The sequence below is a fragment of the Nannobrachium achirus genome (genome assembly GCF_963921795.1).
Source record: "Nannobrachium achirus genome assembly, chromosome: 4".
Taxonomy (NCBI): domain Eukaryota; kingdom Metazoa; phylum Chordata; class Actinopteri; order Myctophiformes; family Myctophidae; genus Nannobrachium; species Nannobrachium achirus.
Window position 1 is genome coordinate 4,586,079 of NC_137813.1, and position 72,089 is coordinate 4,658,167.

At 42.2% G+C, this 72,089-nt stretch overlaps 4 protein-coding genes and 1 pseudogene across 6 annotated transcripts; all 5 read right to left on the reverse strand.

The window, feature by feature from the left end:
- Positions 1–1,263: 1,263 nt before the first annotated feature.
- On the reverse strand, positions 1,264–6,852 carry LOC308284220 (uncharacterized protein). The gene is made up of 2 exons (XM_080724769.1): positions 6,648–6,852; positions 1,264–4,436 (listed from the first exon to the last, which is right to left on the reverse strand). The coding sequence occupies exons 1-2, from the start codon at positions 6,814–6,816 to the stop codon at positions 3,241–3,243; spliced, it is 1,365 nt and encodes a 454-aa protein (XP_080580895.1). The 5' UTR covers positions 6,817–6,852; the 3' UTR covers positions 1,264–3,240.
- Positions 6,853–7,089: 237 nt separating this feature from the next.
- LOC308284229 (histone H2A-like) lies at positions 7,090–8,051 on the reverse strand. Its single transcript, XM_080724784.1, has one exon. The coding sequence runs from the start codon at positions 8,027–8,029 to the stop codon at positions 7,646–7,648; it is 384 nt and encodes a 127-aa protein (XP_080580910.1). The 5' UTR covers positions 8,030–8,051; the 3' UTR covers positions 7,090–7,645.
- A 9,927-nt stretch (positions 8,052–17,978) lies between these two features.
- Positions 17,979–51,631, reverse strand: LOC308284216 (uncharacterized protein). Of its 2 annotated transcripts, none has more exons than XM_080724765.1 (16): positions 51,533–51,631; positions 40,315–40,944; positions 38,337–38,939; positions 36,127–36,591; positions 34,280–34,352; positions 32,649–32,694; positions 29,106–29,179; positions 27,390–27,411; positions 27,052–27,241; positions 26,696–26,789; positions 26,470–26,600; positions 25,953–26,049; positions 25,610–25,731; positions 23,921–24,086; positions 23,442–23,521; positions 17,979–18,967 (listed from the first exon to the last, which is right to left on the reverse strand). In XM_080724765.1, the coding sequence occupies exons 1-16, from the start codon at positions 51,533–51,535 to the stop codon at positions 18,608–18,610; spliced, it is 3,156 nt and encodes a 1,051-aa protein (XP_080580891.1). In that variant the 5' UTR covers positions 51,536–51,631; the 3' UTR covers positions 17,979–18,607. The 2 variants fall into 2 exon arrangements, with proteins under 2 accessions (XP_080580891.1, XP_080580890.1); XM_080724764.1 differs by having other exon boundaries at positions 27,390–27,459.
- Positions 51,632–61,346: 9,715 nt separating this feature from the next.
- LOC308282588 (sterile alpha motif domain-containing protein 9-like) lies at positions 61,347–68,749 on the reverse strand (annotated as a pseudogene). The gene is made up of 3 exons: positions 68,571–68,749; positions 62,901–63,086; positions 61,347–62,815 (listed from the first exon to the last, which is right to left on the reverse strand). The product of its transcript is annotated as a sterile alpha motif domain-containing protein 9-like (transcript).
- Positions 68,750–69,227: 478 nt separating this feature from the next.
- On the reverse strand, positions 69,228–69,967 carry LOC308284230 (histone H2A-like). The gene has a single exon (XM_080724785.1). It carries the CDS (start codon positions 69,958–69,960, stop codon positions 69,577–69,579), a length of 384 nt encoding a protein of 127 aa, XP_080580911.1. The 5' UTR covers positions 69,961–69,967; the 3' UTR covers positions 69,228–69,576.
- Positions 69,968–72,089: the final 2,122 nt, after the last annotated feature.

The window sequence follows — 72,089 nt, forward strand, 5'->3', positions numbered from 1 at the left end:
AACTTTGTTGGTTCATATTTTAGATCGTAATTAGAGAAAAGAAAAAGTGAGTGTTTTGTTCTATTGTTTTATTGCGTTTACCGTGCTAAAATGTGGGGCATGCGTACGCATGGGGGCATGCGGACAAGTGGCTAAATATGTCTTTTTAGACACAATAAGCCAGCAGTTTCTTTATTGCTATTTACAGTGACACTTCTAGCCCCCATAAGTCACATCCAACCATGAAAGGTTGCATTGTATCTTGGGAATGGGCGTATTCTGTGTAAAATTACATATTTGGCTACTTGTACGCATGGCCCCAACCACTGAAATAATCTCTAAAACAATAGAAAGAAGTAAATTAAATAATGTTAACACTCATCTTTTATATTCTTTAATTACAATCTAAAATATGAACTCTTGTTGTAAAAAAATCACACCCGTGTGAAGTGGAGCTGTGTGTGTGTGTGTGTGTGTGTGTGTGTGTGTGTGTGTGGATCATGTGTACCGATTTTTGTGACATTTGAAGAAAATATGTAGGAAAAGGAGCAAAAAGTGTGTTTTGGAGAAAATTCAAGATGGCGGAAAATCTATCATGGCGCAAATGGGCGTGGCCTATATGGGGAGATGCGTCATGACCCAAGGAATCCAGGGAAAAAATATTTTTAATTTTCCGACCTACGGTTCAAGAGTTACAGGCCAAAACGTAAAGTGGGGTGTTATGGCGCCACCATGCGGCCAAATGACACAATTATTTTTTATTTAATCCTTGAAATCATTATGAACCTCCTCTCCAAGTCTTGAAACTCTAGCCCCTATGGTTTGCGAGAGACAAATAATTGAATGTGAGTTTTTGCGATTCCCATTATAAGTCAATGGGGAAAATTAATTCACTAATAAATTAATATCAATTAAACTATTGAACCTTTCTCTTAGCAAGTTACTAGCCCACGATTCCCGAGTAAGCCGGTCGATTTGACATATGGCGCGAGTGTGTGGTGGCAAAACTGTGGGACTAGTAGCGTGCCGAAGTTTAGGAAGTTCAGGCTACATACAGACACACACACACACAGACAGACAGACCCACACGGCCACGTATAGGGAGCCTGTGCTTCACACAGCTCCAAAAACTAAAGTTGTCCTTTAATCATGTTTAAAAAAGCATAACCACCCCTGCATAGAGACCATAGAGTTGATAGAGAGCAATACACAACACAAGTAGTCAAGTTGCACCACCTAGTGTTTATTTGATGCAACGACAAGCCACTGCATCAATACCTGAAACATTACTAATAATCATACAGTACATGTGTGCAGCATTGTGGGAAGGTATGTTTTTAACCAGTGAATAAGATCACAAAATCGAACTGTAATAATATATAATCCAAACATAAAATATATTTCAAACTTGAATTGAAACAAGGTAGAACAAGACTAGCTCAGGGGTAGAGAAACCATTATTAGAGCACGAAGGGTTCCCAGTTCGAATCCGGGCTCCCCCTGAGTTAATGTCGAAGAGTCCTTGGGCAAGACTCTGAACCCCTAATTGCTCCTGATGAGCAGGTTGGTGCCTTGCATGGTTTCCTGCGCCAACCGGTGTATGAATGGGTGAATGTAATGCACAATTTCTGTAAAGCGCCTTGGATAAAAGCGCTATATAAATGCATCATTTACCATTTACTAGCCTAGCTCAGCTAGACACAATCCAGCCATGTTAAAACAAGGTTTACAGCAGTTATTTAGCTGCATTAGTGTAGTCGGGCTAAGCAGTTATTTAGCTGCATTAGTGTAGTCGGGCTAAGCAGTTATTTAGCTGCATTAGTGTAGTCGGGCTAAGCCTTACCGAAGGCCATAAAGGAGTGTGGATCACTAGCATCCTTTAAAATTGCCCTGAAAAACCACTTACAGGCAGCAGCCGTTCGCAACTGGTAAAAAAAAACTAACCTAGCCCAGCCCTACCCTCCCCTGCCCCTTCTTTGTATATACTTACTGTTTGTTTAGACTTACTGTTTTCTTTTTTTTGTTCTCTCATTTTATTTTATTTACATATCTACTGCATAGTACTGTGTTCTATTCGTCTGTCATTCAATGCTATATGAGATACTTAAATGGTTTCCTGTGGAATTAAGCTTAGTCTTTTCATGGATCTCCTTTTAGTAGACCTTGTACCAGTGAACTGTACCGTCATGAAACTGTACCTTTTCCTATGCAAACTTCTAATAAAGTCTTCAATCAATCAAACAAAACAAGACATGTCTCAGAGATGATGTGACATTTTTACATCAATTCACCTCTGAGATATCAGGCCACCAATTATGTGAACGATTTTACAAACATAAGGGCTTTTATTAACCACTTTCAGCCTGGCATTCCCATGTTGGCCATATTAGAAGTAAAACATGGACATTTCAAAGCTGATAAAACACCACAAGGTGACACATGAGCTATTTTAGATCGGCTATTTTGAGGAACCGTTCCGGTTTCATCACACCGTCACAGCCGCTGTGTGGACTTAACATCTGCTATACAATTACAATACCATAGTTGTTATAAAACCTTTTCATTACAAGGACCACCATAAAGGTCTTTGCACACTGCTGCGTTTTTCGGGCCGAGTGAATTTCGGAGTGCGTGAATAAAAAGATCTACCTCACGTTATGTCAATCACGTTTGCACACTGCCGCCCGTTTCGTATTTATTTTCGGACCAGGGTTGATTTTTCCAGATTTTCACGTCCCTTGCTGAGTCCCTTGCTCTCCCTCTCTTTCCTCTCCCTCTCACTGGCCTACGGCTTTCGGATTTCCAAAACGCAATGAAAACACGCAGTGCAGTGTGCAACCACCTTTACTCTCACACAGTGCACACATGAAACCAAATGGACCCTTGAGGGTTACAGACCTGTGAGGGCCCATTTGGAATCCCCTAGAAGCGGTTAAAGCGAGCCGTTAGCTTGGGTCCCAGCCAGCTACGGATTGGTTTTAAAACTAGTCCAGTGAACGTAGCGTAGCAGGCTGGTACCCAGGCTAAGTAATCCAACCATTAAGGGGGAATCGCTAAGGAATGGGAACTGTTAAAATCCTAAAGGATGTGTCAGGAATGTACTGCTACACAGCTAATGGAAGACAACTCAAAAAGCAGCTGTGTGATGACGGAACCTGGACCAGTTTGATCATCCAGTGAGCGTGTTTGTGTCCTGTGTCCATCTGTCCAGCATCCAGCCACTTGGAACCCCAGCATCGGCTATTTTTTTGCATTGTGAGCTTATAGATCGGCTATTCTTGGTGACGTTTTTTCGTGGGTTTTTAAGTGGGCCTTCAGGCTCCGAGCATACTTATACCGTAGGCCGCAAACCGTGCAACCGTACAGCCGTTCTCCGCCGTGTATAATCCTCTTATGTCTCGTCATCGGTCCGCTTTGTCTAAACTGTTTCCCGCAGACGTCACAGGAGTACGGTTTCTCGTCCGTATGGTAGCGCATGTGTGTCTTGAGCTGACCGCTGGAGCTGAAGAGTTTGTCACACGCTAAACACTGGTACGGTTTCTCTCCCGTGTGGCTTCTCCTGTGGATGGTCAGATTCTGGCTCTGGCTATAAGCCTTGCCACAGATGTCACACGCATACGGCTTCTCCCCGGAATGCGTCCTCGCGTGCGACACCAGGTGATCCTTCTTGGAAAACGCCTTTCCGCAGATGTTACACGCGTGCTGCCGCACGCCCGTGTGCGTTTTGGCGTGAGCAAGCAGCAGACGGGGCATTGAGAACGTCCTTCCGCAAACGCTGCATTTATAGATGTGGGCGTCGTTTAAGTGACTCTGCAACTCATCCGTGGACGCGCAGGTTTTCCCACAAACTCCGCAATTGCTCTCCATGTTGTGGTGTGTTTTTATGTGCTTCAATAAAGCGCCCATGTATAGAAAAGACTTGCCGCAAAAGTGGCAAGAGGTTTTTGACATGGAATCCTCCTCACAAGGTGATGTTGTGACTCCTGCCTGCTCATTACCATCACTCAGACCTTTTGACACATTTAGCTTATCAAATGTCTGATTCTCAGAACACAAACGCTGTCTTTCATTGCCCATCACCCAATCCTCATCGCCGTCATGGGAGGTCAGTGATCGGTACGTAAACTCCATCTCCGCTCCGTCTTGGTCGTCCTGCTCGCTCTTCACAACATCGGGAGAGGGACAGACTTCCACCACGATGCTAAACTGGTCCTGCTCTTCTTTTATTTGCGGTATCTCTGGGTTCGGCTGAGTCATCGTGCAGCTGGTCCTCACGTCATGTTCAGTCTTCTCCGAAGGCCCTGGAAGGAACTCACGTCCCACACTGTAGTCTTGTGACTCCTCTTCCTCATCAACTGGGACCTCCGGGGTCCCCGGGGGTCCTTGGCTGTTCTCCTGCAGGACGGGGGGGAAGTAGGCGTGGTCCAGCATGGTGCCCCCGGTGGCCTGCAGAGGACCTACAGTTGCAGGAGAAGATGGGTGGGGGAAGTTAGCAATCAAAGCAGACACAAAAAAAATGGTCAGTGGTGGAAAAAAGTACAACAATGTTTTACAAAAAAAGTATTCTCGCGAGGCCAGACTCGAGTCTGTTGCCTCCGCCAAATCGCGGAGTCTGTTGCCTCCGCGATTTGGGCAAATGCTCCCGGCATACAGTCTGGCAAACGGAAATAGAAACGATGAGTGCGAGATAAAGCGGATGTGACGCAACCGCTCCCTTGGTGCAGTAGCAATAACATGTCCTACTGGAAGTGTTATGTCTCCTTTCAATATTTCTGGGGGCATTATTTTGTCTTTCTCTGGTGTTATTGGTGTTACCTCCATTATGTTTTCAAACGTTTTCTTAAACTATACAACCATAACAAGAATAGGCCGCTCGAATGACTTTGTCTGAGCTATTGTGTTTCTGTTATGTTTCCAGTGGGACTACAGTTCAGTGCAGCACTGGCTACTTCCGTTCCGATACTCGCCGTTCCAGACTCTATAGCATTCGGACATTTCGGAGATTGTGGAATAGTTGTCTGGCTACGCGAGACAACAAAAAAAGTGACAACACTGCCATGTAGAAATACTATGTTAAGAGTAAATGTCAGGAATTAAAGTAGAGTAGAAAAGTATTGGTATTTGGTCTCAAAATATACTATATAAAGTACAACAAGACAAGTAGAAAGTATCCATGTCATACAGTTGACAACATATTGCATATTGATTAAACATCCCTTCAAAATAGCAGATCTACAAACTCGCAAGTGAGCTTGTGGATCGTCAATGGTCAATATGTATGGAGATGGTGTGGAAAATGTATTTGTTTTGTAAATGTAATCAAATTCCGCAAAGTAACTACAGTTACCACAAAGTAACTACAGTTACCACAAAGTAACTACAGTTACCACAACGTGTGGTGGAAACAGAGCTACACTTTCTGACATCAGAGACACAAACTTACCACAGATGATACACAACCCAAAGTGTGTTTGAAGACATGACAACAAAACATTTCCATAGGCCTGCCTACTGTGAGAACACAGCAGCAAGTTGCAACATGTGTGAATTGTTGTGATAAAAGAAGGCAAATGGAATACAACCACCTTAAGGACTACACACCATTGTGTGACCTCTAGACCTGCTGCACATACTAAAGCCCCTTTTCGACTGCAGCTTTAGCACCACTCTACACCACAAATACGATACACCACACCACATAAAAAATATCTACATTTCAGTAAGAAACAAATTTACCCTTTTTAACTGTGATTATAATAATACACATGTGTATTACAACTATCCTAATTATAATACACTATAATGGATTATAACTGTGATTATAATACACTAAAATATCAATGTATAACTATGATAATGTGTAATAGATTATAATAGTGGTTATAATAGAATCTATTATCATGTATTACAACTATATCCTGGTGGTCTAAATGAAAAGTCAGTGATTTATAAGGCATCCTTAAAGTGTTTGGCACTGTTTGGCCTGGCTAAGACCTACTCTAGATTGGATACTTTTTAGTACCACGTTTAGTACCACTTTCACACCACTCTACCCAGGTCCTTATAGTGGAAAACATGGCACAAGTGGGCTACCGTTAAATGAGTTTTTTTTTGTATCCTATTTAATGTCGTTTTGAGAAGAAAGAAAAAATGCTATTTGTCCCAAAGCTACTACAAAAGATTGCTGCTATGTTTCAAGTTGTATATCCTGTGTAGCCTATATTTAACATGTATAACAATGAAATGTGACACACAAGCTGTTTACACTAACCTCGCCTACCAGGCTTTCTCCCGGGAGAGTTTACACAAGCTGTTTAGACAATGCTGTACCCCTCCAACTGTATGGGCCCATTTACCAATTGTTTTTTATTATATTCTGACACGCATGTTTTCTCATGAAAACAAAGTCCCCTTTAATTGAAATTGTGCTTTCCTTGCTTCCCCACATCCATTTGTTTCTCCCAAAAAGCAAATAAAGTAATTAATACATCAAATCAGAGCTACCCTGCACTATCCTTAGCTCTGGTCCATGGACTATAGCCTGGCTATTAGCTCTGGTCCATAGCGTTCCAAGGAGTTCTCCTTAACGGTTGAACTGCTCGCTATGGAGCAGAGCTGGTTCTCCGTTGGAACCATTGTTTACACGGTCAGCTATCGAGTTAACAGACCTGTGTTGTTGTCTCTGAGAAGCTCCAGTTGCTGCCGCAGGAGAATGATCTCCTCCCTGGACCTGGACACTTCCACCTGGTACAAGGACAGGCTCTTCTCCACCTCTCCAAAGATGTCCACGGCTGCGGCGGACAGCCGCTCCGACACGAAGGCTCTGAGGTGGAACATGTCGTCCAGATCTCCACAGAAGTGTGTGATGTTGTTGTTGTTGTTGCTGCTTTAGCCACCTAGCTATGCCTATGTGAAGTGAGCAGAAATAGCGTTAGCAGGAATAAGGCGTCCGGCGCCGATCTCTTCAGAATAAGAGTACCCCTAAAGCCGTTGAAAACTGATATTTTTGCCATAATATGGACGTTAAAAATATAGATTATATTATTTTATCTAAACGAACATACAAAATGCAAATTAGGTTTCTGGGTAAAAAAAGAAAGGTTTTAATAACATAAAAACATGGTAAATGCTGTTCACATTTGTGTCTTTTAAAAATACATTATTTACTGCACTTTTATTTTGAAGGCTGGAGCCTGGCTTATTTCTGCCTGCTCCCAGACCGGAAACGTTCTTTCTGCTCACTTCACGGACCTGTTGTTACAAGAATAAGTAAGCATATCTTGTCTTGTTTTAAATAATTTACACTCATCCAATTCATAGTTCCAGATTAAATAAATTAAGCCTCAAGAACTGCTAATATGGACTATTAATTTAGTTTCCTTGTCATTTTACATAACATAAATAGACTACAAATCATTACGACCACAGTATACATAATTATGCATCTTGTATGTTCGGGTGTGTACATTTCAAGATATTTGCTTACTTACTAAAATAATGTGTTGTCAGACAGTAGGCTAGAGTACAAAAAATACCTTATGCTTATGAGAAATCAGCTCGTATGAAATACAACCATTTATAGAAATAGGATTAATCTTTAAATTGAAATGTTGGGTGGCTCTTAAAAGAGCCTTTGTGGGGGTTTGTCAAACGAAATGAAGCAGGTTTATTTCTTGGCTGCTTTCTCGGTCTTCTTGGGCAGCAGAACGGCCTGGATGTTGGGCAGCACGCCGCCCTGAGCGATGGTCACTCCACCCAGCAGCTTGTTGAGCTCCTCGTCGTTGCGGACGGCCAGCTGGAGGTGACGGGGGATGATACGAGTCTTCTTGTTGTCCCGGGCAGCGTTCCCAGCCAGCTCCAGGATCTCAGCGGTCAGGTACTCGAGCACCGCAGCCAGATAGACTGGGGCGCCGGCGCCGACACGCTGGCCGTAGTTGCCTTTCCGCAGCAGCCTGTGGACCCGACCCACGGGGAACTGGAGCCCGGCACGGGAGGAGCGGGTCTTCGCCTTGGCCCTGGCCTTTCCGCCGGTCTTACCTCTTCCTGACATGGTTGTAGTTTAGTTCTTCAGACGAGAGCAGAAGAAATGGGTGATGGAGTAGCGGAGTACAGGACTATTTATAATGTCTTTGTGGGCGGAGTTGAGTTTTCAGAGCCGTCTATTGGAGAGAAGGACTCTGAGAGCTCCCCACCAATCAGTAACAGGGAAGTGTGGCTCCTCCTCAAAGAAGGAGCTTCCGGCCAATCAGAGAATGACGGCGCCTCAGTCATTGTCCCAGTATTATTTATCAGACACTGTTGATCTAAATGTGTGATTCACATTTTACAAAGTGCACAATCAGAGATGACACAGTCATGGTCACGTTAATAAAGGACTATTAATTAATGTTCGAACACAGCAGCAAGATTTGTGAACTGTTGCGACAAAAGAAGGCTAGAAACACAACCACCCTAAAGGCCCATTCCCACTGGGAAAAAATATCTACCACAGATATTTGCCACAGATACTTCTATCTGTGGCAAATATTTTTTTTATCTGTATCTACCATCCACTTTGAATGGAAAAATATCTGGAGAAAGAGATTTTTTTATCTGTTATCTGGCCCAGTGGGAATGGGCCTTAAGGACTATAAGCCATGGCTAGACATCTATCTAGACCTACTGCACATACAGTATGAAACAGAGCTGCTACCTTAAAATGTATTTTTTAGAAAAAATAATGCTGTTATTTGTTCCAAAAGCTTTATACCCTGAAGTGAAGGGCTCTGAACTGAAGCCCAACTGAGGACGTAAGGGAGGACAGGCAGACCTCGCGGTGCTGCAGCCCCGCCCCATGCCAGTCCTACACCCATTCACATGCACGTCACTCTGGAATGTATGAATGACCCAGTTTAGTTAGGTCTACATATGAAAGAACACACAATACACATTCTATGATGACCCCTTCTGTTCTAATTATATACAACAGGGGATATCAGCTGTATGTTGCATGTATTTTGTTAAAGTGTTACATACTTCACATAAACATTAGTTTCTCCCTTTCTTACAAATGTATTTGTGTGTAGCCTACCTTATGCAATGGCAAAGCCTCTCTGTCAGCCCCCACTGAGTAGTTGTATATGTTTTATACTGGGAGCAGTGTTTAAACATTTTGTTTGTTTGTTTGTTTGCTTTGGCACATTCAGAAAAGTACCTGGCAACCCCTCCAATATAGTGGCGTCTGCTCTGGGTGTGGCGTGAGCTTGTAGAATAATATTCTAGTATGACACTGAGTTTAAGTGGTCAAACTGACATTTAAGCTATTACTATTTTCTCTAATTTTTATCCCACGAATTTGCAACCCATTTTCAACCAGTGCCTATGTAATCCTGGGCTCTTCTCTCCCTCTGCCGCGACTGAGGGGGCAACGGACTGACCTCATGCTTCCTTCAATGCATGAGTAGCCCAAGTTGTTTCTTTTCACCTGACAGGGGGGATTTCCCCGGGATGGACGTAGCGCATGGAAGGAACACGTTATTCCAACCAGTTCCTTTCCCCTCCATCAAGCGCCCCGGCTGGCATTATTGAGACCATGATTACTGCATGTTTTTGTGAGGGTATCAACCCTAGGAAACACGGGGAGTACATACAAACCCCACACAGAAAGGCCCTGTCGCCGACCCCACCTAGGGTGTGTGACGCGGAGGGAGAAACATACACGCCCCCAGCACCCACAGCGTCCCCTGGCGGGAATCGAACCCAGGACCTTCTAGCTGTGAGGCGAAGCACTAACCACTGCGCCACCGTGCCCCCTAAGCTATATTAATTAACTGCTATTATTGGGAACCACAGTGAGTGAAAACCAGTGTTGTAGGAGCTACAGCAGAGGGTAGGCCACAGATACTTAACAAACTGGACCTTTGACTCTGTACTTGGTCTGCTCTTTTTTAGCTCTACAAAACTGCTTTGCTGAAACTAGCCGATCTACAAGCTCACGAGCATTGCGGCACATTCATAGTGAGCTTATGGATCGGCTATTTTCAGCAAATGTTCCCAAAGAGAATATTGCGCTTTGATTTAAACAACATATCATAGCAGTAGGCAGAATTCTGGACAATGCATTAAACTATTAATATTGCCATATTGTCCAAGTATCTTTTTAACAGGGATTTGCCTGGTCCCCTTATTATTATTATTATTTCAAATGATATGTATTGTGATTAATTTTAATTATTCTATTGTTTCCTATTCATTTTCTCAGAGGTGGCCTAGCAGGGGAATGAGTCTATTAGCATGATCAGTGAAATGGACACCAAGCATATTTAACACGGTCATTTTCACAATCGTACCTTCACAGCTCCACATCAATCTATACAAAGATATACAGCTTTTAAAAATAACACTGAACAATGAAACTGCCAACATTGTCAACATCACCATCACATGCCCTCCACAATACAAGCCAGGTTATTTTGTGAAGAACAACACCATGCTGTATGCTCAATGTCATCCTACTGATGACAATGATGTTGACATGTAGTCCTAGATAGATAGCCTAGCCTACGTATTATAAAATAACAACATTGAAGGAAAGCCGTTTATTAAGAAAGAATACATCAACTGGCTTATACACATTGACAGTGACAACGGTACAAAATACAACAATAGTTCATCATAAGGAGGGTGACCATATTGCGTGGGACAGTCCCACATTTCCATGACCTTTCAGGCGTCCCACACATTGAGACACTGTCCCACATTGAGACTGGCAGGCTCCAGTAATAACCAATGTGCAGGTGTTGATGGGTGAGCAAGTTATAGACTACTGGACCACACTGGACGCATACAGCATTTCTCTAGCACAGGGGTCTTCAACGTTTTCAGGCCAAGGACCCCTTAGTCGAGAGAGAGATGAAGCAGGGACCCCCACAACCCATAGATACCATATAGTTTCATTATTTGACAGCACAATCATCAGTGTATTTTGGGTTCATGTAAATTTGTATTTCCAGATATTTAACCACTTGAACTGTCAATACTTAATAAACTTGAATTTCACTCTGTACTTAGTCTACTTTTTTCCCCTTTACATGAAATCTTTGCCAAAAATATCCGAACTACAAGCTCACAACGCCTCGCAGCATGAGGCGTTGTAGATCGGCTATTTTTGGCTAAAGTTCTCAGAATATGGACGCTATAGGGTTCAAGTGGTTAAAATAGAAAAGGAGGAAAAAAAGCTTCTATCACACAAAGATTTGGAGGACCCCCTGTAGTAACTCTGAGGACCCCCTAGGGGTCCCGGACCCCCTGTTGAGAACCACTGCTCTAGCAGCACGTGAATAAATTGTAAGGTTGGGTGTCCTCCTAATAATTGGCTTTCCATTGTAAATCTCTCTTCATCGTCTCTTTTCCTGCTAGATGTTTTTAAGCCTGTTAAAACATCCCCTAGGCTACAGCAGGTTACCAACAAAATGATAAGCAGTATCAAATGACCTCAAAGCATAGCAATTTAAGCAGCCTGAATTGTTAACCACCCTGCCTGACCGTCCCACATCATTGTCCCACACAAACAATATGTCTGTCCCTCAAATGAATAGTTTGGATCTGGTCACCCTAATCATAAGGGTATAAGTTCAATATGTTTCCTGTCTAGGATTTCCCAGGATTTATTTATACTCTAATATGTCTGACTTTTTAATCTTTACTTTATTTGATGTTCTAATCCTGTGCCTGTCCTCTTTCATTGTATATGTGACAGTCTCTTACACCAACACTCCATGTCCAGCATAATGAAACAATTAAAATATCTGGTAACCCTTTATTATAACAGCCCTACATACCCGTTACACTGGTCTAGTGAACGAAACATTATGCTACCTTTACATCAATGAGGAATGCACACGACATGTACATAGTATATACTATGTACATGTATGATGTTAATGTCTAAACATCAGACAAAGTATTGTTAAAATCAAAAATGTCCAGTGTCTGCAAGGCAAGCACAACTGGCCAGTGGCATGGTAACTTATGAGAGGACACTGTGGTCATTCATTATTTTATGTTTTATTTTATATTTTTTAAGTTTACTTATTTTTCAGTTCATTTTACACCTGTATTTATTCAAGAACGGCCAATTGAGAGCAATCTTCACTGTTTCAGTGGTGCCAACAACACACATGGGTCAAAGACACAATTTACACATAACGCATGTACCACGATTATTCACATATTGTATGATGCTGTATATGCAGGTGAAAGGGACTACAGTAGTAGCAGTGTTGTTGGTGGATGTAGATCACTGGTGTACTGGTTTTGATTGAATATTTTATTAGTCACAATGAGTAGCAACCCAAGTACAGTACATTTAAAATGCAGCACAGCACCGGTACAGTTAGACATCCTGGCCAACAGCAACATCCCAATAAGGCCTTTTACAGTCACTGTTACATTGTGAATATAAGTTTTAATCCATTGCTGACAAGGCACATCCTTGTAGGTGTTTCACATTAAATAAGTGGGAGACCCCACTCCTCCGTTAATATAACATCACAATTAGTTTAACTAATTTCATATTTTATACTTTGGCTGTTCACATTTAAAAAAAAGGGGGGGGGGGCTTTGACTATTTAAAAATAGTCGACTTTAAATACTCTAAATAACCGATCTGAAAAAAAAAGTCATAAAAACACACCCAAGATATATATATAAAAAAACAACAACAACAGTGTACACATTCCAGCAGACTTTACAGCCTTCCAACAAGGCATGATATAAAATAAATTTGTGATGCAACGGGCATGACACAATATGCCTGTTTACAATACTTCATGTATAGATTTCACACCAGGGTCCTTTGGTCCGCTTAAAAAGGACCATGGTCCTCTCTTCTCCTTTGGTCTGGCTGGTGTGAACGCGCATGCGGACCATGGTCCAGACTCTGGACCAAACAAAGGGACCATGGTCCAGACTCTGGATCAAACAAAGGGACCATGGTCCAGACTCTGGACCAAACAAAGGGACCAAACAAACGGACCATGGTCCGGTCCTCTCAGAATCAGAAACACTTTATTGCCAAATGCATCACAAGGACACACAGGAATTCATTGTGGTGTACAGCTCAACAGATACAAAAACACAGACAGAACACAGCCAAGACGCTCAGAACATTATAACCCGTAATAATAAAATACTACAGTGTTCATAAAACATTAGAATCTTTAGTAGAAAACAAAATAAATACATAAAATCTCAGTAGAATAAAAAAAAAACTAGCTAAAAAAATACAACTTAAACTGGCCATACACTTACAGATAATCTGGCCCGACTGAATCGGGTAGCATTAAACACTACAGGATCATTTTTTCAGATTCTCTGACCAGATAATCTAAACGGGCTCACACTTGCCGTTTTGAAAAGTCGGGCGCTCCGCACACTACAGGATTCTATTCAGATTGAGTCGGGTCTGAACAAAGCATTAATACATAATATAATGAATACAAAACGTCACAGGGACTGTTCGCCTTGCAACACACACACACGCACGCACACGCACACACAAACACACGCAATGGGGGGGAAAAAAACGCTTCAATAAGGAATTTGTGTCCCATTTTGATAATAATATGAGTTCACTTTGACACGTTTCATGTTCATCCATGCCTCTGTTCAACTCTGACTTTTACCCTCTCTCTCCGCTGCAGAACATTAGATTTCCAAGATCAAACTGTGTCGTTCCGTGCCACGTTGTAGGGTTTGTAGATCAGGCAGTGGGCGTGTACTTGCAAGAGCAAAGCGAGATGTGTCAGACAGTCACACGTGTGCTGGGAACTGGGAACGCAACTATTTCTGCTGATATAAAACAAACCCGTATTGAGTTTTAATTCCCATCGCAAGCAATCATGATACAACCTGGGCGGATGGATGTGGACGGTATGAAAAGTGTGTCTGCGTGCGCGCGCGTGTGTATCATGTATGTGTGTGTGAGAGAGAGAGAGAGGGAGGGAGGGAGGGAGGGAGAGAGAAAAAGAGAGATCTGTCGATCAGCAGCTGTCTTTCTCTCGGTCACCCGCTGCTGTTCCAGACGAGGGATCCCAGAAAAATATCAAACATGTTTGAAAAGAGTCGGGCTGGCCCCGATCGCCCTCCAAGCCACTCGGCTGGGCTCAGATCGAATCTGTGAGCCCTCACGCTAGATGACATTTATGCCCGATTGTCGGGCCCGTTTCAGTCGGAGGCAGCCCGACTGTCGGGAGGGTAATTCAATTCCCCGATTATCGGGTAGTGTATTGCCAGCTTTAACTCTATTACTGCCAGATGTTTTATTTATTTATTGGGTCTGGTGCCAGCAAAAAGCGGCTTACCTTTGCGACGTTATAGTAGATAGACATTTATTTATTTATTATTATTTATTTATTTTTGATTGCGCAACATGCACTTTGGCGGACCAGGCAGCAGAGGGCGGCGTCATGCAAGAATTAATGTGAATTTGGCCGTTCTGAGTTGCCATCCATTGAGACCAGTCACTGGCCACAGAGCCAGAGAAATCAACACGGAAGAGAATTGGTCTCCGTTGATGTTAACGCATAATGGATTTTTAAGACCATCACTGCGGGCGATGTGTTTACAGTACACGGAGGCGCAACCCCTCATCAGCTTACGGACATCAACAAGGTAAACGAACGAACGGCCATATTGGCGAGGAGCGACGTTCAGAATTGGGGCGAACGGTAACGTCCGTAGCAGTATAACAGTTAACGACGGGGGGTGGTGGAGAGGTCCTAATTCAGGAGGGAAACAACCCTTGGGAAAAAGCTATTCAGGTGACGAGTGGTCTTGGTCCCTGTCACCAGTGCATTCGCCTATGATTTTTTCGCCTACATGGATTTGGTCTTTTCGTGTGGCACTTTCGCCGTGGAGGAGAGTGTTTTCACCTAACCTGTCTGGCCGTTTCGCCGCCGTTGAAGAGCCATTTCACCTACGCTCAATTCTGCTGTCAGACTGTCCATGTTTGCATATTATCACTTTGTCATTTAAATATTATATTATATGTCTGTCCTTAGGTCGAACACCCTTAAATTGCTTTGGTCCGACCACCAAAACCTAACCTTAACCCAACCCTAACCTCAGTAAAACTATGCCTAAACCTAACCCTAACCCTAGTAACCGTGACGCGGGTGATTATCTAACCTGCCGACATGCCATGATTATCTAACCATTTCATTATTTGGACGCACCTGATTCCAATAGCTCTAATCTGTATTAATGTGATTTCTATGGGGTGCTTAGGATAGCCATGTGTAATGGTCACCGTTTGACAGGTGAGGTAACACCACTGTCATGCAAACATGGACAGTCTAGGGCAGGCGAAATGGCTCTTCAACTGCGGTGAATGGGCCAGACAGGATAGGTGAAAAGACTCTCCTCCACGGCAAAAGTGCCATGCGAAAGGACCAAATGCATGTAGGCGAAAAAATCATAGGCGAATGTGCCCGACACCTTGGTCCCTATGGCACGGAAGGGCCTTCCTTCTTAAAAAGACCATTACCAGGGTGAGAGGGGTCAGAGAAGATCCTCCCTGCCCGCTTCCTGACCCCGCATATGCAGGTGTGAACATATAGTACAGTATAGGATTCCTTAGCACGGCCGTCATGTTTCAGGGCTAAGGAATCCTGTCACTGTGCTTAAAAAGAACAGATATGCAAGCTAGCATCCTGTTAGATTTGTTCTTTTTAAGCATGCGCCCGCCACCGCATAAAGTTATGGCTCACACCACACGCATAATTATGCCACATTCAGAAAGAAAGAGAGATTCCTCCCTCTGTCCATCCATCGCTTGCTGCCTGAAATGTGTGCGTTTCGCTTCTTTAAAAAAAAGGAAAAAAGTAAGCAGCTGTGATTAATAACCCATAAATAATTAATTAGAATGTGCCCATAGTGTTTTCACAGTTATAATACCAAAATTAAAACAACACTTTAAGTTATACCATGTAACTTTTTTTATAAAACAAATCTTAAAATGGTCCTAACTGTTAAATCGCTAAAGTTTTAGAACCCCCACTCCGTTATTTTCAGCCTTCTCTTAATATGTTTTCTATGAGCCGTGAGGGGGGGAGAATTTCGCGGCAAAATGACGTCATCATACTACCGGCCAATCACAGCGAGGGTTATACACTGCCGGCCAATCACAGCGCATCTTAGAGTGGGGTCGCTAGGGCTGCCATATTTCTAGTCTCCCGTGTGTCTCTATACTCGGGTGAAAGGTGAAGCATGGGTGAAGGAGTCTGTTTCTCCGGAATGGCTGAACGCACAGGAACCAGGGACCCCTCAAAAGATAGATCTCGGCGAGGTGGAGGCAGACGCGGGGGTGTGAGAACCGAAAAACTGCCGAAAGACGCGGACGCGACCGAGGTTTGCTATAGAGCTACTGACCACAAGTTGAGCAACTTACACAGTATAGCTTTAAAGGAGGACTTCACCACTTTTCAACCTATCTTCATATAATAGGTCCTCACTAATGTTCATGATAAAATATAAAAATGTCTTTTCTACTCAGTCTAGGACAGGGATCTCAAACTCAATTTACCTTGGGGCCGCTGGAGGCAGAGACTGGCTGAGGCTGGGCCGCAGCCTCAGCGCACATGCACGCGTGCGCAGCGCGTGCATGTGTTTTATTAGTGCATGTGCGCGTGCACATGCACTATTAAAACAAATTAGTGCATATGTGCACTAATTTCTTTTATTATTATACTGTAGTTTCATACCAGTCTAATAACTACTGTATCTATCTCCCCATCCCCCCAAAAAATCCAATCTTCTCAAATGTCTTTTTTATTTTTTAACACAAACAAGGACCCTGGTGTAAACAAGTTGCGTTTAACTTATGGAACATGTACATGCCCCCGGGCCGCCAGTTTGAGACCCCTGGTCTAGGGAGGAGGCCCTGGGCGTAGACCTATGGGCGTACCTCACCTCGACAACAGGCAGGATGTGACGCACCTCAACGCTTGGCAGGATGTGACGTCACCTCCACAAGGCTCCAGGGCCGACTCTCCACACCCTCTAGCCCGACCTGGGACACCCTCCTCGGCCACTTTCCGCCCAGAGCCGGCCTCTATACCTCCGTGACGGAGGGTCCGCGGACCCCCAGAGCACCAGGGCCGACGTGCCGGACCCTCAGCCCGACTTGGGACACCCTCCTGGGGGGGACGCCACCCAGCAGCGGCCTCTATACCTCCGTGATGGAGGGTGTTCCCACTTTGTGGGAGAGATTTTTTCAAAGGCAGGGACAGGGAAGATCTGCCCAGGCTCTAGTACCTCCAGAGCACCGGGGCCGACTCTCCACACCCTCTAGCCCGACCTGGGACACCTTCCTCGGCCACTTTCCGCCCAGAGCCGGCCTCTATACCTCCGGGGATGGAGGGTGTTCCTACTTTGTGCGAGAGATTTTTTCAAAGGCAGGGACAGGGGAGATCAGCCCAGGGGCTCCTTGGAACGGAGCTAGCTCGGGCTAGGAGCGTCCGTTGGAGGCGGGACTGGTACCCACGCGTCCGGCTCGGGGCCCCGGAGCCAGCCGTGGTGGAGCGCCGCCTGGCGGACGCACCGCGGTACTGCAGGCGGCGGAAATAAGGCCACAGCTCGGCCCCAGAGCCACCTGCAGGGACGGCGCCGGCTCCCAGGGGGTCCCCGAGGGGTCCCCCACGCTCGGGGACCCCCGCGGACCACCTCGCAGCCCGAAAAAACCCGGCCGAAACGGCCAAACCCAGCCCGTCCACCGCATCTATAGCGGATACCCAAGCTCGTGGTCGTGGGGCTAACATATTGTATATTTACTGTATGTATACCATTGTGTTTCATGTGTATAAACATATTGTGCATTCAATAATATGCTATTAAAATAATAGATGAATATGATCATGCTTTTATTTTAAACATGCATGTACCACTGCCATTTATAAACATAGTTTATTAACTGACAACCAATGTCAATACTATCAATCTAGCACAAACAATCTGCCAATTACACAATAATCATGTAAACAAGCTATTCAAAAGAGGCAGATATTTTATATTTAAAGACAAAATATTATTTTTTCTTTCTTTTTAAAAATACAATACAGATATAGATTTTATATAATTATTATTATTATTGTTCAACAATTTCGGGGACCCCAGTATCCCCGCGGACCCCTTAGGAGTCACAGACCCCCTGTTGAAGAACCCTGGTGTAAAGCCTTTTATATCCATGTGTTACTTCGAAACATGAAGACGAACGGCGCTGCAGGGTTAGCACTATGGGTTAGCAGCTGGACTGGTCCAGGGTCTCCCTCACGCTCTGCAAGGAAGCAGCCTCTAACACAGGACCAAGAATTCCACTGCCCTACTAGTGCTACACTCTAGTCAAAATAAACTAAACTACTTCGCTACTCACAAAAACAAAGGTTATTTTGTGTTGTTGAAAGTATATTCTCGAGAGTGGCCAACCTCTCAGCACCCCATCCACGCTGTAAAATACACTTTATGAGCAGAAAATAAAATAAAAAAGTGCGCAAGTGACTTCTTGCCGCTTGTGGAGGTCACGTGACGTCTCTGCCTTGTGGAGGTGCCCTCTTGGCTGTCGTCTCTGCTCCTCTGCCTTGGAGGAATGAGGTCACTTCCTGCCTCCCATTGAGCTTCCTGTCTCCCATTCCTGCCGCCAGGGAGCCAGTGGGTCACATTCTTCCACCTCATCAATGGGATAGCAAGCTATTAGAAACTGCATTCTTTCTTCAATTCTAATTTTTCTTGCATATCTCCCAAACTTAGTCACCCGGTAGAGGCTGCACGGCCTATACCTTTTCGGGTAGTAATCCTGGAAGAGTTTCTCTTGTGCACAGGTGCTCATGGCCTCGTAGGTGTGCAGCAGCAGGTGTGGAAACCGGGAGGTGAAATAGGAGAGAAAGTCATCAGGAGGAGAACCCAACTCCTTCCAGATTACTTCAGGCACATCTTTATCTTTGTAATGATGCTTCTGTTGGAGACAGAAAGGTAGAAACACATGATGAGTGTACATCAACATGGGTGTTCAAAGTACCTCACAGTCCACACTGTGTATGTGTGTATGTGTATGTGTCTACCGGCTCGGTTGAGGCAGATTGCCCCCCCTGCCCCGTCTCCCCATTTCTCTCTCTGTCAACACTCGCTGGCAGGAGGAGAACGATGTCGCCAATTCAAGTCTATTTTCTTCAGAAATATACTGGCGACTATTAGAGACAATACAACACTAGCGCAATAGACAACATGCACCAATGCACTCTGTATAATGCGAAATATAGTCTAGCCTAACAGATCAGCCTAACAAAACTAAAACAAACTAGAACCATAGACATCATGCACACATGCGCTCTGTAGCCTAATAGCATGAAAAAAGCTAAATAGGGTTATATTGTCACCAGTATATTTCTATCTATCTTTGAATCTGCCTCAACCGAGCCGGTAGACACATACAAGCCTAGCCTGGTTAATAAACCAGACTGCACAACACCACCCCCTGTTGGTAGTGGTGGTGTTGTGTAGTCTGGCCCTTCACATTAAATAAGCTTTTTCCACCAGCCCTCAGAGAGGGCGAGCCAATCAGGGCTGTAGGCTTGGGGCACGTGGTGGGTGGTGGCCTGGTTCAAAACCATTCAGCCAATCAGGCGAGTCTGTGTGTATTCAAACACATTCCCCCCTCCACTCTTATTACAGACATCAAACAGATTGTAGTCTTTGATGCTTTCAGTGACTAACGAGCTATTGACACTTGTATGGCTCAATCAATTACAGCAGCTCACAAGCCCTTTGAAGTTCAGAGGGAGCAATTAAGAGCAAGTCAACTTAACATTTTTTTAAACCACCCCCTGTCCGCCCCCCAGAAGTGGAATGTCTGCCCGAAATCTCAGACTCTCTTCCCAAAACGAAGTGTGTGATAGAGTCTGACGCTTGCAGTCAGGCTAATACAAGCCCACACTATAGCTTAATACTGCTAACGTCCGATGTTTGGGGCTTAATTATAGATCAAGCATACACATTGTATATGACGTCCTGCTTTTTAGCTAATTTTGTTTTATTCATACAGTACTATTCTTGTTATTCTCATTATCAAGTGCAGGGGTCTTAAACGTTTTCAGGTCAGGGATCCCCAAACTGATGGCGAGATGGAGCAGGGACCCCCTACCTCGTAGGGTGGGGCTACAACATACAGTATATATTGTATATTTACGTATACAACTGTGCTTCATGTGTATAAACACGTTTTTTTGTGCATTCAATGCTATGCTATTAAAATAATATATTCATGCTTTTATTTTAAACATGCACAAGTGGCCATACCAATACCATTTATAAACATACCTTAATAACTGAGAACCAAAGTCAATACTATCAATCTAAGGAGAGGAATGTCCGCACACTGGATAGGAGCTCCCAGGAGTCTATCAATCTATCACTAACAATCTGTCCATTGCACAATAATCATGTATAATCAGGGTTCTTGCACCATTTTGAAAGTAAAATTTAAGACCTTTTTAAGACCTTAACAAATGTAATGTAAGACCCAAATCAATGTCGTAACAATGTATTCAGGCGCGGACGCAGCCCGTCTTTATGAGCGAGGCGGGGGGACGGGGGGTCTCACACACAGCCCCCATAGATAGACTCAGACCCACTCAGAAACCGGTTCTGTGAATTAAAGAATGTGGAGGCAGCAGCAGGGGTAGACTCATTTCACACTTCTCACAATGAAACCACACTCAAGATGATTTGCGCTTTGAGAAAATGTACACATTTTTACAGTATTTTGCGGTCTGTCAGCCTTGAGTAGCCTAAATTCGAAAGGAGGGGCTGCCTCGCCGAGGGGAGGCAGTCTTTACTCGAGGGGAGGCGAGTGCCTGTCCTCGCCTAACATAGTTCCGCCGCTGTATTCTTACGTATATTGAATTGGCTAATGGGAGGGTGGGCCTTCGGATGGGTCGGCAGACGACCGCTGCTTGTCACCATTACTCAGAATTGGAGATGCACAAAATTGTTTTTTGAAACTGATAGATAACTTCCTGCTTCTACCGACTACTATAACTATTTCATTTTTATTTATAAAGTGCTCTAACATGTTAGGTCCTAATCACTCTTATTCAAGCATACATTATTTAACATTAGATTTTCCCATAACGTTATATATGTAGGCTTTATATTATATTATTTGTATTGTCTATTTTCTTTTCTTCATATCTCTCTCTATCTCCCTCTCTCCTAATGTGAGTGTGTGTTCATTTTTCAAAAACAAACCCTTCTGCAGTGAATTTTATTACAACTTTTGCTGCATATTTAAGATGCTGTATTTACTGACTCATACACACAAGCAGCAAAATGTTGTGACTCCTTACACAAATTGTTCAACATATAATGAAGCAACAAAATAGACAATAAAAATATAATAAAGCCTAGTACAGATGGTAGTTATGGGAAAATCCAAATAGCCTAGTTAGGGACTTGACAGACAGGCATCACAGCTGGGAAAGTCACTTCTCATGTTAATCTCAGACTCAGAGTTAAATTATTATTACTGTCTGAGGTTACTGAGTGAACAATACTCGAGTCGGGAGAGGAGATGTGATGTATTGATGAGTGTGTAGAACGTAAAAATGCTCGGTAGAAGAACAGCTGTTCTAAATCACAAATGATTGGTGGATTCTCCGCTTTGAAAACTTTTGTCTCACAGGCAGAAGGAACGGGGTATGGTGGGTACCGTACGGTACAATAGCGTTAGCATACGTAGCTAACGCATGGTTGAGGAAAAACAACAACAAACGTCGATTATGTCATGTCACCGCATCAATAAGCCCTATTCACGGCCCGCCCACTCAGCATCCCCCCGGTGCTGAAGTCACGTTTTGAAGGGGTAAAACCCTGCTAAGCCCACAGAGTTAACACAGAAATCGCTAATTTAATGCAATTTCCGAATAGTACAGTATAAAATACGGCTAGCATGAACAAGAACACAAGATAGTAAAAGGCACAAAGCGTTATAATTTACTTTATCGTTCGAAATAATTTTTTGTTGGCTTTAAGTCCAGCAATTTCTGTGATATTTTACCCTTCTAAACTGACGTCAGCACCAGGAAGTTGCTGAGAAATTTGCTGAGTGGGCGGGCTGTGAATAGGGCTTATGCAGAATCGCGCACAACCACATTGCGAGGCAAGCGAATTGTCTTAATCTAAAAAAGAAATTAAGTCCACTCCACAACACAAGGCCAAGTGTGTTTTCTTGTGTTCTCTCTGTCAGTGTGCTGTGACTGTCTGTCTGACTGAGCGCTGCCAGTGCCAGCTGGCAGTTGACGTCAGGCAAGAGAAAAGGAGCGCATGATTTGTTAAAAAACAAATCTCCATCTACCCCTTCTATCCACACCACCACAGTAAACGGGCGGCGCCGAGAATAACAAACAAGCTCCTCTTCCCACTGACTGCTGCTCGCTGCAGCCTGTTAGCGGTCTATTGTTGTCCAATATTAACGCTTCCAGTGCCAGCCACTTGGCGGCGCCAAAGGTCTGTTGAATGGCCAGGGTATCTCTCATTGACAAGCATAGTAACATACAGGGCCCAACGCGGCAGTGACGCGCGTGCTCACGTTTGTGCATGTGATGAAAGGGACCCGGATGGAAATGGCTACAGATAGCTATAGCCTGATAGCTCATTTAGAAGCACTATTTTCGGCGATTTAGACGTAAATAAAACCTTCGCGCTTCACACAGAACACAGATCAGAGAAACAGGGCTTCAAAGATGTGAGCTATTATTGGATTCGGCGGCGCGATGCGGCGTCGTTGCCCCATTACGGGCCGGTGGAAAGGGCTTTCGGTCGGCGGCCTAGATTTTAAATTTAGAGCCAGGCTTGGTGCGGCCTCGGATTATTTTATTCATTTTATTAAAAAAGCCGGACTAATTCGGGATCGGCACACTGGAATACGTTGCGCCGCCGACAGTGAACCTTCGGTAAACATTGGGGGGGGGTCTAAACTTTATTTTAAACCATTTTCAATGGAATAAATCGTCTGACCATCTAAAATGGCTCGTTGGGAAGCGCTGGACGAGCCAGGACCACCCACGTTGGTCCAAGCAGCTCAGGGTGAGTAAAAAAAATGTTTTTTGCCGACAAAAAGCCGAACTTGTTCAGGATCGGCACTAGATGAGTTAATACATCAAATAAACTAATCAAATTAATACGCAAAAATGTTTATGGTTTTCATTTTTCCATGAGCCTTAAAAACATCATCTTCAAATGTAATACCTATGGTCAGATAGGCTGACAGGCTGACACCAAAAGGCCCACACAAACAAAGTCATACAGGTGATATCCAGTTAAAAGGAAGGATCATGATATGACCCATGATATGTAACCTACTGTACCATAACAACAACATATTGTATTTAATAGGATGTAAAGTGTCTTTGCCAGTGAGGACACAGTCTTACCAGGTTTCTTATGAGACGGAGAAGACTTTGGACCCGGAATCCGTCATATTTACAACGCTTTCGCTTTGGGTCTCTGAGATCTGCCAACGAGAGAAGTCACACCCAATGCATTAACCACAAGCTGGGGTTGAACAGATGAGTTCCTAACGGGCATCTGTCTAGTGCTTATAAACAAAGGATGGGTTTCGTCCATGCCATGGCTTGGTTGATACGCTCAGATTCAGGACGGATATACGGCCAAATACACACTCCAGTCTAGGTGGAAGGCCTATGATAAAGGATGGTGATTATGTTTGAAAAGTGAGTTAGAGCATGAGACAAAAACATGTCAACCAGCTGATCAGTCTATGCAAGCAATACAAACTAAGGGACCAGCAGAGAATGAGAGAGAGAGAGAGAGAGAGAGAGAGAGAGAGAGAGAGAGAGAGAGAGAGAGAGAGAGAGTGCGTGCGTGTGCGTTATTTTGGTTAGTCTCATACATGTCCGTAGAAGCTCTGTGATGTAATCGAACCAATTAAAACGATCCATGTTGTGCTGCCTCTCTGTGATCCATTCATCCATGTTGCATTCATCCATGCTCGCTCTTTCCAGCTCTTTCATGATTGGTCCATCCAGCGGCTCGTTTTGGATTCTGTCACTCACTTCCTGAATAAAAACATTGACATTATGTTCGGTCAGCTGTCAGGGGTCTGGTTCTGATTTATTTAGATAATACTCTGACCCAGCCATGCAACGGTATGAGACTTTACAGTACGCCAAAATACCACAGTCTAGTGTGAGGTATTTTACAGTATTAAAATATATTTCAAATACTATGAGTGTGTGTGTGTGTGTGTGTGTGTGCGTGTGCGTGCGTGCACGTGTGTATTTATTTAGTTATTTATGGTAGTCTACTAGTTATTATTTGAAGAACATATTTTCTTAATCTAAAATGTTACATTATGATGTTAAGTGTTATTGCGACGGTCAGTTCGCAGTTACTATGAAAATCTCCACCGGCTGTCAGTCAGTCTGTCTGTCTGTCCGTCACGTCACACTTTTGCCCTACTCATATCTCTGCCACCGTTGGCTCTATCAATGCTTTGCACACACACTCATAGACATAGAAAGGTAGACGCCTCCTTCGGCTAGGGGGCGTATGCATTTAGCAACCAAGGGAATCTTCATCACTTCCGTGTTCATTGCTTCCACGTGCGTCACACATAGGGAAGTTGCCAGGCCAATCAGAGGCAGGTGGGGGCGGGTCTTTACGTACGCAGCCTGTAAGAACAGCTGAGCAGCGCAACATCGGAACTGGCTCTGTTGAATTGAATTGTGGTCCTTGGATAAGTCCGTTGGCCTGGCAACTTCCCTATGTGTGACGCACGTGGAAGCAATAAACACGGAAAAGTTGCGCTGTGATTGGCCAGTAGTCACTTTGACTGACAGCGTTCCCTTGGTTTTTCCAGGAAGTCCGGACTAGAACTTTTGCACATCGCTCCAATGAACTGCAGAGGCGCCCGAGGCATCTAGCTCTTTATATCTGTGCACACACTCCTTGGATCTTGGATCTGCTCCTACAGATTTGGGCCTAAAATCACACAAAGCGGTACACAGTATTCTCTACAGTCATATCATCAACATGGATCTGTCCCATTTCCCATATTCCCTCCTGATTGGCTACCATTGCCTTCTAACGTTTGTGTATGCGACCTGATGGTCGCATAAAAAAACGATTAGGGAGTCTTAAAAGTTAAAAAGGTTAATTAAAAGTATTGTTTTAACCACATATTGCATAGGATGTAGCAATCACAAAACAGTGATTGATAGAATAAGAATGTTTTGTCTCATTTATGAGTGTTAATAAAGTTCGGATGTAATCCTGACGTTATGAGAATAACATAGAAACGATACAGAGACCTTGTGGAACGGTCTGAAGTACTGCCTCTGCTTTTAAAAATGCTACAATAATCAAATAATTGGGAGCGGGTTGTGCTTTGGCAAAATGTCAATGTCATACACCAGCAAACAGATCTACAGATAGACAACGTGTAGCATCACGATCCGGCGAAACCTTGGAGATCTGTACTTTTGCAAAACACCGTAGTAGTACGGAGAATGGTCACGACGTGGAGAAAGATTTCCACAGTGGGTGCTGTGTGTGTATTTGAGCTGAGAAGAACACTAACCTGGAGGAAGTCTAGATGCTTCTTCGGGGTCCAGTAGTATGGGTGTTTCTGGAGTTCATCTAGTGAATCGTACGTCCAAACTTGATGCACGCTGATGTTCTCTATAAGATGCATCCTCAAGCCTGGAGGGGACATTGTTAAAACAAACATGAGGGTCATTAGAAGGTGGTCTGCATCTACTGTGATGGATCTCATAACAGAGTGACCTTCATTCTCATTTTACAATCCTTCTCATACAGTACAGTAAACTTCCATTTGCATTTTTCTTCCCTGCTAATATTTTTAAAAGAAAAACATAAATGTCCTTTAAGTAATGTGGAGGACATGATGAAAATGTGCTCACGTAAATGGTGTAGGTCTTCTTTTTCCAATCCGAATATCAGTCCATTTGCCCAGACCATAATGGATTTCACTCCCTTGGTGTCCTTTTTGCACAGGGCCTACAAAGAAGAAGAGTGAAGGTCACAACCTAGCACCGCTGTGAGAATTTCATATTATGTTTTTAAAACAAGGCTGATGCATACCTTAAAGGTTGATGACAAGTGCGTGAGACAAAAATGCATACATTCAAAAAGGCGATCGCTCATAATAAAATCAAAGGTAAGGACCTGCACACTAGAAAATGTAGCTTTCTTTCGACATTTCAGTCATTTAGGCCTTCATTGATTGTCCGTCCTGATGAAGGTCTAGATGACCGAAACGTTGAAATTAAGCTTTTTATTATTGGCAGTGTGCAGGTCATGTTCTTTGATTTGATTTTATTATCAGAGATATATATTTTTTTAAATTATATAAGTTGACATGATTCCTTTGTGCTCCACATAGTTCTGCTACTGATCATTTCATTACAACTGACTGACCTCGAGTTCACTGCCCTGAGTGCCCCTAGGAATCTTCTTGGCATATTCAAACCCAGAGATTGTGAGCCTCCGCTGACCACGGTCATCAGGGGTGGACAAGAGGATGGTTTCCAATGACATGTCATTGAGAACTGGAGGATAGAATCATATGAAGCCAAGACTTACACTGTGCATAAACATGTTGTAAGTAATTCCAACACGTTTTACTGCAATCAGTAATAGTTACCTATTTTTAGCGAGTGCAGGTGAAGTAGTCCTCCTAAGAGCTGTTCAAACACCTTCACCCAATCTAGTTGTTTTGGTGTCAACTGATTACGGTACTGTAAAAGGACAAAAGGAAACATTGTAGTAAAAGTAAGACAATGATTGTGATAAAACTGTCCAACTAACGGTGTGCAGTGTGGTCCAGAGCATTTCTAAATGATGAGATGCTTTACTGTCTGTCACCAGGTGTGAAGTGGTTTTACAGACTGTCTTCTCCTGTGTGCTAAAGCCAGACATCATGTTGTACTCTTCTCCTGTGTGCTAAAGCCAGACATCATGTTGTACTGAGGTCAGTCAATCTGTTAGGCAGTGCAGTACCTCTTCCAGCGTTCCTTCAAATGAACTGAAGGCGATGTAGTGGAACTCATGGTCCTTCGTGGAGTAAAAGAGGCGGGCAATGTTGGGGTGGTCGTCTGCCTCCCTCATCAGGTCCAGCTGCTGTTCAATACGTCTATGCTTATCTAGGGGAATTCTCTTCACTGCCACCGGACGTCTGTTAAACTGACCCCTGGTGGAGAAAGTACAGAAATACAGTTAAAATGGGGAAGATAAGGTTTAATGGGGAAAATGAAAAAGCATGCATAATTTGGCAAAGGTTATGCAATTATCTATATTACTACAATCATAAACTACTATGATTAAATCAAATGACTTACCTGAACACAGTACCATCTATATCTAAGACATCCCCACGGTTAAAGGTTAAGTCGCCCACTTTGTCTTCATCTGAAATGACAATATTCTGTTCAAATGCTCTCACCAGAAGTCCAGACCCAAGGACATGCATTCACAATCAATCTAACATGGTTCAAATGGAGTTTGAAATTACAATGGGTTTAAATAGGAGGAGGGCGTGTCTGATAAAAATGTATATCAAATGTCTACATACTGTATCAAGCAACTTAAAACTGTCTGGGGAAGGGATGGGACAATACACGATATTATCGTCCGCCCCAGGATAATGGATTTTGATTATCACGATAATACCGTAAATCGAGATTTCTTTCGTCACAATCGTGATATGACATTTTCATATTGTCTCATCCCTAGTCTGAGGTGCTCACAACAGCCTCAATAGATGACACCAAACATGTTTGGAAGTGGTATATGCCTTTAATATCTGAAACCTCCCCTTAGCGGACAGCTGTAGCATTCAGTCACATAGAATCACAATCACATACATTATTGTTATATACTAGGGCATTCACGAATAGTAATTTTTAGTATTCCTAATTCGAATTATTCTACATCAAAGTATTCGAATAGTCGAATATTCGACAGGACTGGCCAAACTGTAAAATTTTAAGTGAGCAAGAGGCGAACATTGTGAAAATAGCAGATCTACATGCTCACAACGCCTCGTGTTGCAAGGCGTTGTGAGCATGTAGATCTGCTATTTTCACAATATTTATCTGCAGAATCGAGTCACATTAAATGTAATACCTACAATTCCAAGTGCTTGTCAGGGTGGGGGTCCCCAGTTCAAATGTGTTTATTTTGGGTTACGGCCTAAAAGGGTTTGAGAACCCCTGGTATTATATCCACCAGGGGCATTCACAACTCATTCTTATGACTTCCTATCTAGCCAAGATTTATAAACTATATATTATTTTTAAAGAGAAAACAATAAAAATACATTAAAAAAAGTGAATATTCGACTTTGGTGAACAACGTCGAATATTGACTTTGATGTTCGAACTCATTGAGTGCCTATCCCGAACTAGTTCGGGATTATTATCGCATCCCAGAGTGCCTATTTCGAACTAGTTCGGGATATTAAAAAAAAAAAAAAAAGAAAAAATTGAATTTTTTTTTTTTTAATTCTTTTTTTGGACCCCATCAAATCTAGTGAACATGATTTCAATCGCGATTTTGCATGTTCCACCCCCATACAACCCCATCTAACATACAGGGCAGCCATTTTTGTTTACATAACATGTAAAACATAATGGCTATTATCTCAAGAATGCCTGAACGGATTTCCAATCGGATTTTTTTGTTTGAAAGCTGTGAACAAACTGCACAAATCCACTCCAATGCAATCCAGGATTGCATTGGATTTTTTAGAGCTCATTCTTCTCTGTTTTTTTCCCATGCATGAGGTGTGCAAGGTTTAATCGTGGCTAAATTGCCGAAAATAGATCTTCTAAAATGCTTGGTAGCCAATAGCTAACTTCAAGCTAACTTCATTCTCTTCCTGTACATGCACAAAGGAAAGTGTTCTGGCAAGTCATGGCTCCAGGGCTTGGGCATGCATTACCAGCATATCTCTATTATTCTATGGCCACTGGGCGCCCTCTAGTGGTGATAGGGTGGCACTAAATGAGTTAAAATATTTGGTGAATGCCCCATTATATACTGTATATACTTACCATCAGGCATAGAAGATGAGTGGGCAATCTCAGATCTGGTGATGTGTCTCAGATCTGGTGGTGTGTATTTGTTCCTTTAGAAACAATCATATTTTCACTTGTTGAGTCACACAGATACATTATAATGAAAGTAGTTTTCATTCAATCGAAACACAGGCTAATTGTATTCGTGTAGATACTCGACAAAGCACCATGGTGGATTTGAACCCACAACCTCCACAGCAGTGGGCAGGCCCTTGCGCCACCAAAGTGCCAACACAGGTGTTGACACTAGGGCTGCACGGTTAATCGTTTTCAAACCGAAATCGCGATGTGAAATCTCGCGATTAGCGAATCGCAAAGGCCGCGGTTTTGGCGATTTCCTGCGAAGTTGACTTCTCAAGCATTATGCAGACGTTTTAATTTTAGAAATCCGTTCATAATTGACTCAATGATCAAATCATGCTTCCTAAATACCCGTGCATCGCCGCACAGCGGATCAGCATTACGGGTTGCTCCAATCTCCTCAGAGGAGAGGAGCCAAGCCAAGGCATGACACTGTCTAACAGCACGTAACAGTGTATTTCCCTTCCAACGGAGGAGTAGACCTACTCCATGGCTACAGGTAGTGAATGTTCTGGTAATCATTATAAATATAACATCCTTAAATCCTTGTGCATAGATTAGATCCCGTTTGTCGTAAGCTGAAAGTGAAAGTAATTTCTGTGCAACTGCTGCGGTGGCCCCTCCTCCGTCCTCCGCACACATGTGAAACTTATGGTGTGTGTCTTAGGGTGCATTTTTTTGCCTTGATAAAACGCAAGGCAGCGACATACGGTACTTTCTTCCTTGACAATAATGAGAGGCAGACAAAACCATTACTGACATTTTGCTGAATATAAAAACGTTTTATATTGCTAATAAGCAAAGTAAAAGGGAATCTTTTGGAAATATAACTGAACTGAATCAAACCATTTACATGATTGCCAATTAGCCTAGTTAATAATAATCAATTTATTTTTTAAATGTATTACACAATAAATATTCAACGGAAGCTTGACCTAAGGTAGTGAAATGATTTTCCTATGGTTAAAATAATTTATTATATCATCCTTTTAACAAAAAAAAAAAACTATCACTTATCCTACCTTGAAATAAATATATAAATACAGGGGTTAAGGTTCTCCTCCTGGGGATGGATTTCCGTCCTGAGGAGTCCCTAGGGGCCATTTATGAGATCGAGGCCAAAAAAGAGAAAACAAAAAATGGGGGTGGGGGGGTGTAGCCATGGCCGTGATGTTAATAACATGACCGAAATCGTCAAAATGCAGCATAATACTTGCTAGTCAAGTCAAAATACATTTCCGTCTTAGGATTTTTTTTAGGAAAAATCGCAATTAGGTTTTTTCCCAAAATCGTGCAGCCCTAGTTGACACTAAAGCTGGCCGCACACTAGCCGATAATCGGGCTATTTAATTACCCTCCCGACAATCGGGCTTCCTCCGACTGAAACGGGCCCGACTATCGGGCATGAACGTCGTCTAGCATGAGGTCTCACAGATCCACTCGGTGCCCAGCCGAGTGGCTCGGAGGACGATCGGGACCAGCCCGACTCTTTTCAAACATGTTTGATATTTTTCTGGGATCCCGTCTGGAACAGCAGCGGGTGACCGAGAGAAAGACAGCTGCAGCTGATCGACAGATCTCTCTCTCTCTCTTTTTCTCTCTCCATCTCTCCCTCCCTCCCTCACTCTCTTTCACTCACACACACACATGATGCACACGCTCGCGCGCACGCAGACACACTTTTCATACCGTCCACAGACTCCACATCCATCCGCCCAGGTTGTATCATGATTGCTTGCGATGGGAATTAAAACGCAATGGTAGCGAGTTTGTTTTATATCAGCAGAAATAGTCACTACCCGTGCCGTCGCAGACTGGAGTGGGAACACACGCTCTAGAGGTGGGACGTTCGCGAACGAATCGAGTCTTTTGAACGGCTCTAGAAATGAACGATATGGTTCGGTTCACAGTAGGGAGCCGTTCCTTTCTAATGAACAGTGGTGGAAAAAGACAAGTACTCAATTTCTTTACTTAAGTAAAAATATCAATACTGCAATCAAGTTGAAGTTTCGAATGTTAATGTACTGGAATAAAAGTAAAGTAAAAAAGTATTGGTATCAAAATGTACTTAAAGTACCAATATTAGAACGTACTCATTATGCAAAATGTCCTGTGTAAATGTCCTGTGTAAAATGTAGAAAAATCATTTGAAAGTAGCTGAACTACAAGCTCACAATGGGTCGCAACGTGACACATTGTGAGCTTGTAGATCGGCTATTTTCAAATGGCAGGTATGTAACCTATGTATGTCATAAATAAATGTATAGGGTTGAAGTTATTTGTAATTATAATAAAAATCTACAAAGTAACTAGTAACTCGAATGAGACAGTCTTTTGAACGGCTCTTTGAAAGGAACGGATCCCAGAGATCCGGCTCACTTCAAAGAGCCATAAATCCCATCTCTACTTTGCTCTTGCAAGTACACGCCCCCTGCCTGATCTACAAACCCTACTATGTGGCGCGGAGGGACACAGTTTGATCTTGGAAATCTAATATTCTGTGCGCCACACAGCAGACAACGCGCAGCACGCAGCAGTGATAGAGACAGAGAGGGTAAAATTCAGAGTTGAACAGAGGCATGGATGGACATGACATGAAACGTGTCAAAGTGAACTCATATGATCATCAAAATGGGACACAATTGAAGCGTTTTTTTTCCTCCATTGCGCGAAGCGATGGTGTGTTGTGTGGATAACGTTTATGTGTTGTTGTGTGCGTGTGCGTGCGTGTGTGTGTTGCAAGGCGAAGAACAGCCCCCGTGACATTTTGTATTAATTATATTATGTATTATTGCTTTGTTCAGGCCCGACTCAATCTGAATAGAATCCTGTAGCGTGCGGAGTGCCCGACTGTTCAAAACGGCTAGTCTGAGCCCGTTTAGATTATCTGGTAAAATAATCTGAAAAAATGATCCTGTAGTGTTTAATTCTACCCGATTCAGTCGGGCCGTTTATCTTGTAGTGTAGGGCCGCCTTAAGGTATCACCGAGATACTTGCCCGTTGGGCAAGTACAGGTCATGTTCTACTTGCCCATAGGTCATGCCCACTTGCCGAAAAGGAAATCGTCCACTATAAAATGATAATTACCGCTCAATTTAACACTTATTTCTTTACTTTCTGGGGCTGTGCGATAAAAAATGTCATACCTCAATACACCCATATCCAAATACCTACATAGCTATGATTGAATACGTCTATGGTTTCATATAACTATAATGTATGCAGAGCGCTCTGGCCACATTCAGGTGTTTAGACATAATCTCATGTTGTGTTTATAGACGGTTTGCGTCCCCTCTCAAATGAGCACTTGCCCGTCGGGCAACCTGAAAACAAAATTCACCTGCCCGAAGGTTTTATTGGGCAAGTGGGCAAGCCTTAGTGTCAATGCCTGCCAACAGTTATTATTATATATTTTTTTATGAATGAAAATGACTTACCGGTACACATTGTGGTACAAAGTTATGGCACTCTCTTCCACCTCATCTGAAATGACACATGCAGAATGCAGTTCCGTAAAATGTAACCTTGTGCCGAGTCTGTCGACTGAACATGTTATGTTATTTTTTTTCATCATCCCATTCAGCCATACTGTATTCCCTGTCACGTCCAACCCCTTCCACAGGTCGGGGAAGGATGCAGACCACTGGTTCTAAACCTTTTATTTTATTTTTTTTCCCCCTGAAATGTATTTTAAATAAGCTACATTTTGCTTTTTAAAATAAATGTGAATATTGAACAGGGAGCCAAGTTAAGGTTAACTGCCACACACCTTATGGACCAAATTGGTTCCTACATCCTAACTATCAATCACCCCCTCGAGGACCCCTGGGGGTCCCCACGTCACCAACCACTGTCCACCACACATGCTACATGTTCCTACATCCTAACTATCAATCACCCCCTCGAGGACCCCTGGGGGTCCCCACGTCACCAACCACTTTCCACCACACATGGAGGTTCACACATCTCCCCCAGATCCCCTCCCCACAGAACATGCACCTTGTCTGACCAGCAAGGGCTGCTAGTGCAGCCAATAAAGCCCCTTTTCGACTGCAGCATTAGCACCACACCACACCACACTATACCACACCACACAGCACCACATAAAATATCTACATTTTCCATTACACAAAAGTACCCCTATCGGTAAGAAGCAAATTGATCCTTTTTAACTGTGATTATGATGCAATATACATTTGCATTACAACTATCCTAAATTATAATAAACTATAATGGATTATAACTGTGATTACAATACACTATAACGTATTAATGTATTACTATGATAACTATAATACACTATAATAGATTATAACAGTGGTTATAAGTAAACACAATAGAATCTATTTTCATGTATTACAACTATATCCTAAATGCAAAGTCAGTGAGTGATCAGTCATTATGAAGTGTTTGGCCCTGTTTGGCCTAGCACAGACCTACTCTAGATTGGATTATTTTTAGTACCATGTTTAGTACCACTTTCACACCACTCTACCCAGGTCCTTGTAGTGGAAAACCTGGCACAAGTGGGCAGAGTGGTGTGGAGTGGTGTTGTGTTGGCCAGTGGAAAAGGGGATTAAGACATGATCCCTCTCCGGTCTTCCAGCCATGAATGAGACCAACGCTTTGCGCTCCTGGACAGCCCAGGTATTGAACCTGGGTCTCTGTGGTGCTCCTAGTGGACAGCCCAGGTATTGAACCTGGGTCTCTGTGGTGCTCCTAGTGGACAGCCCAGGTATTGAACCTGGGTCTCTGTGGTGCTCCTAGTGGACAGCCCAGGTATTGAACCTGGGTCTCTGTGGTGCTCCTAGTGGACAGCCCAGGTATTGAACCTGGGTCTCTGTGGTGCTCCTAGTGGACAGCCCAGGTATTGAACCTGGGTCTCTGTGGTGCTCCTAGTGGACAGCCCAGGTATTGAACCTGGGTCTCTGTGGTGCTCCTAGTGGACAGCCCAGGTATTGAACCTGGGTCTCTGTGGTGCTGGGTGAAGTTCTGTTTGTAGTGAAACCGTATAAACTCATTCAAACTAACATGCTTTAATGTACATGTGTGTAATCTTCGTCCTTACCTCTGTGGTCATTCTCATTGGCAGGTTTGTGTCTCACGTCTCCACCTAGTGGTTCCACTGACAAGCGTTCCTCCTAGCAGGAGAGAAAACAAAAGTACTGTTCTAAAATGGCAAGTTCCATTCCTTGATTCTGATTGGCTGGTTTCCCTTTAATTGCTGTGGTATCTGAGACTATAACCCCCACCTGGAATCAGTTCATATCAAAGCCAGGTGCGTTATTTCTTTCCACCGTGCCGTGAGGCTGAACTAGAGAAGCAAGCGTTTGATTTTCTCTCAAATCCTGCCGTGCGGGTGCTTCTAAGCACCGCCCGCATTCATAAGGCGGTGACTGAATGGCTCCGGGCGGGGCTTGTAAAGGCAACAAGTGCCCTCTATTCTCCAGGCACATACTCGGCTGTTTAGCTTAGGTTGCTATGCTAGCGGTTTTTATGTGATGTTCACCCACAAAGCAGCTAAATCTGGATGAAAATAAACATGTGTATGGATCGAATATGGTTCTTAACATGAGACTGATCTAACACATAAGTGTTGTTTCCCTATTTTCTGGCAAAAAGAATGACGTGACTTTATAAACACACACTGGCTTCCGTTCCTGGGATGTGGCTGGTAAACAAGGAAATGCCTCTTCCTGGTGGTGGAGAAGTGTACTCTTTTTCTTTAATATTGGAACGCTTAGTTTTCATGTTGCAATATTGTGACCGTTTTAGAAAAGCAATAAGCCACATGAGAGGGTCGGAAACACCGGCTGAGAGGGTCGGAAACACTCGGCTGACGCCGAAAGTACAATATTTGGATCCGAGATTTAGTAGAGTAGAAGTAAATGTATTGCAAATTGGAAATACTCAAGTAAATACCTCAAAATTGTACTTAAGTACAGTACTTGAATGGCAGAATGGCACAGTTCCATCTGAAGTGGGAAAGATTCCTCTCCTATGCTAATAACGAGTAATGACAATTTCAGACTACTGGCTAGCCCCCCTACACAGTATCCTGCTCGCTCAAATATATGAACTGCATAGCCTTCCCCCTCTTTTTGTTGTCTTGTCTTGCCCTTATTGTTATTGTTATGTTTTATTATAATTATATTATAATCTAGTTATTGGTTTATTGAATTGACCACAATGTTATCTGCCGGTCAAAATTTACTATTTTGTCCATAACGGCACATAATTCGGTAACGCCGCTGAGTCGGCTCATGCGCCGTTCGCACCGTTCGCCGCGGCGACTCGGTCGCTACCGCTCCCTCGGCAGCGGCTCTCGGGGTTCATCTGCGCCTGAGATGGCGCGGCTCCGTCGTTTATAGTGGCATGAACGGTAGCGTCGGGTGGCTGGTAAACCCTTCATAGCGTTATCGAATCTTGCTTCGGGAACAACTTGTTTTTCTTTCTTCTTAGACCACTGGCCATACCCAATTCGTCCAACCCTTGACGCAGTAGGCTTACCCAAAGCGTCCCCTCGTCCGACGCAGTACGGTACTTGACAAGGCGTCGGTTGTATGACGCTTTAAAGGTGAGCATATGTTGATTCTGCAGTGGCTGCTCGCCTGGCTGGTAACTCTAAACTGTCTAACCATAAACTTATTTCTCATCTTATCCTCAGTAAAACAAATACAAGTATAGGCTGCCAAAACCGCCTCTCTGAGCGGTGTTGGAGGCGGAGTGTATAGTGAAGTTGACGACTTGCCGTCCTATTGGTCGCTTTAACTCTATGGTTGGTAGCGACAACGTATTTTTCTATTTTACCGTTTCTTGACCCCACTTTGGGTCGGGACCCATAGTTTGAGAACTGCTGATCTAATGAAATACATATATACTAGTACGACGCCTCAGGGCGACAAGCGACCTCACCCTTTGAGGTTGTGCCACAGTTGTTGTGGACATCAGGGATCTCCATATGGGCATGCAGGAACGTTGTCTGTCTTTGGAGCTGCTCCTGTCCTTAACAGCTGCATCATTGCTCATCTTGTCCTTGGCCATGGTGTCCTGGGACTTACTCTGGCTGTGGAGCTTGGAGCTGGTCTTACTGGTCTCCAGTGGATCCTGCCTGGAGCTGCTGTTAGCAGCCCTGGGAGATGAAGGTTTACCTGCTCTGACGCCTTGGTTCCTTTGCTCTCCATCCTGGACCCTGGCTTTGATCACAGCCTTCTGTTTCTCCACATCCTCAGGCAAAGCCTTGTCGTCCAGACTGGGTTTTCCAGAGGAGGGGGAGGGATCAGCCTTGATGACAGTGTCCTCTTTGGGTTTGCGGTTCTTGCATCTCTTCCTCCGTTTGGACTCCTGTTCTTGTTCAACACTGTTTGTCTCTGCTTCCTCCTAAAGAAAGAACCACAGAAGAGTACAACACATCTGATATTATAGCACTATGATGCAGCACATTGTGTGTGTGTGTGTGTGTGTGTGTGTGTGTGTGTGTGTGTGTGTGTGTGTCTTAAATATTGAGCGATTACTTGACTCAAAAGTACTCAAAGTGGCATCTCTCTATAACTTTACAGCATATCCATGCCCTCAGTGTTTAACATTGAATGTTGATAACCTCAGTGATTATCTCTGTGTCAATAGGAATAGGAAATGTGTATGAAAAGTCTCCTCTCAGTGAGTTAACGTTATCTACTCACACTGGTATATTCTATATAGCAGTGGTTCTCAACCTTTTTACACCAAGTGCCACCTCAGAAAATATCTTGAGTACCACCATAATAACTGCTGTTAAACTACAGGTGGGTAGACCTACCCCATCCTATTCAACTATACACAGTTAACAAAGGAGGCAAATGTATTCCTTGAATCCATGGAGATTATTTTATTTTTTGTTACATTCCTAAATACATAATTTGATAACTTGGTCATTGTGTACGTCGTCTGTGAACTTGGCCCTGCATACTCTGCAAGAATACCGCTGCTGCTGTGGAGACTGTCTGTCCGTCTAATTAGCTGCACAAATGATGATATTTATAATGTGATTAATCCATTCTCAAATCTTCTGTTAACGGCTAGATGTGCTGTCATGCTCATTTCAGCATGGATGGAGAGCCATTACAACCAAGTGTTTGGTCACACACTGACACTCCTTACCTGTAGTATAATATAAATATTTCACTCTGATTACATTTTTTTTCTTTCTTCTTTTTTGGGAGACTCCTCTGAGTACCACCAGAGGAGGCTCAAGTACCACCAGTGGTTCCACAGGTTCAGGAAGTGTACATATAGCATCCCTGCAAAGCTTGGCCAATGTGACCTGGGCGTACAGCAACCTTTGAGCGCTTTGTGGCAAGATGTAGACCAGATATAGGCCAGATGTAGACCAGATATAGGCCAGATGTAGACCAGATATAGGCCAGATGTAGACCAGATATAGGCCAGATGTAGACCAGATATAGGCCAGATGTAGACCAGATATAGGCCAGATGTAGACCAGATATAGGCCAGATGTAGACCAGATATAGGCCAGATGTAGACCAGATATAGGCCAGATGTAGACCAGATATAGGCCAGATGTAGACCAGATGTAGGCCAGATGTAGACCAGATATAGGCCAGATGTAGACCAGATATAGGCCAGATGTAGACCAGATGTAGGCCAGATGTAGACCAGATATAGGCCAGATGTAGACCAGATATAGGCAAGATGTAGACCAGATGTAGGCCAGATGTAGACCAGATATAGGCCAGATGTAGACCAGATATAGGCCAGATGTAGACCAGATGTAGGCCAGATGTAGACCAGATATAGGCCAGATGTAGACCAGATATAGGCCAGATGTAGACCAGATATAGGCCAGATGTAGACCAGATGTAGGCCAGATGTAGGCCAGATATAGGCCAGATGTAGGACAGATATAGGCCAGATGTAGGACAGATGAAACGACTGAGAGCCCGGACAAAGAAAGCCTGATGTTGGAGCTTACAGGAGCACCGCTCAAAAATGTTTTATTACAGTACCCTTACAGTATTTCTTACTGTAGGTTACAGTATAACCTTTTTTCCCCTCTCAATGTCAACAATAATCTAATTAAATACATATAAACAACACTAATGTTACAACTGGTAACAGACACTGACCTGGAGGCTCCCTGCCGTGTCCTGCTCTCTCCTGGCTTGGTTTGTCGTCTGGCCTTTGGGAGCGGCTGCAGGTCTGCTCTGCTCTCCTGCTGGCTGGGGAATTACATTCACATTGTCTTTAGAGCTCTCTGGGCTGCAGGAACGTTGTCTGTCTTTGGAGCTCTCTGGGCTGCAGGAACGTTGTCTGTCTTTGGAGCTGCTCCTGTCCTTAACAGCTGCATCATTGCTCATCTTGTCCTTGGCCATGGTGTCCTGGGACTTACTCTGGCTGTGGAGCTTGGAGCTGGTCTTACTGGTCTCCAGCGGATCCTGCCTGGAGCTGCTGTTAGCAGCCCTGGGAGATGAAGGTTTACCTGCTCTGACGCCTTGGTTCCTTTGCTCTCCATCCTGGACCCTGGCTTTGGTCACAGCCTTCTGTTTCTCCACATCCTCAGGCAAAGCCTTGTCGTCCAGACTGGGTTTTCCAGAGGAGGGGGAGGGATCAGCCTTGATGACAGTGCCCACCTTGCGTTTGCGGTTCTTGTGTTTCTTCCTCTGTTTGCCACTGCTGCTGTGATGTTTGGACCCCTGTTCTTGTTTCTCACTGTTTGTCTCTGCTTCCTCCTAAAGAAAGGACCACAGAACAGTACAACACATCTGATATTATAGCACATTGTGTGTGTGTGTGTGTGTGTGTGTGTGTGTGTGTGTGTGTGTGTGTGTGTGTGTGTGTGTGTGTGTCTTAAATATTGAGCGATTACTTGACTCAAAAGTACTCAAAGTGGCGTCTCTCTATAACTTTACAGCATATCCATGCCCTCAGTGTTTAACATTGAATGTTGATAACCTCAGTGATTATCTCTGTGTCAATAGGAATAGGAAATGTGTATGAAAAGTCTCCTCTCAGTGAGTTAACGTTATCTACTCACACTGGTATATTCTATATAGCAGTGGTTCTCAACCTTTTTACACCAAGTGCCACCACAGAAAATATCTTGAGTACCACCATAATAACTGTTGTTAAACTACAGGTGGGTAGACCTACCCCATCCTATTCAACTATACAGTTAACAAAGGAGGCAAATGTATTCCTTGAATCCATGGAGATTATTTTATTTTTTGTTACATTCCTAAATACATAATTTGATAACTTTGTCATTGGCCAGATTTAGCTACGTCGTCTGTGAACTTGGCCCTGCATACTCTGCAAGCATACGCTGCTGCTGCTGCGGAGACAGTCTGTCCGTCTAATTAGCTGCACAACTGATGATATTTTTAATGTGATTAATCCATTCTCAAATCTTCTGTTAACGGCTAGATGTGCTGTCATGCTCATTTCAGCATGGATGGAGAGCCATTACAACCAAGTGTTTGGTCACACACTGACACTCCTTACCTGTAGTATAATATAAATATTTCACTCTGATTACATTTTTTTTCTTTCTTCTTTTTTGGGAGACTCCTCTGAGTACCACCAGAGGAGGCTCAAGTACCACCAGTGGTTCCACAGGTTCAGGAAGTGTACATATAGCATCCCTGCAAAGCTTGGCCAATGTGACCCTGGGCGTACAGCAACCTTTGAGCGCTTTGTGGCAAGATGTAGACCAGATATAGGCCAGATGTAGACCAGATATAGGCCAGATGTAGACCAGATATAGGCCAGATGTAGACCAGATATAGGCCAGATGTAGACCAGATATAGGCCAGATGTAGACCAGATATAGGCCAGATGTAGACCAGATATAGGCCAGATGTAGACCAGATATAGGCCAGATGTAGGACAGATGAAACGCTTTAGAGCCCGGACAAAGAAAGCCTGATGTTGGAGCTTACAGGAGCACCGCTCAAAAATGTTTTATTACAGTACAGAGTACACTACCCTTACAGTATTTCTTACTGTAGGTTACAGTATAACCTTTTTTCCCCTCTCAATGTCAACAATAATCTAATTAAATACATATAAACAACACTAATGTTACAACTGGTAACAGACACTGACCTGGAGGCTCCCTGCTGTGTCCTGCTCTCTCCTGGCTTGGTTTGTCGTCTGTCCTTTGGGAGCGGCTGCCGGTCCGCTCTGCTCTCCTGCTGGCTGGGGAATTACATTCACATTGTCTTTGGAGCTGCAGGAACGTTGTCTGTCTTTGGAGCTCTCTGGGCTGCAGGAACGTTGTCTGTCTTTGGAGCTCTCTGGCCTGCAGGAACGTTGTCTGTCTTTGGAGCTGCTCCTGTCCTTAACAGCTGCATCATTGCTCATCTTGTCCTTGGCCATGGTGTCCTGGGATTTACTCTGGCTGTGGAGCTTGGAGCTGGTCTTACTGGTCTCCAGCGGATCCTGCCTGGAGCTGCTGTTAGCAGCCCTGGGAGATGAAGGTTTACCTGCTCTGACGCCTTGGTTCCTTTGCTCTCCATCCTGGACCCTGGCTTTGGTCACAGCCTTCTGTTTCTCCACATCCTCAGGCGAAGCCTTGTCGTCCAGACTGGGTTTTCCAGGGGAGGGGGAGGGATCAGCCTTGATGACAGTGCCCACCTTGCGTTTGCGTTTCTTGCGTTTCTTCCTCTGTTTGCCACTGCTGCTGTGATGTTTGGACCCCTGTTCTTGTTTATCACTGTTTGTCTCTGCTTCCTCCTAAAGAAAGGACCACAGAAGAGTACAACACATCTGATATTATAGCACTATGATGCATCACATTATGTGTGTGTGTGTGTGTGTTAGGGTTGGAGGCGTAACCGCCGTACCGCGGTATACCGAGGTATACCGAGGTCTACCGCGGTGTCATTGTGCTTACCGCGGTAAAAAGACAAAAAAAAGGTCTATTTTTTATTGGAAAACAAGCGAGTTTTAAAACGGGGGAGAAGCGAGGACCGCATGCGCTCCATGCCGCTCTGCTCTGGGCCGTGTACCACACGTTGGAAGCCACATACGTCACTCAGACACAGACCTGCACATAGTGCACAGGGCAGGAGAGTACGGAGCACAACTCTATGACGGAGCAGCATAAACTTTCTCTGTAATCCACTCGACACAAGGATGTTAATACATACCTTGTGTTGTGGCATATTTTTTTTTATTCATACGGATTACTGGCGGAGCGCGGGCCGCGTGGACTAAAACCGAAAATGAAACTATTTTACTTTTTCCACCGCGTCGCACGTCGGCGATTTTATAACCTTTTCTGACAAGTCTTGTAACTAAAACCTGTATATAGCAGCACTCAATCACTGCGATTTGAGAGTTGAGACGTGACGTGAGTTTACAGAATCACTGTACACGATCTGACTACCCTTCCTCTTCTGGTTTGTTCACACAGCTGTTTGTGTCTGAAAAGCCCAAGTAGCTAGCCTACGTTACTATGGTAACCCGACAGTGCAGATCTAAAAGCTCAGAACGCGTCGCGGATGCGATGTGTTGTGAGCTTGTAGATCTGCTCCTTTGAAAGCCAGACCAGCTGTGCTGTACGGAGAAGTATAACTCGGGCAGTCAGGCTGTGGAGAGGCGACTTTTGGGACTTTTGGGATTGCAATATTTTGGCTTATCGCCGAACCTTAATTAATAGATACGGGGGTGCGGTAATTACCGCAGTACCGGCGGTAAATGGGAAGACGGTAATCGCGGTAACAAAATGTCCATACCGCCCCAGGCCTAGTGTGTGTGTGTGTGTGTGTGTGTGTGTGTGTGTGTGTGTGTGTGTGTGTCTTAAATATTGAGCGATTACTTGACTCAAAAGTACTCAAAGTGGCGTCTCTCTATAACTTTACAGCATATCCATGCCCTCAGTGTTTAACATTGAATGTTGATAACCTCAGTGATTATCTCTGTGTCAATAGGAATAGGAAATGTGTATGAAAAGTCTCCTCTCAGTGAGTTAACGTTATCTACTCACACTGGTATATTCTATATAGCAGTGGTTCTCAACCTTTTTACACCAAGTGCCACCACAGAAAATATCTTGAGTACCACCATAATAACTGTTGTTAAACTACAGGTGGGTAGACCTACCCCATCCTATTCAACTATACAGTTAACAAAGGAGGTAAATGTATTCCTTGAATCCATGGAGATTATTTTATTTTTTGTTACATTCCTAAATACATCATTTGATAACTTGGTCATTGGCCAGATTTAGCTACGTCGTCTGTGAACTTGGCCCTGCATACTCTGCAAGAATACCGCTGCTGCTGCTGCGGAGACAGTCTGTCCGTCTAATTAGCTGCACAACTGATGATATTTTTAATGTGATTAATCCATTCTCAAATCTTCTGTTAACGGCTAGATGTGCTGTCATGCTCATTTCAGCATGGATGGAGAGACATTACAACCAAGTGTTTGGTCACACACTGACACTCCTTACCTGTATTATAATATAAATGTTTCACTCTGATTATGTTTTTTTCTCCTTCTTTTTTGGGAGACTCCTCTGAGTACCACCAGAGGGGGCTCAAGTACCACCAGTGGTTCCACAGGTTGAGAAACTCCCACTCCCATGGGCTGGAACCAGGCTAGAGAATAGAGCATAGCAGTTGAAGCCCCACCCCGTCCTCACTCTGGTGTCGGAAGCGTTTTCCCCATTAATTTCTTCCATAGACATTTCATAAAGTATTCCTTTAAACGTTTTTAAGACTTGGACAAAGCCACCTCAGCTGGAGAAGAATCATGACAATATTCACATTTTTATTCATGCAAAGAAGGGTACAAGACTGTGTACATCATTATTTTTAAAATTGCGGAAACTGCACTCCCAGAATGCATTGCGAATGACACTTTTGGTGTCATTTTTTTGGTCGTTTGATCCGATCGGGAGCGGATGGCATCCTGCGTCATTCTGTAGTCAAAACGGACTACACTTTGGCAGGAAACACCAAACCGGAAACAGTTTCAACCCAGTTAGCGCATGCGCAAGTAGGGCTTAAAACTGTTTCCGGTTTGTTGGAATTGAAGAAGACTACAATGTCAGTGGTTCTCAAACCTTTTCATGTGAAGGACCCCCAAAATGATATGAATTTGGCCACGGACCCGCATCTCAAAATATTTAGTTCCAGGGACCCCCCCCCCCCCCGAAGCAAAATTTGAGTTACAAACGTTCGCTTTGAAAATACATATATTCAAAGATTTGCACACATTTTCACGACTTTTTCAAAAATAGCAGATCTACAAGCTCGCAGCGCGGCACTCGGTGCCGCGCTGTGAGCTTGTATATCTGCTATTTTTCACTGGTTAAAGCATTCAATAATCCTAGGCCTAAATGGGTTAAATATGCTTGCTGTCCATTGATGCTGCTAATAGACTGATTCTCCTGCTTTCGCTTTTTGTCAAACTGAAATTATTGTTGCTGACGACATCAGCATGTTGTGGGCTTTATTCCAAAGGTCTTTCTCCTGCAGGGAGTCATTGATGTTAGAATGATATTAAAGCTCACAAGAATCTGTTTTTTTAATTATTATTATTATTAATTATTAAAGACTATTCGGTAGCACTTTACAATAATGACCTGTTATAAAGCATTTATAAACATTTATAACACATTAATAAGCAACTTGTAGATGAGTAATAATGAATGAACAAGCGGTTAATACATGTTTATTTAAACATTTATAACTATATTTAATAATCATTTATAAATTGTTAGTAACTAGTGAACTATTCATGAATAAGCCATTTGTAAACAATTATAAATATATTTTAAATCATTTGTAACCAAAGTTATTTAGTATTTATAAGCTATTTAGAGATAAATAACTAATCATTTACAAGCTATTCATATACATTGGTAAATGTTTAGTAAAACATTTATAACCCTTTTTATGCCTTTGTAAATGATTATTAAAACATTAATAACACAGTTATAAGTTATTTGTAGATAAGGAACTAATCATAGACAAGCTATTTATATACTAATTCATTATTTACAACTGTCTATTTATGTGGCCTCCATTTTTGTTCATGTTTAACAAATGCTTTGTAAAGCATTCCTAAATTATCTATAAATCATTGCTAGATGTTATCAAGAGCCCTAATGTAAAGTGAAGACACTTCATAATCTACAACTGTCTGTTAACGTGGTCTTCACTTTACACTACCAATGATTTATAGATATTTTAGGAATGTTTTACAAAGCATTTGTTAAACATGAACTGTCTGTTAACGTGGTCTTCACTTTACACTACCAATGATTTATAGATATTTTAGGAATGTTTTACAAAGCATTTGTTAAACATGAACAAAAATGGAGGCCACATTATTAACAGACAGTTGTAGATTATGAAGTGTCTTCACTTTACATTAGGGCTCTTGATAACATCTAGCAATGATTTATAGATAATTTAGGAATGCTTTACAAAGCATTTGTTAAACATGAACAAAAATGGAGGCCACATAAATAGACAGTTGTAAATAATGAATTAGTATATAAATAGCTTGTCTATGATTAGTTTCTTATCTACAAATAACTTATAACTGTGTTATTAATGTTTTAATAATCATTTACAAAGGCATAAAAAGGGTTATAAATGTTTTACTAAACATTTACCAATGTATATGAATAGCTTGTAAATGATTAGTTATTTATCTCTAAATAGCTTATAAATACTAAATAACTTTGGTTACAAATGATTTAAAATATATTTATAATTGTTTATAAATGGCTTATTCATGAATAGTTCACTAGTTACTAACAATTTATAAATGATTATTAAATATAGTTATAAATGTTTAAATAAACATGTATTAACCGCTTGTTCATTCATTATTACTCATCTACAAGTTGCTTATTAATGTGTTATAAATGTTTATAAATGCTTTATAACAGGTCATTATTGTAAAGTGCTACCGACTATTCTTGTACATTTAATTTTTTAGCTTGGCTCCCGTCTTGTGCTTCAGGTTGGTGATATTACCTTTGCGATGTTATAGAAAATGATCTATTGATTATTTCCAAACTAATTCTTTTTACAGTGGACGCTCATACCTGTATGTGTACTTTAGCCATGCTGGCGGCAGAGGGCAGCCTTATGCAAAGAATTAATGTGAATTTGGACGCTCCGCCCTCCATCCATTCAGTTTTCTAGAACAGATCCACAGAAAACAGCCAGGAAGTGATTCGGGACTCCATTATTGTTTACGGGCGGTGGATTTTTGAGAGCAGCATTACGGGAGATGTTTTTACTGTACACGGCGGCGCGACCCCTCATCAGCTTACAGTCATCAGAAGAGGTAAAAAGAAGGAGCCGTATTGGCAGCGCGCTTGGGTCAAAATTGGGGCGAACAGGAACGTCCGAAGCGGTAAAAGAGTTATAATCTAAAAGGGTTTACATAATTGTACTTGTGTTGTCACTCACACAGCAGGTACAATCAGTGAGATGTTAGTGGGACATGTTTACTATTGTGTAGGGATGGAGCTCGTTCATTTTTATTGATAATGAGCACTTTATTGATCCTGCTTATTGAGCCAGGCTTTTATCCATCCCACTACTGAGCGTTTTCTAACATTTTGTGGAAAGACGTGAGACGACAAATTCTAATCACATCACATAACAGTGATGTGTCGCCGACACAAAAAAAATTCTGCAATTCAATGAGATACAATGAGAAGCTTTTTTCATTAGCTTTTCTCATATATAGAATTTTGCCAAAATGGCTTGCAATATACTGTTCTGCTGGCATTTACTCTCGTTTTGGGCTTCCCTGACACTGAGCTTAACATTAACAAAGTGTAAAAATGGCCAATATGTGTTGTTTTTTCTTTTCCTTATTACTGTGAGAGAGTGCAATCATTCAATGCCCCAAGTAACAAAGGTGAAGACCAAAAGAACAGTATAGGGTGTGCCAAATGTAGTTCTAAGAGCGGCCATTTCTTGGGACAACACAGCCTTACACAGGTGTTCTGATGAGACTATAGCGTTAGTTCTATGCAATCAAACAATTGAAACACCTGTGTTTTGTCCCAAGAAATGGCCGCTAAGGACTACAATGACGTAGCCGCTGGCACACACTATTGCAGGCCTGCCAGGCCATTTTGACAATTTTTGGAGGAGCGCTACCCACACGTTTGGCTGTGTTTCTCATTCCACGAATGCCAGATCCTTACAAGCTGTACCTCATTGTAAAGGTGACGAATCAACGATAACAATGATATCAAACACAATACCATTTGGCACAATTAAAGGGGGGGATATAATGGACCGAATGTTGGCAAATTTTTTGGTCAGCGCAACCCACACGTTTGGCTGTGTAGCTCATGCCTCGAATGCCTGATGCTTACAAGCTGTACCTCGTTGTAAAGGTGACTAATCAACAATGAAAATGATATAAAACACAATACCATTTGGGTTTATTAAAGGGGAGATATAATCGACCAAAGTTAGATTTCCGAACTTTTTGTGGCAAGTATATATATATATATATATATATCAGTGGCGATGCGTGCCCCAAGGGACCGGACCTTCGGGGACGCACCACCAACCCCCCCCCCCCCCCCCCCCGCGCGCGCACATGCGCGCAAATTGTATGCCTTTTTCATTCTTCTTTTTCTTTTACAAAACTGGTTAACAATGAACAGCAGACTGTGTACAAGGCAAGCACGCTGGGTAGGCTTAACCTAATTAGCACTACACACATACTCCAAACCTAGCCGCAAATTGCAACACTAGATTTTTTTCTGAATCTAGGGTTGCAATACCTCCCATAGGCAGCCGATGCATGAAAACAGTTTTTTGCTAACTGATTGTATTAAACGACTTCAAACTCACCAATATTGTAGCTCTATGGAAAGCTTGGAATTTACTCTTGCTAACTGCAAAGTGTTTGTTTCAGAAAAATCCACAGTAGACATGTTAGGAGCTACTTTCTATCCAAGAAATTTGGTTCGGGTGATAATTTTTTCTAAGTCCCGGAGTTTGGAAGCGCTCGTGGAAAATCCCTCAACGGTCCTGTGACCACCTGGTTCTAAATGTCACATTATGCAGGAGGCAGCGGTACATGGCGTTATAGAAGACGAGCGCTTCCGAAGTTCAGCACTTAGAAAATAAACCATGTCTGCTCGGATTTCTTGACAGAAAATAAATCATAACAATTCTTCGGTGGATTTTTCAGAAACAAACACTTTGCAGTTAGCAAGAGTAAATTCCAAGCTTTCCATAGAGCTACAATATTGGTGAGTTTGAAGTCGTTTAATACAATCAGTTAGCAAAAAACTGTTTTCATGCATCGGCTGCCTATGGGAGGTATTGCAACCCTAGATTCATCCCATTATAAAAAAATCTAGTGTTGCAATTTGCGGCTACTCCAAACCAAGACTTCCAAACCAATGCCAATATAAGGATTAAATAGATGTGCGCTGCTGACAGACAGAGCCACACAAGACACAACCAGCGCAACCAATTGAAACGTCCATTTAACATAGCGCGCTTTACAAAGCAAAACGCACTGTCCACCATCATGTAACAACACCAGCTATCAATGCAAAGAAAGACCACGTCAAGAAAGACCCACATTAAATAGACAAAAACAGGCCTAAGTGTATCAATCTGTCTTTCAATGTTATATGAGATACATAAAGTGGTTCCTGTGTAAATAAGCTGTAAGGTTTACTAGGATCTCCTTTTAGCTGACCAGTGATTTGTACTGTCATGAAACTGTACCTTTTCCAATTGCAAACTTCTAATACATTCTTCAATGATCAATCAATGGAAATTAAATGCACAGCGGCATATCCAGCAATATAAATTAATTCAGTTTCTCTCACCAATGAAGTTGTTCACTTGAAGAAAAGAAAAATATCCTCCTGTCCTTTTGGGTGAATTTCTCAAAGATGGGTTCATAAAGCTATCATTCCTTTTAAGTTCTGTCCATCTTTTCATAAAACAGTCTTCTTGAAAAAGGCAACGATAATAATAAATCCACAGCGTTCACTCCAGCTGCAGCCATGTCGCGTCTGTTTACTTTACAAGTTTCACGTGTTGTGCATAGTGAGTGTGAAACATGCTTGTTGTTCCACTCCAAGTCCCGGAAAAGCCGTGTTGTGATTGGCCAGTAGTCACTTGACTCATTTTGATTGGTGGTTGAACGTGGGTGTTCCGTATACCCTTGACCAGAGCCCTCAAAATATGATTGGTTGATCAAACTGTCAATCCACACCAAGGCTTGTATTATGGGGAACTGGCTCAGGGAATTCTAGAAGTACTGCGAGTGAGAGTAATCTGCGCAGAGACTCAGTAGAAAAAATCTCTCATTGGCTGTTATTTTTCCCAGCACACAAGCACTCCCTATGCACAGAACTTGGGGAAGAAACAACTACAACGAGTATAGCGAGCGAAACAGTGCAGTTTAACAGATTACCAACACAAATAATTGTAATTATTTTAATAAAAATAATAAAAAATAAAAATATATTTTTTATTTAAAAATAAAAATATTATTTTCTTTCTTCTGAGGATCCCTGGGTCTTCTCTGAATACCCTGAAGGTCCTGAAAATTCGCCACTGATATATATATATATATATATATATATATATATATATATATACTTGCCACATATATATATACTAGCCATAAATTATAACTTCCAGTAGAGGGTGCTAATATGCGGAGGTTACGTCTCTCCTGGAGTTATAACGCAGAGTAAAATAGCTCTCGCTGGTTGAGCCTCCATGTCCCTAATCGCCTCAAAACATGTTTAAATCATGAAGTTGCTCACCTCATCGTCGAAACAGCTTTATATCTACCGATGAGCCCACTCGTTGGCATGTGTTAGTCCATATGTTTCTAATAAATTAATGTTTACTAAAACTTCTTTGAGTCTCATCGCTTTCCTTGTTTTTGAACTGCTTGGGTAAAATGGCCGAACATATCACGCGAGATGAGTAAAAGCCTGGCTACGCGAGGCTACATATCACGTGACGTTGATCGCCATTGCGATTTGCTCATACTAGGACATGACGTTTTTGTATGCGGAAGTATTCCAACGTTCTGTAGTTCTGAAGCGCTCTGTATGCGGAAACAGTCCGACGAGGAAACGCAAGTCTCAGATAAGTTTTAGTAAACATTAATGTATTAGAAACATATGGACTAACACATGCCAACGAGTGGGCTCATCGGTAGATATAAAGCTGTTTCGACGATGAGGTGAGCAACTTCATGATTTAAACATGTTTTGAGGCGATTAGGGACATGGGGGCTAGGGTTGCCACCCGTACCGTATAATACGGAATCGTTCCGTATTGGACAATTAAAAGATGCGTTCCGTATTGAACCAATACGGAACGCAGTTTGTTCCGTATTTAACCAAATGCCCCATAAAGGCCTGTCACACAAACCTCAACACAGCATTTAACAATAATGAATGAAATAAAACACAGGAAAAGACAGCAAAAGGAGAGAGAGGCTCGCAGTTGCTGCGCTCTGCCTCGTCCTCTCCTCTCCTCTCTGCCCGGGCTGCCCGGCCCCTGTCTGCATAATGCGCTGCATGTCGCTGTCAATCACCGTTACCTAGTTACAGTCAGTGATCACTGAACTTCCTCCTTCCACCAGGCAGATGCACACCGCACGCTTTAAAAGCAGAAAAGAATTAGTGCTCCATGGTTAATCGTTTTCAAACCGAAATCGCGATGTGAAATCCCGCGATTAGCGAATCGCAAAGGCCACGGTTTCTCTGCGAAGTAGTCTTCCCAAGCAACATGGAGACGTTTTAATTTTTAAAATCCCTTCATAATTGACTAAAGCAATGATCAAATCAAACTGTGATGACTTTCTTTGCTTCCACGCATCTCCACAGCACACTGCTGAAAGACAAAGTGAATGTGATTTTTTGGCACAGTGGTCACTGTGCAGGAGCATGGGAACAGCATGGGAACTAGGGATGCTGCAGGTGTTACAGCACCCCTATGGGGAAGTTCTCATTTTTGGAGCTGTGTGAGGCACAGGCTCCCTATACGTGGCTGTGTGGGTCTGTCTGTGTGTGTGTGTGTGTGTGTCTGTCTGTGTGTATGTAGCCTGAACTTCCTAAACTTCGGCACGCCACTAGTCCCACAGTTTTGCCACCACACACTCGCGCCATATGTCAAATCGACCGGCTTACTCGGGAATCGTGGGCTATTACTTTTCTAAGCGAAAGGTTCTATAGTTTAATTGATATTAATTTATTAGTGAATTAATTTTCCCCATTGACTTATAATGGGAATCGCAAAAACTCACATTCAATTATTTGTCTCTCGCAAACCATAGGGGCTAGAGTTTCAAGACTTGGAGAGGAGGTTCATAATGACTTCAAGGATTAAATAAAAAATAATTGTGTCATTTGGCCGCATGGTGGCGCCATAACACCCCACTTTACGTTTTGGCCTGTAACTCTTGAACCGTAGGTCGGAAAATTAAAAATATTTTTTCCCTGGATTCCTTGGGTCATGACGCATCTCCCCATATAGGCCACGCCCATTTGCGCCATGATAGATTTTCCGCCATCTTGAATTATCTCCAAAACACACTTTTTGCTCCTTTTCCTACATATTTTCTTCAAATGTCACAAAAATCGGTACACATGATCTACACACACACACACACACACACACACACACACACACACACACACACAGCTCCACTTCACACGGGTGTGATTTTGTTTATTTAAATAAGAAAAGAACAAATCAAACAAAGCAAAAATACAATATAGGTTATATCATGTTGTGTGTTATAGTTATAACTATTCTATGCATTTCATGGGTTTGGGACTGCATTTCTTCGCCGGCCGGCGGCTGTGCCACGCGCACGGAACGCACAGAACGCACGCACCGCGTGCCCGGAAGAGGTGTTCCTTATTTAAATTTCTGAAAGGTGGCAACCCTAATGGAGGCTCAACCAGCGAGAGCTATTTTACTCTGCGTTATAACTCCAGGAGAGACGTAACCTCCGCATATTAGCATCCTCTACTGGAAGTTATAATTTATGGCTATATATATACAGTGATCACACAGACCTGTAGGTCACTAGGTCCCCACCAGCGCAGTGTCTTGTTTAACGCACTATGTCCCAGTGACTTCTTCTCTCCTATTTCCATTTCTTCACTTTCTGCTTACATTTACTTTACTCTGACATTGATAATGTCTCCCTTTTTCTTCTGCATCCCAACCAGCCTACGCCCTACGACATTCTATTGTGACCAGTCTGACGGTCTGACCACCAATACAAAAAAGTTTAAGCAACGTAAAGTAAAATATCTGTATCCTACCATGATGTCGCGTTTCCTTCGTTGCTGTTGTAAGGAGAACGTCTTGAGACTCTCGACAGACAGACTGTATCAGCTACCACCAACTACGACACAGACGGGTAGGCAAGAAATGTGACACATCTCTCGTCACAGTGGTTAATATAAAAGTGCTAGGTTTCGTTTTTCATGAAAAGGGAAGACCAGCTCGCGTCACGCCACACCAATAGACAGAGCGCAGAAACCTGACGCGAGCTGATTTTCCATTTTCATGAAAAACGAAACCTAGCCTATTACCCAATACCCATTTATATGAACCAAGTTAACAACTTAGTGTATTTCAACATGTTTAACAACAAATCATCTCTGCGTCACTGGTCCTCCCTTTTCATGAAAAAATTAAACCTATAATAAGCTTTTATGTGAACCAAACTCTTATGCAGGTCAATGTTCATTTTGGGGCATAGACTGTGTGTTGGGGTCCATCCTTGGCCTTGACATTAAAATGTTTGAGAAATGAGAACCACTTCCCTAGTGCGGTCACTCAAGGCCCCATGGGGTGGGAGTCTTAATGCATATCTATTGCATATCAAACTGGCTCCGGTGTGTGTGTGTGTGTGTGTGTGTGTGTGTGTGTGTGTGTGTGTGTGTGTGTGTGTGTGTGTGTGTGTGTGCGTGTGTGTGTGCGTATAACCAAAAGTCATGTATTTTCACAGATATTATGATAAGGCCACGGGACCTCTGCATAATTATTGGGAGGTTTGGGGCAGACGTCAGTTGACTCATATTTCACTACAAAAATATAATGCAGTTTAACTTAAAAGCTACAGTAAAATATATTTACTGCCTGGCACTGCATTCAGTTCAACTAGCTGTTATAATGTAGTTAACTGCTCCCCACCACTGGTCACAGATCCTCCGGGAGGATCAGAGGTAGCCTACCTTAATATGATAGAGGTTATCATAATAGTGTTGTAAAGAATACCAGTCACTTCGCCAAAAATCCAACTCGCCAAATCAGCTTGCTAGGACATGGGGTTAGCCTGATAAATCAGTCCGCACATCACCACCCCTAACCTAGGGTGACCAGATGTCCTGTTTTGCGTGGGACAGTCCCACATTTCCATGACGTTTCAGGCGTCCCACAAATTGAGACACTGTCCCACATTGTGACTGGCAGGCTCCAGTCATAATCAATGTGCAGGTGTTGAGAGGTGAGCAAGCTAGACATTGACCACACTGGACATGTACAGCACTAGCTCTAGCAGCAGTTGAATAGATTATAGGGTAGGATAATATCCTCCTAACAGTTGGCTTCCCATTGTAAATCTCTCTCATTGTCTTTTAGTTTTTAAGCCTGTTAAAATAACATGCAAAATATCTCCTAGGCTACAGCTATCAAATAACCTCAAAGCATTTAACAGCACATTGTCTCACACAAACTGTACTTCTGTCCCTCAAATAAACAGTTTGGAACTGGTCACCCTAAGGACACCTCGCCAATGAGCAGCCAGCAGGGTTGTCAACATTGGATTGTCAGTCCAGGAAAATCCAGGAGATTTATTTTTTAGGGGGTGCGCGGAACTCCCCAACAGGGGTCTGGTGGTCCTCCCCCCAAAACTTCTTGACAGTTGTTGAATTGTGTGCATGTTTGATACTTTTAACAGGCTTGCTTTACTAGCATGGGTACAATTTCTCAAAAAAAGCAAAATGTAGGTGTACAGATTTGATGACTGAAGCAAAGTAAGACATCCTTAATAATGACTTCTCATCTGGGGGTCCTCCCCCAGAAAATATTTAACATAGTAGATGTAACTGCCAATCATCCTGGCAAATCCAGGAGCATTGACAAGCCTGCCCAATGACCGTGGACAATTTGGCGAGTTGGACTTTTGGCGAAGTGACCGGTTACCGTTGTAAATACATGACTTTGGCTATAGCTCTCTAGTCTCCAGTGGTGGAAAAAGTACTCACATGTTTTACTCAAGTAAAAGTATCAATACTGCAATATAGAAATACTCTGTTACAAGTAAATGTCTGTAATTCAAAATGTACTTGAGTAAAAGTACAAAAGTATTGGGATGAAAATATACTTAAAGTACCAAAAGTACTTTAAGTAGTAAGTACTAAAAGTACTAAATGTTTGAAAATACAAGCTCACAACTTGTGAGCTTGTAGATTTTCAAATAACCTAGGTAGAAAATAGGGCTAAAGTGGATTCATGTATGTTTTATAATATATTCATTCATATCTGCAAAGTAACTAGTAAAGTTTTCAAATAATTGAGCCAGTTTGATATAGCATACATATGCATATCTGTATCTTACCATCCACTTGAATGGAGACATATCCTTTTTATCTGTTTATCTGGCCCAGTAGGAATGGGCCTTTAGACTCCCACCCCATGGGGCCTTGACCCGCACTATAGAGCCCCATCTGTGACCTCTCAAACATTTTAGTGTCAAGGATGGACATGGACCTCAAAATGAACATTGACCTGCATAAGAGATGATTTGTTGTTAACAATGTTGAAATAAACGTGTGAACTATTAATGGTTCATATAAAAGCGTTAGGTTTCATTTTTCATGAAAAGGGAAGACCAATGTTGAAATAAACGTGTGAACTATTAATGGTTCATATAAAAGCGTTAGGTTTCATTTTTCATGAAAAGGGAAGACCAGCTCACGTCACCCCACACTGTAGCCTGGTTTCCAGCTCATAGACCCTGCCCACTCTCAGAGTGGACTGTTTCTCAAAGCTGAGCTGAGTCTGAAATCAGGCTACCCACACTGAGCAGAGAAGGGAGGATCTGTGACCAGTGGCGGGGAGCAGTTACTGCAGTATGAAGGCCAGTTGAATGCAGTAAATATATTTTACTGTAGCTTTTTGGTTAAACTGCATTCATATTTGTGTAGTGAAATGTGTGAGTCAAGTCAAGTCTGCCCCTTTTGTCTCCCCCCCAAACATACCAATACACACACAGAGTTCCCATGGCCATATCATATTAATGGAAGGAGAGGAACGAAGGAATTTATAGGCAACAGCAACGTTTCGACTATTATGTCTTTATCAGGCAACTTCTGCCTGATGAAGACATAATAGTCGAAACGTTGCTGTTGCCTATAAATAAAAGTAAGTTTTTTTGGAGCATAAACAGTGTGCGGGCGTTCCTCTCCTTCCATTATCTGTTACCTTGATGTCCAGCACCTGGCCTGAATATAGGCTTGAGATGTGCACACAATCTTGTCTATGAACATATCATATTAATATCTGTGTAAATAGACAGAGGTTAGACATAGACAAAGGTTAGGCCTTTGTAGTTTTGTACATGTGAGCTGTCCAAGACAAACACAGTAAGCATTTACTGAGAGAGTAGGAGGAGACTACACATGTTTGCACACTCATTTGTACAGTTACAGACTTGGTCCCCAGCTATCAATCAACGGGGTTCCAGGCCAGGGGGTCCCCAGACTTCAGTTTGAGGACCACTGGTGTACAAGGCTTTTTGGGCCCAGGGTCTCCTCTCCCGGTCCTATAGGACCCTATAATAGCATTGTAGGGGCTAGCCTAGTGCAGGTCAAGCCCCCATGCAGGACCCATGGGGGCTTGACCCCCCCTAAAGCCCCATCTGTGACCTCCCCCGGATAATAGGACAGTGGTTCTCAATTCTCAAACATTTTAGTGTCAAGGATGGACCCCAAAATGAACATAGACCCGCATAAGAGATGATTTATTTTTGAAGCGGTGAAAGCCGCTTCCAAGGTGTGGCTTTGTGTGTCCCGTACCTGTCTCGTGCATCTCTGCGCTGTGATTGGTTAGTTTTGTCTGTCCCGTGCATGTCCAGAATGAAGAATTGAGGATTGGCCAAGCTTCACATGACAATTTGGCTCTCCAGACAAAATCATTCATTCATTCAGAACTAGAACTATAAAGCACATATAAAGTATAGATCACAGAATGTGATCTAGAACACAGAATACAAATTCACCGCTTCAGTTCGAACCAAGGTTTGTTTTTATTTGTTACAAATAAACTTGAACTGAATAGAATTAATATTATTGGGGACCCCCCTGGAACGCCCTCAAGGACCCCTGGGGGTCCCTGGACCACACAGTGAGAACCGTAGCAACTACAGTGGAGCGGGGGACCAAAGATGGGGGCAAGCAGTTTCCAACACAGTGGGTCGGGACACATTTGTGGGTCGCTGACACAAATATGATATATAATATAATATATAAATAGGCCTATCCATTTGTTTCCTATACATTTTGTTTTTAATTATTGTTTTCAAAACACAAAAAATTGTCATGATTTAGAAACACATTCAATGTTTTTCTAAATAATTCCATAAATATACAGTACTGAAAATAGTAATTAAAAATATCAAGAATATATTAAACTTGGAATGTCATATAGCAATTATTTAAAAAAAATGTGCTCTCCTCCTCTGCAAACTGTATTCAGAATCTAACCTAAACACCATTTGGAATAAAGCCCACAACATGCTGAGGACGTCGGCAACAATATGTCTGTTTGACAAAAGCGAAGCAGCAGCATCAATGGACAGCAAGCACACTAAACATGATCATTTTCACTGTACCTTCACAGCACAGTGTCATTATAAAGCACAGTGTCATCACAACTGATTATCCACCATCCAGATCTGAATCAATCTATACACAATTATACAGCTCTGGTGTTAGGGTTTTGGGGAAAATAACAACATTGCACAATAAAACAACTAAAACGGTCAACATTATCATCAGAGATATCGTAGGCTATAGTTTTCTTGTAAAGTTTTGGTATGACAACATGTATTACAGAGGACAATTATAATGTATTAAGGCATATTTGTCGTATTAGCCAGGGATCCTTTTAAGAAATAAAATATTTGGAAAAAGTAGTATAAATGATTAAAACATGATTGAACATTTAACAAGTCTATGCACTGGGATATGAAACCCCAATACCAAGTGTACAATATGGGCTTTTAAATAAAATGAAATTGCTGTCACCAATAAAATAAATAATAAAACAATAAAGACTTGATAAAACAATTTCTGGACAAAGGTCTCTTATTAAAGTGGATGAGATGTGACACATTATGACCTTTTCTTCTTCATCATAGCCTTGGATTGTCTGACCCAGGGGTGTCCAAACATATTTCAAAGGGGGCCACATTAGAAAATATTGATTAACACACACTGCTACTACTGTGCGTTCCTTCTTTGTCTCAGGTTGCACGCTGAAGCGTAATGCTGCCCTCTACAGGCTATTGACATATGATGACTGTAGTCCAAGAGAAGATATTTCAGCACTGCTTTGCATTCAGCATGCTTGCTTATACAAACACGTTCTGTTCTGTTTTGCTCTGTTCAACTGCTAACCAAAATATTGACTGCAAAATAAATGTTAGTGTGGTGGTATATTGTGTTTGAACGGTAGTCTTTGTCTTTACTTCCTTTGTGTTCATAAAACTCTGGTTAAATAACTATTATCTTATCTTATGGTGCAGGACACTATAATAACACTGTATTATGGTGCAGTACACTATTACATATAAACAAATAAACTCTAAAATAAAACCTTGATACACACATGATTAGTTAAGTGTGCCTGCTATGCAATAGCAGAACACTTATTGTAATCCGCCATACTTAATGATAATAATAATAATGATCCCACAAATTTCGGCACGTAATAACTGCCGCACAATTTACGCCACCGCCGCAATATATACATCAAAACGTGCGGCTCGGCCGGGAATGGTGTGCTATTACTTTTCTTTCCGATCCGCGTTACCATTGCGACGTAATTCGCAAAAAACGACGCCCAAAAACTCCATTGACTTTGAATGGGGGACTCCGAAAAAAAACCAGAAACTTTGGCGCCAAATAACTCTGCCATACTTTTGCCTAGCAACGTCATTTAAAATGTAAAATGCTCACACAACTTTGGTCTTTTTCCGACCAATAGGGATGAGCTGTAATTGATTAAGCCCCGCCCCCTCTATAACAGGAAGTGCCTCTATAATTCATGAACCGTTTGTCGTACAGACTCGCGGCTGGTGTCATACATTTTTTTTTCCTCAAAAATTTTTTTTTCTCAAAGATTTTTTTTTTCTCAAATTTTTTTTTTCTCAAATTTTTTTTTCTCAAAATTTTTTTTTTCTCAATTTTTTTTTCTCAAAAATTTTTTTTCTCAAATTTTTTTTTTCTCAATTTTTTTTTCTCAAATATTTTTTTTTCTCAAAAAACTTTTTTTTTCTCACAAAACTGTCGTTAAAGTGTGACCCGTGATAACGGCCAAAAATGCGCCAAAACGCCACTAATTAGTCGAAATGGCTGACTTCCTGTTTGGTTTCTGATTGGCTGCTGGCCTTGTGACGTGGGTAGAGCTGCGAGGGCCCGGTCATCGCTGCTTGCAGCTTTAATTCATTAATCGTCCATGACCTTAATTGGGGCCTATTTCGCCAAACAGGAAGTGCCCCTCACCAAACAGGAAGTGACCCTTGATCTCGTGAACCGTTTGTCATACAGACACGCGGGTTGCGTCAAATGACAAGATTAAGAGTCCTTAAACTTAATTGGGGCCTATTTCGCCAAACAGGAAGTGCCCCTCACCAAACAGGAAGTGACCTGTTTTCTCGTGAACCGTTTGTCGTACAGACATGTGGGTGGTGTCATATGAAGAACAATAATGTTAAAGTTTATGCAAAAAAATGCTAATGTTAATAACGCTAATGCTAACACCAACCGCTACACAAGGTTGCACAGACTTAGCGAGCTGCAGGCACACTTAAAATTTCTTAGAAATTTTCTTTTCTAGTTTCTTATACTAAGGCAAATGTCATATTAAAAGGACATGGATCACAGCTAATTATTCTTAGAAAATGTGTTTTCATTCCAGACATCTGCAGAGCAAACACAATATGAATGAAAAGTAAAGCCTTGCCGAGCCATGATGAGGCCCATAGGGCAGGAGCCTCTCTCCTGTTTCTGTAGCGTGAGGAAGACACACCCCCCTGGCTGTATTTTGGTTTTGTTCCACTGTTTGTGTTGGAAGGCATAATGATAAATATATCACGTGTGTTTCATGTGATTCATGTAGCTCCAGAACAGAGATGTGTAAAACTGCTAACCATAATCCAAACAGTATAAACAGTGCACACTGAGACGAAGGTGAGCATAATGAAGCTAATAACAATCAAGACTGAGATACTGTGTCTTTAAACATGACATTCAAGTATCTGTGGAGACGATATTCCGGTGTTTCCTCATTCCTTGAACTCCCTGGACATTCCAGATGGTAAAGAAGCCAACAGTCTGTGGTTGAGGTGGGTTTGGTCACATATCAGTGTATTGGCTGCTGTACATTCACAGTGCCAGTTGTAAATGTCAAACTGCTACGCCCAATACAGAGGAACACAAGAGGCAGCTCTTTTTCAGTGCTGATGCAAATGTAGGCTAATGCTATAAAGGTCACAAGGTGTTTCATTTACTGACAACCACATCATATACCATAACTCCTTTTACAGTTGATTTTCTAGATCCCAAGGCATCACAATTGTCCATTTTAATAGTGCAGTGGTGAAAGACCGCATTGTGCTTGTACACATGTGTGCCACTGTGAAACGCACACATTTATTGAATTAATTTCTAGTGAAAGGAAAGATTTTATTTGTAAGGGGGAGATGCATACGATTATAAAGTAATCTAGGACATTAGTCAATGTGCCTTGTCAAAATGACGTCGAATGAACACATTTCCAATGAATTTTGTCCCTATACATAACAACCATATTTGTTTTCCTCTTATTTTAAAATATATTCTTTCACACCAGGATATTGTAAAAGAACATTAGACTCAAGGGCAATAATCCTACCTATCAATCAGATTCCCATCCCTGTCAGAGTTGAATGAAACATTTGTGCAAGATTTAATGTGCATACAGAAATGAGGGGAACATCCTCTCACATACTTATGCCAGTGTGCCAGTCATCACCCACCACTGTGCCAATGTTGGCACCTGTGCCTAAGGTTGCCTACCCCTGGCCTAGATACTTGCTTGTACTGTATACTAAATGGGCAAAGAGAAATTACTGTTGCAAATTAATTGAAAGTACATAGCCTATTTCATTGTGATGAACGTTAATTAGCATATTAAATGTGCATTATAATTGAATGCAATTTAATCTGCCATGTTTTTGGTGAGCAAAATAAATATGCCTGTAAGATTGTCCTTACACAATAGTGTTGATAACTTGTTATCGATTACTGTGAAATATGTATCAAAACCATGTTAATTGTATGACTATCATGTTATGACCTTCTGTTGCCTATATTTACTGTCTAGCTGGGAACACATTAAGTAACACATTTGCAAAAGACAGAACCCAAGATTGCAATAAAAGGCTGCTGAAACACTTTAAATGTAAAAATATATAACATTTATTTACAGTAACATTATTAACAGAGATAATAAGCCATCTATAACTGAATAAATGGAAGCAATTAAGACATCAGGGTATTCAAGGCCAAAATAATAAAATAAAACCAACACTAACTTTGAAATAAAAACACAATTGTTCTACCGAATAAAACAGAAAAACAATACTAAGCTCCCTAACTGACAACAAAACAGGAGAAAAAGTGGGAGCTAAATAAATGGCAGAGAACCCCTATAAAATGGACCCTTACCATTACCAAGACCAATACAACAACAAGGCACTTGTACAAACTAGTCAGATAATAAACTCGATGTTTCAACAATGGCAACACCAGTGCCAGTTCTAACAAAACATTGTGGCCTGGCAAGGAGCGCTGGTTCTTGGGTTTAATATACTGTACAGCTCCACTGACAAGCAAATGACATTCAGTGCGTGTGATGGAGGCAGAGAGAGCATGGCAGACCTGTTCCAGGCCAGAGGAAAATCATTGCATATATACACCCCCTCCAGTGAGATTAAAAAATACATTTTTTAACGTTACTGTACCATAGAATGTTCACACTATAATACAATCATGTGAAATTAGTGAAAATTACACTCTGGATAAAGTATCATCAACATCCTTATTGAGTCTGATTTCATGTCATGCCCTGTATATCAGTCTGTGGTTGAGGAACATGGTCACTGTTTAAGGTCTTAACGTTTAACTTTCCTTATTATAACAGCCAAAACATACACTCTGGAACAACGTACACTCTGGAAAAGTCTATATACAGTATACTACCGGTATATCCCTTATTTGCAACTTATATATTAAATATTTTGTATATGTACACTAGGCTGTGCTCTGTTCTTGGTTTAGGGAACTATAGTTGCGCAAGGATTTTGCGCAAAAATCTTTTTATGGAAACACTTCAAAATTCGAATAAACTTTCATTATCCGCAAAAACCTTTATCCCCTTGGAGGAGGTGGATTTTGAGGCTTTATCGAATAAACTAAATGCACATTTTCGCTCTTCTGTGACCTGGCGTTTCCCAAGGACCCTAAGCACAACAGTGGGGGCAAGGAGGTAGGGAGCGCTAATCACTAATTCGAATGACACCCGCAAATGGAAACAGGCTAAATTCGCTTTGTCTTAATGTACATTTCTGATAATTTGCTTCCTATATTCTAATAAGTTTATGGAAACATGACTTATGTTAGACAACATTCACCAAGATAAAATTGTCATTGTAAAGGTGGCATTGACATCTAGCCTGTTTATTTATTTAGCAAACACAAGTCCTTAGCCAAACAATTGTGTCCTAGTCTAGTGTTGCTTTTGGAGAAGGCAAAATGAAATTATGTTTAATTGTTTGCTCAAACTAGCCTGTCTCTGGTGCCTAAACTAATTTTTCACTGTAATGTTGTATGCAACAGGTCCTCTGAACGTAAATCCCAAGTAGAATGTGATGTTTTCATTACCAGAAGGCACTGAAGGCGCATAAAGAGGGAGGATACTGAACTTATTTTTCTTTGGTCCTTCAAGGTACACTTCTCCATCTTCAGTCCACCCAGACACACATTTCAACATCTTAGCAATCTCTGGCATTTTCCATGCTTCTCCACTGAACCATTTCATTCGTTTCTCAGGCACTGGGAGCTTCTTAGTAATTGTTTCAACCTTGCTTTTATGGACAATTTTGTCCAGTCCACTACCATTGGTGAGAAATAAATGTGTGTAAATTCTTCTCTTTCGTGGAGGAATGTCCTTCATTTATGCCCTTTTCAAGCGCTCTACCGCCGTTTGAACAATTTCATATTTAGTTTCCCTATCGTGATCTGTGTCATTGTCCTCTGGCCAAAACAGCAAGGTCAGCAAGAAAAGGGGACTAGGGAATCTTTTCTCAGTTGGGAATTGCTGACTGAGTGTTCGTAGATCTTTCAGAGCAGCTACCTTTCGAGACTGAGGTGATAGGCATTTCAAAGCTAGATGGGTTATTATGTAATTAACACGATCCCTTTGATCAAGATTGGCCTTCAATGGGTTCTTGGGGTAAAGAGTTAGGATGGTCTCAAGTTGTTCTACGGCATCCTTTTCTTTCTTTTCTGTCAGCTTTGAGAGGATTGTTGTTACATTACCTCCTCCAAGGTGACAAATAACCATGTGTTTCATGAAAGGAGTCAAACTGTCAGGGTTTGACTGATACTGCTTCATAGCTGTGCTAAGTGAAGCTTCCAAGAAGTACTTCCCGTACTCTGAAGATTTCTTCCCCATCCATGCCAAAGGATTGTTTATCTTCATCTCTAGCCCATCAATGGAGTCCTCTTCATCTGCACTGATATCTGTCTGGAAGTAGCTGAGCTCCTCTGAGATCCATTCCAAGGCTTCTTGCATTGTCTTCTGGAGATTTTTCAAGCGATCATGTAAGTGCTCCCAGGGCTCTCTAACTTCCTCAGGGATGTATTGTGTAACCAAGTACTTCACACATTCCGAATGACCATTGCTTGCATTTGAAAATACTTGCAATGAAGACATCAATTTCAGCAGGCTGCATCCAACCTCAACCTCAGCACAAAATCCTGAACCGTTCATAGTTCCTGAATCTGAGACAGCTGCTTTCTCACATTCTTTGAAGCACTCCATGGCATTCAGTGCAGTGTCCACACCAACTGCTGTATTTTCCGCTGTCTTAGGCACTTTTTCAATGGCTTTACACTTGGCATTGAACCATTTCCTGAACACCTGGCCTTTTGTGTGTAGTATGGCCGAGTTGTTGGGCAGCTGTTTGGCTGCCTTCTCTGCCCAGTCTTTAGCCTCTTCAAACTTTTCATAGGTATAATGAAGGCGAGCAAGCTGCTGTGCAAAGAATGCATCTTTTTGGAAACTCTGCTATGGTCCTAAACTGGTCCTGCTCTTCTTTTATTTGCGGTATCTCTGGGTTCGGCTCAGTCATCGTGCAGCTTTTCCACACGTCATGTTCAGTCTTCTCCGAAAGCCCTGGAAGGAACTCACGTCCCTCACTGTAGTCTTCTGACTCCTCTTCCTCGTCAACCGGGGTCCCCGGGGGTCCTTGGCTGTTCTCCTGCAGGACGGGGGGGATGTAGGCGTGGTCCAGCATGGTGCCCCCGGTGGCCTGCAGAGGACCTACAGTTGCAGGAGAAGACAGGGTGGGGGATGTTAGCAATCAAAGCAGGCACAACAAAATGGTCAGTGGTGGAAAAAGTACTACAATGTTTTACAAAAAAAGTAGTCTCGCGAGGCCAGACTCGAGTCTGTTGCCTCCGCCAAATCGCGGAGTCTGTTGCCTCCGCGATTTGGGCAAATGCTCCTGGCATACAGTCTGGCAAACGGAAATAGAAACGATGAGTGCGAGATAAAGCGGATGTGACGCAACCGCTCCCTTGTATTGGTGCAGTAGCAATAACATGTCCTACTGGAAGTGTTATGTCTCCTTTCAATATTTCTGGGGGCGTTATTTCGTCTTTCTCTGGTGTTATTGGTGTTACCTCCATGATGTTTTCAAACGTTTTCTTAAACTATGTATACACCCATAACAAGAATAGGCCGCTCGAATGACTTTGTCTGAGCTATTGTGTTTCTGTTATGTTTCCAATGGGACTACAGTTCAGTGCAGCACTGGCTACTTCCGATACTCGCCGTTCCAGACTCTATATAGCATTCGGAGATTGTGGAATAGTTGTCTGGCTACGCGAGACTACAAAAAAAGTGACAACACTGCCATGTAGAAATACTATGTTAAGAGTAAATGTCAGGAATTAAAGTAGAGTAGAAAAGTATTGGTATTTGGTCTCAAAATATACTATATAAAGTACAACAAATAGAAAGTATCCATGTTATACAGTTGACACCATATTGCATATTGATTAAACATCCCTTCAAAATAGCAGATCTACAAACTGCAAGTGAGCGTGTAGATCGTCAATGGTCAATATGTATGGAGATGGTGAGGAAAATGTATTTGTTTTGTAAATACCTTGGGTCGATAAAAAATGTAGAGATCAAATGAAAACCAGAGATTTACTGCTTAAAAAGGCATTAAAATCTGGCCTGACAACGGACAGACAGCTATTCACACATGCTAGAAACAAAGTCACAAATTTCTTAAGGAAGGCTAAAGCTGGATTTTATATCTCCATCATAGAGAGTGCCAGAGGAAATGGAAAAAAAGTTTGGGAATACATAAATAAACTGACAGGGAAATACTATAAGCAGGATAATAACAACTTAGAACTTAAAATAGATAATGTCCTGGTGAAAGATCCCCACACGCTTGCTAGCAACCTAATGCTGTTTTTTCTAAACTCTGTGTATGAAATCACACAGTTGTTCAGACCCTCTAAGTTTGTTTCACGCCCTGTTCAAAATGATCTCCCCATTTTCAATTTGGAGGAAGTCACAGAAAACGAGGTGACAAACATTGTCAGATCACTGAAAGCATCCAAAGCTAAAGATGCACATGGGCTTGACACAAACTTTCTTAAAACAAATATTGACTCTCTGGTGGCACCAATCACACATCTGGTAAATCTGTCCATAAGAAAATGCACTGTCCCAACTCAGTGGAAAGTTGCTGTTATAACACCTATATTCAAATCTGGCTCAAAAACGGACATATCAAACTATAGACCCATAAGCATCTTACCTGTTATATCAAAAGTGGCTGAAAAGTGGATTGTAAAGTCTATTGTTAAACATCTAGACAAAGGCTACACCCCTCTGCATCCTATGCAGTTTGGGTTTCGAGCCTTCCACTCCACTGAGTCAGCAAATTGCCTATTCATTGAAAAGTTAAAGTGTGCTTTGAACAAGGCCCCATGCGCAATGGCAGTATTTTTGGATTTCAAGAAAGCATTTGACTCTGTCAGCCATCAGGTCCTCTTGTCCAAACTAACACATTTCAACTTGTCCCCAGAGGCCATCAAATGGTTTACATCATACCTATCAAATAGAGAACAGTGTGTAAGCATAAATGGCATCAAGTCTCCTTATCACACTTGCTCGGTTGGTGTCCCCCAGGGATCAATAGTAGGACCAATTCTGTTTTCTCTGTTTATAAACGACCTACCTGATGTATGTAAAGATGTACATATTCAGATGTACGCAGATGATGCTGTTATACTGACTCATGGAAAGAGCTATGCAGAGGTGTCAACGGTTTTAACTTCTGTTCTGACCAGCGTTCAGGACTGGCTTACAGACTCATGCCTGCTCCTGAATGCAAAAAAGACGGTCTGCATGGCTTTTTCTAAAAGACCAGTTGTGATGGAATCATCAAATGTGTTTCTGGGTGGAGAGGAACTTGAACTTGTGTCAGAGTTCAAGTACCTCGGGGTCATGTTAGACTCAACCCTAACCTTTAAAAAACATGTAAAAAAGGTTACAAACACAATCAAGTTCAACCTTCAGAACTTCAAACAAATCAGACCTTTTTTGGCAGTTAGTGCTGCTAAATCGTATCTCCAATGCATGATCCTATCACACATTGAGTACTGTTTCACAAACTGGTCTTGCACAGGTATAACGACTCTCAAACCCATTGAACAGCTATATAAGAGTGCGCTTAAGGTATTCGATAGGAAACCCCACTCATATCACCATTGTAATATCCTTCAGAGGTACCGTTTCTTGAGTTTCGCTAATTTTAAGGTATTTAAACAGGTCAGTATCATATATAAGACCCTAAATGGTCTATGCCCACCTCCCCTAAAGGAATTCATAAAAAGGAAGCCTGATAGAGGACTCAATACTAGAGCAATCACTAGAGGGGATTGCGAAGTACCGTACCGGGTAACCGCTTTTGGAAAAAACACCCTTTCAGTGCAGGGATGTTCAATCTGGAATGACCTACCTCTAACAATAAGAGACTGTTTGTCATTTCCATCCTTCAAGTTCAATCTAAAAAAATGGTTAGTTGACAATCAAACCTGTGACCATGTATAGTTCTAAGAGTACAGCGCATGTCATGTACGTATATTTTTAACTATCCTTTTTTAATGTAGGGTACTGTTAGTAATATGTGTTGTTTTGTTGTTTGCCTGGTTCAGGAAAAATAGTAATTGTATGTATGTTCTTAGGCGCCCTCTCCTAATGTAGGGTTACTGTTTGTTGGTATGTATTGTTTTGTCTTCATGTGGGGACTACGGATGAAATTTAGCATTCTTGCTAATTCCGGCTTATTTACATTGCTTTCATGTAGTGTTCATTAATATGCATTGTCCCGTCTAAATAAACAAATAAAGTAAGTAAAGTATGTAATCAAATTCTGCAAAGTAACTCCAGTTACCACAACGTGTGGTGGAAACAGAGCTACAGTTACCACAAAGTAACTACAGTTACCACAAAGTAACTACAGTTACCACAACGTGTATTGGAAACAGAGATACACTTTCTGACATCAGAGACACAAACTTCCCACAGATGATACACAACCCAAAGTGTGTTTGAAGACATGACAACAAAACATTTCCATAGGCCTGCCTACTGTGAGAACACAGCAGCAAGTTGCAACATGTGTGAATTGTTGTGATAAAAGAAGGCAAATGGAATACAACCACCTTAAAGGAAAATTCCAGAATAAAACATATTAATCCTTAATCAGCCTTTTATCACGTCTGTACATACCTGGTATGATGGATTTTTATCATAGTCCTTCCAGTTTTTACTTCTCCTGGACTCCTCAGATCTCTCTCCCACAGCCAAAACGGCGGTAAATTGTGGTCCTCCAAAAGCGCTAATTTTCACCGCTGCAAAGTTACTTTTTTCTTCATAAATCTGCTAATTTATAGTTCCAAGAGAGCCAGTAATCCACTGTTTTATCGCGGGTTGAGGGAAATGGCCGTTGTTGACATGATCCCAATAGTACTCACAGAAGAAGAATGAAGTCTCGCGTCTCGCGTGATTACCGCGTTTCCTTTAGCTTTTTCTTTAGCGCAAAAGAAAGCTTTCTCCTGGAGTTATTACAGCCAGTATGTACACAACAAGGCATCGTGGTATATATATAAAAAATAAGAAAGCAGAAGAATATAATCTAGTTAGTCTATTGATCGCTAGAATCTAGTAATATGACTGAGAAGGATTCATAACAAAGCATTTTAACGGACTTCCTGTAGTCATAAGGTAATTCTATTACCTTTATTTATTTTATTTTTTCCTCAATACATTTCTTCGATTTTATTTATTATTTATTTATGGAATTACTTATAAAATAACTTTGACGTGTATTATTATTTGTAAACAATGTAGGCTACAATATAATCACAAAATAATCGTATTTTCCTCAAGACATTCTGCAATGCCTCACCAAATAAACTTTAGGTAAAAATTACCTCATGACCACAGAAACGTGTCTTTCATGCAGATTTATGAAGAAAAAAGTAACTTTGCAGCGGTGAAAATTAGCGCTTTTGGAGGACCACAATTTACCGCCGTTTTGGCTGTGGGAGAGAGATCTGAGGAGTCCAGGAGAAGTAAAAACTGGAAGGACTATGATAAAAATCCATCATACCAGGTACAGACGTGATAAAAGGCTGATTAAGGATTAATATGTTTTATTCTGGAATTTTCCTTTAAGGACTACACACCATTGTGTGACCTCTAGACCTGCTGCACATACTAAAGCCCCTTTTCGACTGCAGCTTTAGCACCACACTACACCACAAATACGATACACCACACCACATAAAAAATATCTACATTTCAGTAAGAAACAAATTTACCCTTTTTAACTGTGATTATAATAATACACATGTGTATTACAACTATCCTAATTATAATACACTATAATGGATTATAACTGTGATTATAATACACTAAAATATCAATGTATAACTATGATAATGTATAATAGATTATAATAGTGGTTATAATAGAATCTATTATCATGTATTACAACTATATCCTGGTGGTCTAAATGAAAAGTCAGTGATTTATAAGGCATCCTTAAAGTGTTTGGCACTGTTTGGCCTGGCTAAGACCTACTCTAGATTGGATACTTTTTAGTACCACGTTTAGTACCACTTTCACACCACTCTACCCAGGTCCTTATAGTGGAAAACATGGCACAAGTGGGCTACCGTTAAATGAGTTTTTTTTTGTATCCTATTTAATGTCGTTTTGAGAAGAAAGAAAAAATGCTATTTGTCCCAAAGCTACTACAAAAGATTGCTGCTATGTTTCAAGTTGTATATCCTGTGTAGCCTATATTTAACATGTATAACAATGAAATGTGACACACAAGCTGTTTACACAAGCTGTTTAGACAATGCTGTACCCCTCCAACTGTATGGGCCCATTTACCAATTGTTTTTTATTATATTCTGACACGCATGTTTTCTCATGAAAACAAAGTCCCCTTTAATTGAAATTGTGCTTTCCTTGCTTCCCCACATCCATTTGTTTCTCCCAAAAAGCAAATAAAGTAATTAATACATCAAATCAGAGCTACCCTGCACTATCCTTAGCTCTGGTCCATGGACTATAGCCTGGCTATTAGCTCTGGTCCATAGCGTTCCAAGGAGTTCTCCTTAACGGTTGAAGTGCTCGCTATGGAGCAGAGCTGGTTCTCCGTTGGAGCCATTGTTTACACTGTCAGCTATCGAGTTAACAGACCTGTGTTGTTGTCTCTGAGAAGCTCCAGTTGCTGCCGCAGGAGAATGATCTCCTCCCTGGACCTGGACACTTCCACCTGGTACAAGGACAGGCTCTTCTCCACCTCTCCAAAGATGTCCACGGCTGCGGCGGACAGCCGCTCCGACACGAAGGCTCTGAGGTGGAACATGTCGTCCAGATCTCCACAGAAGTGTGTGATGTTGTTGTTGTTGTTGTTGCTGCTTTAGCCACCTAGCTATGCCTATGTGAAGTGAGCAGAAATAGCGTTAGCAGGAATAAGGCGTCCGGCGCCGATCTCTTCAGAATAAGAGTACCCCTAAAGCCGTTGAAAACTGATATTTTTGCCATAATATGGACGTTAAAAATATAGATTATATTATTTTAGATTATCTAAACGAACATACAAAATGCAAATTAGGTTTCTGGGTAAAAAAGAAAGGTTTTAATAACATAAAAACATGGTAAATGCTGTTCACATTTGTGTCTTTTAAAAATACATTATTTACTGCACTTTTATTTTGAAGGCTGGACCCTGGCTTATTTCTGCCAGCTCCCAGACCGGAAACGTTCTTTCTGCTCACTTCACGGACCTGTTGTTACAAGAATAAGTAAGCATATCTTGTCTTTTGTTTTAAATCATTTACACTCATCCAACTCAGTTCCAGATTAAATAAATTAAGCCTCAAGAACTGCTAATATGGACTATTAATTTAGTTTCCTTGTCATTTTACATAACATAAATAGACTACAAATCATTACGACCACAGTATACATAATTATGCATCTTGTATGTTCGGGTGTGTACATTTCAAGATATTTGCTTACTTACTAAAATAATGTGTTGTCAGACAGTAGGCTAGAGTACAAAAAATACCTTATGCTTATGAGAAATCAGCTCGTATGAAATACAACCATTTATAGAAATAGGATTAATCTTTAAATTGAAACAGTGGGTGGCTCTTAAAAGAGCCTTTGTGGGGGTTTGTCAAACGGAAATGAAGCAGGTTTATTTCTTGGCTGCTTTCTCGGTCTTCTTGGGCAGCAGAACAGCCTGGATGTTGGGCAGCACGCCGCCCTGAGCGATGGTCACTCCACCCAGCAGCTTGTTGAGCTCCTCGTCGTTGCGGACGGCCAGCTGGAGGTGACGGGGGATGATACGGGTCTTCTTGTTGTCCCGGGCAGCGTTCCCAGCCAACTCCAGGATCTCAGCGGTCAGGTACTCGAGCACCGCCGCCAGATAGACCGGGGCGCCGGCGCCGACACGCTGGCCGTAGTTGCCTTTCCGCAGCAGCCTGTGGACACGACCCACGGGGAACTGGAGCCCGGCACGGGAGGAGCGGGTCTTGGCCTTGGCCCTGGCCTTTCCGCCGGTCTTTCCTCTTCCTGACATGGTTATAGATTAGTTCTTCAGACGAGAGCAGAAGAAATGTGTGATGGAGTAGCGGAGTACAGGACTATTTATAATGTCTTTGTGGGCGGAGTTGAGTTTTCGGAGCCGTCTATTGGAGAGAAGGTCCCTGAGAGCTCCCCACCAATCAGTAACAGGGAAGTGTGGCTCCTCCTCAAAGAAGGAGCTTCCTGGCCAATCAGAGAATGACGGCGCCTCAGTCATTGTCCTGCAGTTAAGCGTCTGTTTTATGCTGTTGATCTAAATGTGTGATTCACATTTTACAAAGTGCACAATCAGAGATGACACAGTCATGGTCACGTTAATAAAGGACTATTAATTAATGTTCGAACACAGCAGCAAGATTTGTGAACTGTTGCGACAAAAGAAGGCTAGAAACACAACCACCCTAAAGGCCCATTCCCACTGGGCCAGATAAAAGATATCTGGGGATATTTCTCCAGATATTTTTCCATGCAAAGTGGATGGTAGATACAGATAAAAAAAAATTCTACCACAGATATTTGCCACAGATACTTTTATCTGTGGCAAATATTTTTTTTTATCTGTATCTACCATTCACTTTGCATGGAAAAATATCTGGAGAAATATCTCCAGATATCTTTTATCTGGCCCAGTGGGAATGGGCCTTAAGGACTATAAACCATGGCTTGACATCTATCTAGAGTCTAGATCAGTCTAGACCTACTGCACATACAGTATGAAACAGAGCTGCTACCTTAAAATGTATTTTGCTGTTATTTGTTCCAAAAGCTGTATACCCTGAAGTGAAGGGCTCTGAAATGAAGCACAAAACCTTGTCCTTTTGTGTGTTCTGAGGACGTAAGGGAGGACAGGCAGACCTCGCTGTGTGGGCGGTGCCCATAGGGTATGGGGCGGGGCTGCCGCCCCATGCCAGTCCTACACCCATTCACATGCACGTCACTCTGGAATGTATGAATGACCCAGTTTAGCTGAAAGAACACACAATACACATTGTATGATGACCCCTTCTTCTGTTCTAATTATATACAACAGGGGATATCAGCTGTATGTTGCATGTATTTTGTTAAAGTATTAGCCTACATACTTCACAAAAACATTAGTTTCTCCCTTTCTTACAAATGTATTTGTGTGTAGCCTATACCTTATGCAATGGCAAAGCCTCTGTCAGCCCCCACTGAGTAGTTTTATATGTTTTATACTGGGAGCAGTGTTTAAACATTTTGTTTGTTTGTTTTGGCACATTCAGAAAAGTACCTGGCAACCCCTCCAATATATTGGCGACTGCTCTGGGTGTGGCGTGAGCTTGTAGAATGGTGGCCTGTAGAATAATATCCTAGTATGACTTGTGGTCAAACTGACATTTAAGCTACGTATATTATTATTTTCTCAAATTTTTATCCCACGATTTTGCAACCCATTTTCAACTAGTGCCTATGTAATCCTGGGCTCTTCTCTCCCTCTGCCGCGCCTGGGGAGACAACGGACTGACCTCATGCTTCTTTCAATGCATGAGTAGCCGAAGTTGTTTCTTTTCACCTGACAGGGAGGATTTTTCCCGGGATGGACGTAGCGCGTGGAAGGAACACGTTATTCCAACCAGTTCCTTTCCCCTCCATCAAGCGCCCCGGCTGGCCAGGGAGAGGCATTATTGAGACCATGATTACTGCATGTTTTTGTGAGGGTATCAACCCTAGGAGACACGGGGAGAACATGTAAACTCCACACAGAAAGGCCCTGTCACCGACCCCACCTAGGGTGTGTGACGCGGAGGGAGAAACATACACGCCCCCAGCACCCACAGCGTCCCCCGGCGGGAATCGAACCCAGGACCTTCTAGCTGTGAGGCGAAGCACTAACCACTTACTTGGTATGCTCTTTTATTAGCTCTACAAAACTGCTTTGCTGAAACTAGCCGATCTACAAGCTCAAGAGCATTGCGGCACATTCATAGTGAGCTTATGGATCGGCTATTTTCAGCAAATGTTCCCAAAGAGAATATTGCTCTTTGATTTAAACAACATATCATAGCAGTAGGCAGAATTCTGGACAATGCATTGATTAAACTATTAATATTGCCATATTGTCCAAGTATCTTTTTAATAAGGATGTTGCCTGGTCCCCTTATT

Coding starts and splice junctions, on each gene's coding strand:
- LOC308284229 (XM_080724784.1), bottom strand. CDS start 8,029: ATGTCAGGAAGAGGTAAGACCGGCGGAAAGGCCAGGGCCAAGGCGAAG.
- LOC308284220 (XM_080724769.1), bottom strand. CDS start 6,816: ATGTTCCACCTCAGAGCCTTCGTGTCGGAGCGGCTGTCCGCCGCAGCC. Junction 4,437..6,647: donor TCTCAGAGACAACAACACAG/GTCTGTTAACTC, acceptor CTGCAACTGTAG/GTCCTCTGCAGGCCACCGGG.
- LOC308284230 (XM_080724785.1), bottom strand. CDS start 69,960: ATGTCAGGAAGAGGAAAGACCGGCGGAAAGGCCAGGGCCAAGGCCAAG.
- LOC308284216 (XM_080724764.1), bottom strand. Junction 26,601..26,695: donor CCTGCACTCGCTAAAAATAG/GTAACTATTACT, acceptor TCTATCCTCCAG/TTCTCAATGACATGTCATTG. Junction 24,087..25,609: donor AGCATCTAGACTTCCTCCAG/GTTAGTGTTCTT, acceptor GTTTTTATTCAG/GAAGTGAGTGACAGAATCCA.